Source organism: Panthera onca, chromosome E1 (genome assembly GCF_046562875.1).
Source record: "Panthera onca isolate mPanOnc1 chromosome E1, mPanOnc1 haplotype 2, whole genome shotgun sequence".
NCBI lineage: Eukaryota > Metazoa > Chordata > Mammalia > Carnivora > Felidae > Panthera > Panthera onca.
Genome location: NC_138352.1, coordinates 57,089,224 through 57,156,262, shown reverse-complemented (window position 1 = coordinate 57,156,262; position 67,039 = coordinate 57,089,224). Strand labels below are relative to the sequence as shown.

At 55.3% G+C, this 67,039-nt stretch overlaps 6 protein-coding genes across 6 annotated transcripts; all 6 read left to right on the top strand.

Moving 5' to 3' along the window:
- Positions 1-2,865: 2,865 nt before the first annotated feature.
- Positions 2,866-6,733, top strand: KRT19 (keratin 19). Its single transcript, XM_060646106.3, has 6 exons — positions 2,866-3,355; positions 5,058-5,140; positions 5,357-5,513; positions 5,818-5,979; positions 6,094-6,219; positions 6,350-6,733. The coding sequence occupies exons 1-6, from the start codon at positions 2,939-2,941 to the stop codon at positions 6,602-6,604; spliced, it is 1,200 nt and encodes a 399-aa protein (XP_060502089.2). The 5' UTR covers positions 2,866-2,938; the 3' UTR covers positions 6,605-6,733.
- A 4,861-nt stretch (positions 6,734-11,594) lies between these two features.
- Positions 11,595-16,053, top strand: KRT15 (keratin 15). The gene is made up of 8 exons (XM_060627848.3): positions 11,595-12,310; positions 13,192-13,274; positions 13,415-13,571; positions 14,054-14,215; positions 14,302-14,427; positions 14,623-14,843; positions 15,150-15,175; positions 15,699-16,053. Exons 1-8 carry the CDS (start codon positions 11,795-11,797, stop codon positions 15,788-15,790), a joined length of 1,383 nt encoding a protein of 460 aa, XP_060483831.2. The 5' UTR covers positions 11,595-11,794; the 3' UTR covers positions 15,791-16,053.
- An 8,073-nt stretch (positions 16,054-24,126) lies between these two features.
- Positions 24,127-28,848, top strand: LOC132687651 (keratin, type I cytoskeletal 13-like). The gene is made up of 8 exons (XM_060646098.3): positions 24,127-24,768; positions 26,220-26,302; positions 26,475-26,631; positions 26,808-26,969; positions 27,058-27,183; positions 27,279-27,499; positions 28,155-28,180; positions 28,528-28,848. Exons 1-8 carry the CDS (start codon positions 24,286-24,288, stop codon positions 28,596-28,598), a joined length of 1,329 nt encoding a protein of 442 aa, XP_060502081.2. The 5' UTR covers positions 24,127-24,285; the 3' UTR covers positions 28,599-28,848.
- Positions 28,849-36,556: 7,708 nt separating this feature from the next.
- On the top strand, positions 36,557-42,386 carry KRT36 (keratin 36). The gene is made up of 7 exons (XM_060646101.3): positions 36,557-39,131; positions 39,852-39,934; positions 40,196-40,352; positions 40,835-40,996; positions 41,115-41,240; positions 41,418-41,638; positions 42,027-42,386. Exons 1-7 carry the CDS (start codon positions 38,673-38,675, stop codon positions 42,220-42,222), a joined length of 1,404 nt encoding a protein of 467 aa, XP_060502084.3. The 5' UTR covers positions 36,557-38,672; the 3' UTR covers positions 42,223-42,386.
- Positions 42,387-44,257: 1,871 nt separating this feature from the next.
- On the top strand, positions 44,258-52,613 carry KRT35 (keratin 35). Its single transcript, XM_060646097.3, has 9 exons — positions 44,258-44,343; positions 47,765-47,838; positions 48,312-49,092; positions 49,947-50,029; positions 50,225-50,381; positions 50,516-50,677; positions 50,990-51,115; positions 51,541-51,761; positions 52,051-52,613. The coding sequence occupies exons 3-9, from the start codon at positions 48,622-48,624 to the stop codon at positions 52,196-52,198; spliced, it is 1,368 nt and encodes a 455-aa protein (XP_060502080.2). The 5' UTR covers positions 44,258-44,343; positions 47,765-47,838; positions 48,312-48,621; the 3' UTR covers positions 52,199-52,613.
- Positions 52,614-52,629: 16 nt separating this feature from the next.
- On the top strand, positions 52,630-64,681 carry KRT32 (keratin 32). The gene is given in 9 exon segments (XM_060646116.3): positions 52,630-52,758; positions 57,796-57,865; positions 57,868-58,283; positions 58,961-59,043; positions 59,256-59,412; positions 60,696-60,857; positions 60,939-61,064; positions 61,778-61,998; positions 64,219-64,681. Coding segments are annotated over 9 exon segments (1,494 nt in total). The 3' UTR covers positions 64,349-64,681.
- Positions 64,682-67,039: the final 2,358 nt, after the last annotated feature.

The window sequence follows — 67,039 nt, the reverse complement described above, 5'->3', positions numbered from 1 at the left end:
ATCTGTATTTTACAAATGACGGACTAAGGTCATCAGAGCCTTTGGTACCACGCATTGTCACTCTCTAAGAGGGAGTGGGGACAAGCAGTATTTCTGATGTTTGTCAGTGGATCCCCTTTTCCCAAAGGGATGTCATGGTGCTGGGGCTTTGTAGACATGAGGTGGGGGAGGTTGGGCAGGATCCGGTCTGGGATTCTTTCATGCTTTAACATTCCCTTCCCACTCCTGACACTGTGTGCCCCTCCCCTGGAGGCGAGGGAACCTTGGCGTGGGGACCAGGGCTTGGGAAGGGAGCTCCTTGGTCAGGTTTTGCCCTCCAGCAGCCAGGGGCCGATCAGAGACTCAGGGCCGTGGGCAGTCCGTTACTGAATGGGAACAGCAGCTTGACCCCTCAGTTACATCTCTGGGGACAGCAGCCCGTACAGGTTGTTAGCTCCTGAGTTCTTAATGTACCAGAGAACTGGTCCAAAGCCACGCAGCTCAGGGTGGAAGGTGTTGGGCACTGTTCTGGCTGGGGAGCAGGGGAAGGGGATTCTTCCTGACACCCCCCCCCCCCCTTGCATTTCAGCCTGGGGTTTACTGCCCTTGGGGTTGGTATAAGATTTTGGAAATGGGACCCAAAGGAGTTGTTCTGGAGCTGCGGCTTCGTTGGAAGGGAGAGTGGAGCCCCTGTCCCACCCCAGGGCCCCGGCCGCCGGGCTGAGGGGTGAGAGGCTGGAAGCCAGGCTCTGACACATCCGGCTATGGATCTGCCAAGTCACTGTCCCTCTTGGAGCCTCTGTTTTCTACTCTGTAAAATGGGCTGGGCTGCTGTGAGGATCCAATCAGACCTGAAAAGATGTAGGCTGTACTCCCCTCAGTCAGTTGTTATGATTATGGCCCTGGGGCTCGCACGGGGCACTCTAAGCTCCTCTGGAGTTTTGGGAGCTCACAACCCCTTAATATTTGGGGGTGGGGGGCTTTGGTCCTCTTCTTTTGTTTCCTAACACAAAGCCCCTTCCCAAAGCCTCCTATCAAGCCAGAAGAACAGAGATTCCAGCTCGGGCTTGGTGTTCCTAGCAACCATCTGGCCCATGAAGAGCAGGCCTCCTTCTCTGGGTCAAGTAAAGAGTGACTCACCTCAGCCCAGCCCTGGCGGCTACAACCTTTGTGAAGGCCCTGCCACACCCTGCTTTCATGGCCTGCCTTGGGTCACACCCGTCTTCTTTTCACCTTTGGGCACCCCAGACCCACTTACAGGTCTGATTCACTAGTTTAAACAGCCTCAGGCTGGCCTTCCTGAGTGGCTCAGGGCTCTTGCTGGTGGGTTAGGGGTGTGTGTAGGCGGTTTCCTGTCCCCTGCTCCTGGCTATAAGTTGGTGGCTGGAAGGCAGTTTGTTGGGGACTGGTTTCAGAGGCCTTCCTTTAGCCACAGGGGACCCAGGTGATGATATGTAGAAAGGAGGACTGAGATTTCACGGGGGAAACTGAGGCACGTTGATGGGAAGTGACTGGCCCATCTCCCTAACAGCATCTCAGAAGGGCTTAGGGCCTCGGTCCTGTGACTGAGTGACCGCTCTGACCTAAGGAACCATGGAGACATTTCTGAGGAGGGGTGAGGTCCTTGCGGACAGGAACTGGGGTGAGGCGCAGGCAGTGTCTGGCAGGGGGCCCGGCCTTCCCAAGCGATGAAGAAAAGGTGGAATTGTTGAGCGGGATGAAGAGGGGTGAAGAGCGGGGCTGGGGGCTGTGTGTGGAGACGAGGGCTCCTTCCCCTATGATCCAAGCTCTTCACTCCGGCCATGAGAACTTCCGGAGAGCCTGGCAGTTCAGCCATTCGTCCATGTCTGAGGCTCCGGGATTCAGCCTGACACCCTCCTTCCAGATGCTCACACGGAGGGAGGGATTCCACCTCGTTTCTGTCTCTGGGTGGCAGGTGCTACATGTCTCATGGGCAAGTTATTTGCTTCCTTCAGGCTCAGATTCCCCATCATGGATTTCAGGAAATCTGTGTTGAATGAATGCATGATTTGCGGGTGGAGGGTGGGGGCTGTCCTGGAGGGGGTGGGTGGTAAGAGGCCCCCAGGGGGTCTGCCCCAGGTGGGGTCAGGCTTGAGCCTGGGGTTCCCAAGAAGCCCCATATCGCCCAGCTGCAGAAGCTTCCCAGCAGCCAGCAGCTGTTCTCAGGAGCCTGCTCTCGGCCCTCCCCATCCCCCCGCACAGGCCCCGCCCCAGCCCCAGCCCCGGGATTTGTATGGCTCCAGCGGGCCAGCAACTTTGTCTCAGAAGGCCAGCAGCAACAGTCCCCTCCTCTCTGGGAAAGAGAGGGAGTCAGGGTGTGGGTGATCCCCACGGGGCTGTAATTCCAAGTGGGGTGTAGGAATCTCCTGAATGTACTGGAAGGAAGGGTTAACTTAGACCCCCAAGGAAGGGGCTTCAGAACATAATTCCAAAGGGGGCCTCTGAGTGATGGGGGGAGGGGGAGGACTGGGTGTAGGAGTCTACTGTCGGAAGGACTTAATTCCTGGAGGGGGTGTCAAACCTGGGGAAATCTTAATCGGGGAGGCCCAGAATGTGACTGGGAGGGTGTCCTTGTGTGTGATGGGGTGAAGAAGGGAAGGAGTGTGACAGGAGGTGCTCCGTCGGGGCTCTGGAGTGGGCAGGGGTGGGGCACTTCGAGGGGGGAGGGTGGGGGTGGGGGTGAACACTGTCTCAGGCCCCTGGGAGGGTAGAGCTGGAGGCAGAGCCGCCAGGAATCGACCAATGGGGAGAGTGCCCGTATTTGCACTCAGGAGCTTGCAAATTCCTCGGGGCTCAGATATCCGCCCTGACGCCCTCCCCCCTCCCCCTCTCCCTGCCCCCGCCCGCCCAGGGCATAAAAGGCGCCAGGTGAGGCCCTCGCCACTCCTCCCGCCAAGCGATACACCTCGGGTTACAGAACTATTCCCGCTGCGTCCCCATGGCTTCCTACGCTTACCGCCAGTTGGCCACCACCTCGTCCCTCGGCGGCCCGGGCAGCGGCTCCCTGCGCTTCGCGGCGGGAAATGTCTTCCGCGCGCCCAGCATCCATGGGGGTTCGGGCGGCCGCGGCGTGTCCGTGTCCTCCGCCCGCTTCGTGTCCTCGTCCTCCGGGGGCTACGGCAGCAGCTTTGCGGGCGGCCTGGCCGGGTCCGACGGCCTCTTCTCCGGCAACGAGAAGCTCACCATGCAGAACCTTAACGACCGGCTGGCCTCCTACCTGGACAAGGTGCGCGCCCTGGAGGAGGCCAACGGCGACCTGGAGCAGAAGATCCGCGACTGGTACCAGAAGCAGGGGCCCGGGCCCTCCCGAGACTACAGCCACTACTTCAAGACCATCGAGGACCTGCGGGACAAGGTGGGCGGCGGCCCAGCTTCGGGAGGTGCACCTGTCGCGCAGACCCAGCCCCGCGGGCCGGGCGAGGCCCGAGGCGGGCACGGCGGGCACCGGAGCCACCACCCGACAGGGCAGGGCGGTAGCGAGCCCGTTAGGACGTGGGAGGGCCTCAGGGTGGGGCAGAGAGCTGGGGGCAGGTGAGCGGGGGCAGGACAGTGGGACAGGAAGTGGAGGCTGGGGCTGAGGGAAGGGGGTGGGGTGTGCAGCGGCAGCGGGGGCGGGGCTGGAGGGTGGGGAGGTCTGGGAAAGGGGGTGCGAAGGAGTAGGAGGAGGTGGGACAAGGCTGTGGGCTGTCCGGAGGTCTGGGCCAGAGGCCGCAGTCACAGACAAGAGTTTGGCCTGGGAGGGACCCATCCGCTGCTGCCCCCAGCGTGGGCCCCTCTGCATTGCATTCCTCTGGTGGGGCAGGTCTGCTTTCCTTCACGCTCCGGCTGGAGCCCCTCCTGCCCCGCCCAAGAGGGCCACCCGGATTTAGGAGGAACTTCTAGGAAGAATGGGAGGGGACAAATGCTGTGGCCTAAAGACCTGGTGAAGGCGGGACACACTCAGAGGCCCCGGGGGTCCTTTTCAGCAATAGTTCTGTGTGGGTGGAGAGTCCTGGGGTTGGGGGGTGCACCACAGGTCTTACAGGGAGCCCCGAGGCCATGCGGAACTGAGACCTCTGCCTTGAAGAAATGTATCAGAAGCCAGTGGGACATTTAATGGTCCCACATGCTGGGTCTCCAAAGCAGGCCCAGCGCCTGCCCTGTGCCCAGCATGGTGCGGGGTGCTAGGGGCATAGAACAGATAGGCCAGACTTCTAGACGAGGGGGGACAGCTAGAGATGTAAACAACAAAGTAGAATACTGCTTGCACACTTTAAAAATTGTAACCTGCCGTAAGAAATACATTTCAGGGTGTACCCCCATGCGTTCTCTCTCTGTGATGCACACACCCAAAATGGAAGCAAAGCTTTCTTGAAACAATTCTTACCCTGCTGTGGTCCATCTCTTCTCATATTTTATATTCTGTTCAGTTTCATTAAAAAACTATGCAAATCACCACTCACTGTACTGGGTGACTAATGAGCCATGACCTGCTCTTTGAAAAACATGAACCCAAGTACCATAATCAATGATGTGAATATGCCCATCACATCAGAGGGACCTCAGATGGGGGTCAATTTGGACAAGGACTCCTGAAGTTCATTTCCACCTCTGTAAGACAGGCATACCCACTGACCTGGCATGAAAGATGAAGTGCAAAGTGCTTGGCACATAATAGATGCTCAACACACGGGAATTCGCTTTCCTAAAGCAGATTGTGCTTTGCACGGGGGGTTCAGAGAAAGGTAACCCAATACGCCATCTGGTTTGCAGATCATTAGCATCTGCCTCCTGACCATTTAGAGTACAGGTCTCAGATGCTTTCCTCCCAGACTTACCTCTGCCCTCCCACACCTGTCCCCTACCCCCTGGCTCAGCAGTCCCTGACCACGGTTTCTCCTGCTCTAGCTCCTGGGCAGGGACTGACTTCAAGACCTCCCAGAGAGCAGGTCAATGGTCAGCTGAGTCTCTAGGGGGTAGGGGCACACCCATTTGTTTTCCTCTGTCTTCTGGGAAGAAAGTGGGTGGACAGAGCCAATATGCTGAGCTGGTGCCAACCTCCTGCCTCTGTCTTCCAGATTCTCGGTGCCACCATCGAGAACTCCAAGATCGTCCTGCAGATTGACAATGCCCGTCTGGCTGCTGATGACTTCCGAACCAAGTGAGTATGTGTTTGCCCTGGAGGGCTGCAGAGGGGGCAATGCCAGGCCCTTTGGGGGCTCGGGGCAGCAGGGGACTGCTCTCTGTCCTCGCTCACCCCAGCTGGCCTGGAGTAAGCCCCACCACCTCCACGGACTCCTGAACCATGAGGGGAGATGGGAACTCTGCAGGGGTTCGGAGGAAACGCTGGCCTGACTGCACCTATTTCCTCTGAAAGGCTTGAGATGGAGCAAGCCCTGCGCCAGAGCGTGGAGGCCGACATCAACGGCCTGCGCAGGGTGCTGGACGAGCTGACCCTGGCCAGGACCGACCTGGAGATGCAGATCGAAGGGCTGAAGGAGGAGCTGGCCTTCCTGAAGAAGAACCACGAGGAGGTGGGTGTCAGGTTGTGCCTCCTGTCCATCCCACTCCAGCTTTCCAGGGCTGAGGACACTTTTTTGTCCTGTATCCTCTTGACCGTGGCCGTACTTGCTATACCCTCGGCATGGCCCCGGGCATGGAGCAGGGCTTCCGGGGGTTCCAGCAGCGGATGGAGGCCACCTCGTCTGTCCTGCGGTGGTGGTTCCTGGTCTGCACCTGAAAATCAAGCCCTTTCTGCCTGGGGGACGGGGGAGTGACTTGGCCCAGGCCCAGCAGGCTCTGGGCTCCGACATGCCCATCTCTGTTGTGTCTTTCCAGGAAGTCAGTGCCCTGAGGGGCCAGGTGGGTGGCCAGGTCAGCGTGGAGGTGGATTCCGCTCCGGGGATCGACCTTGCCAAGATCCTGAGTGACATGAGAGGCCAATATGAGGTCATGGCTGAGAAAAACCGAAAGGATGCTGAAGACTGGTTCACTAGCCGGGTACGGCGAGGGGAGCGGGTGCCCTCTGGGGAGGTGGCAGGGAGAGAGGGCTTTGTGCTCTCAGACAGAGGTCTGCCTCAGTGCTGACTCCTTCTGCCTCCTCTCTTATTGCAGATGGAGGAGCTGAATCAGGAGGTGGCCGGCCACACAGAGCAGCTGCAGATGAGCAAGACGGAGGTCACCGAACTGCGGCGCACCCTCCAGGGTCTGGAGATTGAGCTGCAGTCGCAGCTAAGCATGGTTTGTGCCCCCTGCCCCGTGGGATGCACGCCGGGGCCCTCGCAGCCTTGCGCAGCCCGGGCCGTGGCTGTGCCCATGCCCTCTCTGGGAACCGGTCTCCGCTGAGTCTCTTCCCTCTCCCTGCTCTCAGAAAGCCGCCCTGGAAGGCACGCTGGCGGAAACAGAGGCCCGCTTTGGAGCCCAGCTGGCCCAGATCCAGGCTCTGGTCAGCAGTATGGAAGCCCAGCTGAGCGACGTGCGTGCGGACACTGAGCGGCAGAACCAGGAGTACCAGCAGCTCATGGACATCAAGTCACGGCTGGAGCAGGAGATCGCCACCTACCGCAGCCTGCTGGAGGGCCAGGACGCCCACTACAACAACCTGCCCACCTTTAAGGCTCTCTGAGTCCGGCAGCCTCCTGAGCTTCCTACTGTCCCGCAGAGAGGTTCCCCCGGGGAGGGGCGTGTGGGAAGGGACGGGCCCTACCCCCAGCTCTTTCCCTGACCTGCCAATAAAGCTTTATGACCCAAGGGAGGAAGGATGTTGGGTTTGTTGTTTTAGCCCATAGAGATGGGCCAGGACTTGGTCCTGTTAAGGTTTTATTTGGATCAGAGTGCACCCTGTCCTAAGAGAGGGAAGGGGTGGGGTACACGCTAACTCCTACGGTCATGGTAATTCCTGTTTGCGGAACTTTTCATTTATCAAACTTGTTCCTTGAAACAAGCCTGTGATGGGGGCTCAGTTGGTTGAGCGTCCGACTTCGGCTCCGGTCATGATCTCACGGTTCGTGGGTTCAAGCCCCACATCGGGCTCTGTGCTGACAGCTCAGAGCAGCCTGCTTCAGATTCTGTGTCTCCCTCTCTGCCCCTCCCCTGCTCGTATTCTGTCTCCTTCTCTCAAAAAAAATGTAAAAAGAAACTTGTGAAGCAAGCATTGCTCCCATTTTATAGAGGGATAAACTAAGGATCAGAGAGGTGAAGTGGTTTGTTGTGTGTGTAACTGTTCCAACATGGCAAAGGTGGGATTTGAAACAGTGTTTTGTTTTTTTTTCAAATTTAGTTTTTTTTAATGTTTATTTTTGAGAGACAGAGTACGAGTGGGGGAGGGGTAGAGAGAGAGGGAGACACAGAATCAGAAGCAGACTCCAGGCTCTGAGCCGTCAGCACAGAGCCCGACTCAGGGTTCCAACTTGTGAACCGTGAGATCATGGCCTGAGCCGAAGTCGGACACATAACCTACTGAGCCACCCAGGTGCCCCCAGAGTTAGTTTTCTTTCCACTTTACTCCCTCATGGGTGGGTGTGTGTATTTGTGTGTCAGAAATTAATGTTTATTTGAGCACTTAGTATGTGCCATTTAATCAAACAACCCTCAAAGGTAGTTAAGTAGGAGTACGCGTCATATAGAGCAGGAAACGGGGAAGTCAGGTAACTTGTCCAAGGTCACAGAGTGTCTCGGTTTCCTGCTTACTAGCTCGCCGGGCCACCTTGTACCCCAGTCTCCTAGAATTTGACACTCCCTTGTGCTGGGTCCTCAGTACCTTTGGGTCTTGTTCCGTGTGAAGTCCTAGGACCGGGATCCCTTGGGGGCAGCTCCTCTTGATAATATTTCTTCACCAAGCCAGGAACGGGGGCAGGCATCCCACTGAGAAGGCTGAAGAGAGTGTACCTGTTGGTGTGCATCTGTGTGCGTGCGTGCACTAACACATTCATGCATTTCTGGGCAGCCCCGCATAAGCCCCCTACGCCCACCAGCTCATACCTGGGCCCAGAGCCTGGAATGGGACCCGGCCGTGACCTGGACCTCCCGCGCAGACCCCCAACCTGGCTTGCCTGAGGCTGGTCCCAGGCCAGCAAAAGAACGTAAGTCCCAGCTTCCTGGTAGAACTCTGCTCTTGTGGGGGTGTGGTCTTGCCCCTGTGGTTTACAGTTCAGCTGCCAAGAATTGAGGCCAATTAAAGGTAAATAAGTACTTCCCCTTGGCTGAGAGGTTCAGCCTGAGTGGGTCTGTTAGGTCCCAGGGATCTGCCTGATGGCAGGTCCGCTCTGCGAAGGAGAGAGTCAGGTGAGGAGCGCTCTACCCCCTGCCCCCAGAAGGGCTCCTGTAGGGGACTGAACTGGACCCTTGTCTGCTGTGTGTATCCCGCACTGTGCTAAGGAGCCTGGGATCCAGGCATACCCTGTGCTGATGATCCTGAGGTGGTGGTATTTCTAGTTTTCCGTGGGTCTTAGAGGGGTTTGTTAGCTTGCTATAAGTCAGAACTGGGGACCCCAGAGCTCAGATCTGTCTCGGGGTCTGGAGCCCCTCTGCCACCTCCCTAGCTGTTCTGCCCTGGCCTCCAGCATCTATGACCACTCCCCACGCTCCCACCCCCTCCACCTCACTTAACGTTGGAGGCCTGGCCTCACTTGGAGGCTGGGTCTGTCCAGAGATTTCTGTCCCCTGTTCCTGAAAGCCTCTGTTGTCACAGCTGAAACCCTCCCCTATGCCCCAGAGGCCCCTGGAATGTGGTGTGGGGCGGGTCTGGGCTCACACAGGTGGGTCAGGTGACTGGGTTGCAGGTCTGGGTATCGGGAATGAAGCCTTCCTTTGTGTGTGTATGTGTTGGGGGGGAGGGGGCAGGGGCACTTTTCTGCCTCCGTCTGGGAGCTGAAACTAGGGGTATTGTGTTGACAGAGAGTCTGGACTAGGGGAGAGGGAGGGGGAGGGAGAGAGAAGGGGAGAGGATTTAGAGGGTGGGTCTTTCCATCCCCGCTGGGCATTGCATTATGACCACTGGGTTTGCAAAGCATTTCCTGTCAGTCATGTGGCTCCATCCCTGTGAGTCAGACTGGGCAGGAGTTATTTCCATTTTCCTGATTGGTAGACTGAGGCTCAGAGAGGAGGCTGGATTACCCAAAGTCCCATACTGAAGTCAGCCACATACCTAATAGAGGAGGAATTATCCAGGCCCCAGGACGTGTGCTCTCTCCGTCCTGACACCTCCCTGGTGGGGGAGAAGGCAGGGTGGGGGGGGGTGGGGGGGGCAGGTGAGGGTGGATTTATGGAGACCACACCCTCATGTGTCATTGAATGTTAACGGTGGCCCTGTAGCAGGACTCCGTGTTCATGGCTCCAATGGCTCCGTGATTTCTTTTTGTTTGTTCTGGTAAAATACACATATAATTTACTCTCTTAACCATTTGAGAGTCTATGGTTCTGTGGCACTGACATTCACACTGTTATGCAACCATCGCTATTGTGTATGCTCCTGTGTCGGTCTTGTAAAACTGAAACCCTAAGTCTGTTAAATAGTAACCCCTTGTGTGACTCTGACTATTCTAAGTACCTCATATAAGTGGAAAAATGGCCCAATTTTAAGTCGGGAACCTGGCTCAGCGAGGTTGAGTCACACCCAGAGGTGGAGTCCAGCCCAAGGCTTTTTCCACTGGGCTGCTTGTCCAGGAGAGAAGGCCCCGAGACAGCCTGTTTGCAGTGGGCAAAGGACAGAAACTAGCACAGCATGGGTGGGCTGCCTGGGGCAGGGCCCCCGGCTGCAGCCTGGGCCGGAACCAGGTAGAGCTGGGTCCCCACCCTTGCCTGGCCTCTCGACCCGCTGCTAATGAGCAGGAAGCAAGGGGCCTCAACCTTGAGCTTGCAGGAGCTGTCTGCACTGAAACCAGGGATTCGTGACTGGGACAGCTCCTGCCCCCGGAGAGGCCTGATGGTGTGTAAAAGCCCCCTTTTGAGGGGTGCTGGAGAGGAGTCAGGGTGCGGATGAGGGGCTGGCCAGGTGCCCATCCCTCCCTCAGCCTGGAGTGATGGCGTGTAATTGTTCCCGTGTTAATTGCTGGGGCCGTGATGTCTGCAGAGGCTTTAATGAGCTGTGGCTGATCTGACTTTGATTATTTTTCTTTCGGAGGGAAAGACAATGTCCTCCCGCCCAGGAGACAATACTGCACTGTCTGGGCCCAGTGCTCAGAGGCCCAGCTCAATCACCCCCTCCCACCCAGGCCTGTCTCTCTTACCACCCGAGCTCAGATGGCAATCCCGGGTACTGAGCCACACTATCTGCTTCCTTAGAAGATGGGGAGCCAAGAGGAGGCAGGATGGGGGCTCTCAGGTCTCAGGTGGAAGCTGACAGTGCCCCTTGCCACAGGAACCTGTCCAAGGTTTCACAGCAGTAACTGACGGAGCCAGGAATTGAACCCAGGCCTTAGGGACTCTGGAGCTCTATCCACCTCAGTGTGCTTCAACCCTGGAAAAGGTATCGTCCTGACTCTCCAGATCAGCCTTGCTTACCTCCCCAAACCCAAGAGCCCTGGAGCCAGGGCTAGAGGGTCAAGCCATGCCTCCCAATGGCACTACCCACATGTAACAGGTATCCCTGAAAGCCGGCCCCTGGGTTGGTGGCAGAGAAAAGGGATTTCCTGAGTGTTTTGCTCCCGCCTCTGGCCTCAGCATCCTGCTCTGTAAAGAGGTGTCTTCCAGTCGGCCTGCCAGGCCTCCCAATCTCCTCCCCCACAACACTCAGGCATGTAGAACCCTCCGGATCGGTCCCTCCCCGGCCCCACAGCGCTTGACAGGACAAACGGAGTTAATCTGGCTTTGCTATGCAGGGACATGCCTCTCTCTGGAGAAGGCAGGGGCTTCCTGGACAAGGCTCCAGTCTTATCTGCAGAGGTTTGCCCCAACGTGTCCCAGGAGCAAGCAAAGGTTCAGTGACATGTGCAATTGGCAGGTGGCGGGATTATCAATCAGCCCCCTGTCAGCCCTGAGGCTCCTGGTCTTTGGGAGAGTGCCAGGGTGGTGGGGCAAGGGGCTGGTGGGGGCCTGGGGTGGGGAGGAGAGGAGGGGATGGAGGAGGAGAGTCCTGCTGTGTCAGGGAAATGACGGATGTTAGCTTCTCTGATCACCTTAGCTGGAAATGCGCTCATGGCCCCCTCTCTTGTCCTCAGCCTGTGCCCATGGCCCCTGCATTCCTGGGTGTGCCTCTGCCCACCCATCCCCAGAGGCCACTTCTATCCCCCCCCACCCCCCAGCCCTGTAGGCTCACACATGGGGTCTGGGAGTGGGATATCAGAGCAGCGATAGGGAGGGGGCTCCCAAACTGAGAGCATGGAGCTGGCCGCCTGGGGTGAGGGTCCTGGGCTGGAGGCAGCAGAGAAAACTCCGGGAGGGCAGAGCTGGCCTGGGCTGCTCTACCCGTAGGCGGAGGCCTGGTAGCTGTGGAGTGACAGGAGTTTTCTCCCCAGCAACTCTTCACATTCTCCTGGGAGTGCAGACATGAACCTGCCTTCGAAGTGTTAAAACCATGGCCCCGGGGCAAAACACCATTCATTCTGAATCATCTCTTTTGTTGCATTTAAAAAAAAAAAAAAAAAAAAAAAGAAAGGAGAAACTCCACACCAGCCAGGCAGAGGTGTGCAGGCGGCTGTGTTTGAACACAGGAGTTGGCTTCCTTTTGGGGGAGGAGACGAGGTCCCACAACAACTCGGAGGGGTATATAAGGAGCCACGGGCTGGGGGGAGACATTCCTGGGGCCCTGCTTCCAGCCCAAGCCTGCGGCTCCACCAGCACTTCTCCAGCCTGCTGAGGACTCACCCGCTGCCCGGCCATGAGCACCACATTTCTGCAGACTTCTTCCTCCACCTTTGGGGGTGCCTCTACCAGAGGGGGTTCCCTCTGGGCTGGGGGAGGCGGCTTTGGTGGGGGGAGTCTCTACGGGGGCGGTGGAGGCCGCAGTATCTCGGCTTCTTCTGCTAGGTTTGTCTCCTCGGGGTCCGGAGGGGGCTACGGCGGCGGCATGAGCTGCGGCTTCGGTGCAGGGGCTGGTAGTGGTCTGGGCGGAGGCTTAGGAGGTGGCCTTGGAGGCGGCTTTGGTGGGGGTTTTGGCACTGGCTTTGGTGACTTTGGTGGCGGCGATGGCGGCCTCCTCTCCGGCAACGAGAAGCTCACCATGCAGAACCTCAACGACCGGCTGGCCTCCTACCTGGACAAGGTGCGCGCCCTGGAGGAGGCCAACGCCGACCTGGAGGTGAAGATCCGGGACTGGTACCAGAAGCAGAGCCCCAGCAGCCCGGAGCGAGACTACAGCCACTTCTACAAGATCATCGAGGACCTGCGGGACAAGGTGAGTCCTCCAGCATCAGAGAGAGGGGAGCAGGTGGCTGGCGCCCTGCATACATCTCCATCATCTTTCTTGCTGCCTCAAGGAAATCCTTTTCCTGCCCAGGCAACGACTGTCGGTGTATAACTTGGAGAGCAGGGAATGCTTTCCAGGTGCGGAGGCCAGCGTACATCCGCTCAACTTGGCAGTGAGAATCTGCTCAGGAACACTGGTCGGGGGAGGGTCCGAGGTGGGAGCAGTTACACACACCAAGCAGGGGTCTGCATAAAGCTCCCTTTTGCTTCTTTTGCAGGAACAGTTGAGGGTAGCTTCAGGGGCCTTGAATGCCAGGACCACCTCCCTCACCCTTTGAGGAGGTCTTTGGTGCGAAAAAGCTCTATTGGGACTTAGGAGACCTGGAACTCATTATGTGCTCTGCCAGTTACTTACTCACCCTCTCTACTTACCTGGACTGGTTTCCTCAGCTGTAGCGTGCCTTCCTGCCCTGCTCTCCAGGGTCCTACTGGCTGTGGAATGTTCTGTGGGTCCATGGCTGTGTCAAGCGTGCAGGAGGCCAGTGAGCAGGGGAGGCTGGCAGAATATTCCCGAGAAGGCTGCTGAACCCCACCGCACCCAACTCCTGGCCAGGCACTTCCCACAGGGGAGTCCAGGCACTCCTGGCTCCTTGGTTTTTCATGCCCTGGAGGCAGGAAGGGTGGTGTGGGCTCACACCAAGTATGGGCACTTGAGGTGAGGCTGAACTCTGCCCCGGGGAGCCTACAGGCCTCTGTTGCTCGTGTCAGAGGGGAGACTGTCAGTAAGGCGTCTGACCTGGGGTGCAGGGTGGGGAGAGGAGTAGGGAAGAGGAAACAGTGCTCCAGATACCAACTCCCTGCCTCCTGCAGATCCTGGGGGCCAAGATCGACAACTCCCGGGTCATCCTGGAGATCGACAATGCCAGGCTGGCGGCAGATGACTTCAGACTCAAGTACGCTCCTGCCTCTCTCTCCCCTCCAGATTCACCCCCTTTCTTGGCCTTCTCTCCCTCTTCCAGCTCCAACAGCCCACAACCCTACTCCAACAGCCCACAGCCCACTTCCTTACTCTGGGCTCCCTCTGTCTTCCCAGGTATGAGAACGAGCTGGCCCTGCGCCAGAGCGTGGAGGCCGACACCAACGGCCTGCGCAGGGTGCTGGATGAGCTGACCCTGACCAAGACCGACCTGGAGATGCAGATCGAGAGCCTGAACGAGGAGCTGGCCTTCCTGAAGAAGAACCACGAGGAGGTGGGGGCCGGCAGGGGCTGCTGGTGGCGGGGGGCAGAGTGGGGCCATGGGCACCTCCTCATCGTTGACCGAAGGGCTTGGTGGTTCAGATATGCTCCCCTCTACCAAAAACAGTGTGTGTCACCATGGAGAGCAAGGGGTAATGTCCTTTGGGAACCCAGATCCCTTTCCTTCTTGGATCCATAGCCAAGCCAGGTGGTCAGTGGGACCCGCTGTCCTGATTTGTTTCGTGAGCTCAGACAAGGGCCCAGCTGTCTTGAGTCCTCCCGTAGGACCTAGCAAGGAAGAGAGACCCTCAGAGCCAAGAGGCCCATGTGCTCAAACCTCTTCATGCTCACTGGGAAACAGAGGCTGGGGGGTGGGTATGCAGGAGGGCAAAGGGCATGTCGTGAGTCAGGCACGAAGCCGGGATTGGCATGTGGGAGCCCGCTCTGCCCCCTCTTCTGCCCTCCGTCCCTAAGCGGGCCCCACCCACTCTGCAGGAGATGAAGGAGTTCAGCAGCCAGCTGGCCGGCCAGGTCAACGTGGAGATGGACGCGGCCCCGGGCGTGGACCTGACCCGCGTGCTGGCCGAGATGAGGGAACAGTACGAGGCCATGGCCGAGAAGAACCGCCGGGACGCCGAGGCCTGGTTCTTCAGCAAGGTGGGCCTGAGCTCACGGCCCCGCCTCAGCTCCCCACGTCTCCCAGGGCGCCTGTGGGCCTCACTGGTCTTGTGCGTGGCCTACAGACGGAGGAGCTGAACAAAGAGGTGGCCTCCAACACAGAGATGATCCAGACCAGCAAGACAGAGATCACGGACCTGAGACGCACTTTGCAGGGCCTGGAGATCGAGCTGCAGTCCCAGCTCAGCATGGTAGGGCCTCCGATCCCCCCACCCGGCCACAGCCCAGCGCAGCTGGGCCTTTGCCACCGTCCGTGGCTCATTAAGTCTCGGGGTTCCCAAGCCTCCTCCCAGGGGGTTCTCTGCACTCCGTTCAACACCCGTCTGCATGCCCGCGGCATCTTCCTTCCGGGCCTGATGTGGGGTCTGTTGACCACCCCCCTCCAGAAAGCCGGGCTGGAGAGCTCGCTGGCGGAGACGGAGTGCCGCTATGCCACGCAGCTGCAGCAGATCCAGGGGCTCATCGGCGGCCTGGAGGCCCAGCTGAGCGAGCTCCGCAGCGAGATGGAGTGCCAGGACCAGGAGTACAGGACGCTGCTGGACATCAAGACGCGGCTGGAGCAGGAGATCGCCACCTACCGCAGCCTGCTGGAAGGCCAGGACACCAGGCAGGGGCCAGGGTGCAGGGGAAGCCTGAGGGAGGGGCCGGTTGGGGTTGGGGTGGAGAGTCTTCGGGGGACAGCAGTGGGACAGGGAAAAGGAAATGGAGGGGGTGTTAGTGTAGATCAGAATCTGTCTGCTTGGGGTGGCAGGTCTGAACAGGTTCTCAGGACGTGCCAGCCTCTAGAGAAGTCAGATGTGCAGGTGGTGGGGGTGGGGGCCGCTGGAGAGGATTGCTTAGCCAGACACCGGGGCTCCCTTAGGGAGACCTGGGCTCATGCCCTCCCCTTACATCTGCTTCCCCTCTCTTTCAGGATGGCTGGCTTTGGCACCAGAGAAGGTAAGAAGGCTTAACTCTTCCTGCATGGGGCGGGAAAGGCGGCTGTTGAAGCCACCGTTCCCCTTGGCATGGGGTGGAAGCAGGAGGAGGCCAAACATGCCAGTGGGGCAGGAACACACCCATTTCAGGTGATACCTCTTTCCCGGGGGACCCTCCATCAGCCCCAGTAGAGTCAGGGCTGAAGATTTATTGAGAACCTTCTGGGTTGAGCAGGCTTTGTCCAGGGCATAGCTTCCTCCAGGCCCCACCTTCCTGCACTTATGGGAAGAAGCCCCCAGTTACTACCTGTTCACCCTGACTTTCTTGCTCACTGTGGGGCATGAACTGCCGCTGCCTGCCTCCATGATGAGTGGTTCACCGCCAGACCTCCTGGCTACTCTCGAGGGATTGGCCAGCGGCCATTCTCAGGGGTGCTGTCTGGTTCTCCCCGAGCTCAGCCAAGGTCCTGGCTGCCTTGGGAGAGCGAACAGCGAGGGTCCCCCCCCCCCCCCCCAACTCTCAAGCTTGCTCCTTCTTTCTACAGCCTCCCTGGGAGGTGGTGGCGGCAAAGTTCGCATCAATGTCGAGGAGACAGTGGACGGGAAGGTGGTTTCTTCTCACAAGAGAGAGGTCTGAGTGCCTGGCGCAGGAGAGACCTCCCTGGCCACCCCTACCTTCCCCAGGCTGGATGGAGGACCGGCCAGAGGGGCCAGAAGAGCAAACCCCAGTCCCTGCTTTCAGAGGGTCCGGCTCTCCCTGTTGGGTGCTCAGCATCCTCCCCCTCCCTCTCCCCACCTGCTCTAGAACAGGGACAGGCAAGAAGTAGCTGTATTGTGTAACGAGCTGGATCGTACCACGTCTGCCCATGCAATAAAGAATTGCTTTTCCTTTTGCAAATATCTCTTGGTAGTATGTCCAGTTTTTCTTGTTGGGGGCCTCTGTGGGCCTAGGACCCACATGATGACATCTCCTACTTTGGCCTCTTCCCTGCACCCAGGACCAATTCAGACTGTTCCGGTGACTTGATGTTCTGGCTCATTCCATCTAGTGATCATGGAAGCAGGAGACGGGGGTTGCCCTCAGAGCAGTTGGGTGCACCCGGCAGAGGACTTGTCACATCGAACAATTATTTAGCGAGCAACTGACTGTATAGGTCGTACTGGTTACCACCGTGTGGTTGGCACTGTGCTACGTGACCCCACCCACGCGTCCTGTTTAAGGCAATTGTGGGCCATCAGGATTTACGATTCCCACCTTAGAGATGAGGAAGCCAGGGAGGTGAGTGACTCTCTCAGGGGCCTCATGGATGGATGGTGAGCAACAGGGCTGGGACTGGACCCTACATCTGTATGACTTTTAAGTTCAGCGCTTGTTCCGGGACGCCAGGCCCTGGCCCTGCACGGCTCACTGCCAGGACCTTCCTCCTTATTTCTGGTCCTCCTACGTGTGTCCCTAGCACCTCCCCTCTTTTCCAGTCAGGCACACCTGACCTCCAGAGTGGCTGAGCCAGGTACTATCGCTGCCTCCTGCAAAGAGGGACCTTATCTACCCCCTTACCCCTGAAGCTGCCATCTCCTTCCCATAAGGCACTTACAGTGCTCAGAGGGAAAGACACCAACTCCGGGAAGCCCTCTCTGATTTCTCTAAGCTTAAATCCAAAGCAACATCAACCCCTATTGCCCTCCTCAGTCCAAACCTCACCCCTGCTCCCCCGACCCCAGCATCTCTGCCTTTGGGCTCATTAGAGCAGTAGTGACATCCACACACACCGAATTTGTTGCCTCTGGTCTGAGGCTGGTTCCTCTGGGAGTCATAGCCCCAGACAGAGGGCAAGGAATGAGGAAGCAGAGTGTTCTGGGTGCTGTGGCTGGGCTGGGCTCTGGTGAGGACTATGGGGAGAGGGAGAGCCTGTTTCTTAGTCCTGCTGGGAACAGAATGTTGGAGGTGCCTCTGTTCTGAGAATCAGATCATCATTAAGCTCTCTGAGTGGGCCGCCCTGAGTCTTGCTGGGTGAAACTCTGCCCAGCAACCCTGGTTGGAGAGAGGGTGGCGTCTGTTTCTTCGGGAGGAGATTTAATCTAGAACGTGTCTCCTGGGTACACACTTGGAGGCCAGACTTCTCTGGGGCTGGAGGAAGGAAACAGAATTTACGAAGCCTCTATTCTGCAGGGCTCTGGGCGGGGCATTCAGAGGATGGCATCTCAATGACTCTCCTGGAGGCTTCGTGAAGGTGGGGTGGGCCCTACACCCTCAGTTTTCAGAGGAGGAAACAGGCTCAGGGAAGTTAAGTAGCTTGAATTAAGTCACAAGCTGGGAAATGGGAGGCTGAGCCTGGGAATGAGCCCTCCGATTTCAGACCCTTGCTCTTCTCTGGACGTCATGAGGGTGATGGAAACTGGCAACACCTTTCTTAAGAGAAGCCCTCTCTTTTTTTTTTGTTTTTTGTTTTTGTTTTTTCCGACAGTTTTTAGACCTAACATTTGATTTAATTAACTAATTATTTATTTTTTCTTTTCAAATTTTTATTTAACTTTTAGTTAGTTAACACAGTGCAACACTGCTTTCAGGAGCAGAATTCAGTGATGCATCACCTAGGTACAACACCCAGTGCCCATCACAAGGGCCCTTTAATACCCATCCCCCATCCAGCCCATCGCCGCCCACCTCCCTCCATCAACCCGCTGTTTGTTCTCTATCTTTTTTTTTTTTTTTTAACGTTTTATTTTATTTTTGAGACAGAGAGAGACAGAGCATGAACAGAGGGTCAGAGGGGAGGGTCAGAGAGAGAGGGAGACACAGAATCTGAAACGGGCTCCGGGCTCTGAGCTGTCAGCACAGAGCCCGATGCGGGGCTCGAACTCACAGACCGTGAGATCATGACCTGAGCCGAAGTCGGCCGTTTAACCGACTGAGCCACCCAGGTGCCCCTGTTCTCTATCTTTAAGAGTCTCCTGTGGTTTGTTTCCCTGTCTCTTCCTTCTTTTTCTTTTATTTATGAAACCCCTTTCTTAACGTCTGTGGGAAGCCAGTTCAACTGTCATACAGCCGTTACCGTCAGAAAGATTACTCTCACATCTAGCTTTGGTCTCCTGTGCTGTGGCTTAAGTTCACACTGAAGCCCAAAACATCAGGTGTCATGTTCCCTGACATCCAGACAACAACCAGGCCCCTTGCTGAATCCAGGCCCCTGCTCCTGCTTCGCCAGCCTCCGGGCCTCTGTCAAGAAGTCTCAGGCCTTCAAAGCAAACCACAAGGGTTTTCTCAGCCCACAGTTTGCCAAAATAACAACCCCCTGCAAAGGTGCAGGGAGGCAAAAGGTGGGTCTCCACCCTTATCCAGCAGGCCTTCTCTTGGGGCCAGACCCTGGGCTGGTGGGGAGAGAAGGCTGGTTCCGTTTCCTTGGAGGGCCCCTTCCACTCTCCTGGGATCCTGGGGTTGGAGGGAGCTGACAGAGAGGGCCTTGGATCTGCCAAGTCCTGTTTCCTGCCTGACCCTGGAGTGAGATGCTCACACCCAGGGAAAAGTGGTGCCCTGCCGAGCCCTTTAAGTAGTCTCTGGGCAGAGATGGCCCGCCTTCTGGCTGCCCCTGGGCTGAGGTCGGGCTTGGTTTCCAGCCAGTGTGGGAGGCAGACAGCAGGCCCCCTTCTACCTTAGGGAGAGGGTAGCTATGGGACGAGGGATTAGGGCCTTGGGTGTGTCCTCTGCACAGGCTGGGCTTCCCAGGGTAGGCACGGGGCACTGCCCATCTCCCTGAGGACTTTGGTTGGTCCCTGTCCCTCTGTGGGTCTCAGCGTCCTCATCTTTAAATTGAGGAGTCTGGCTGGACCAGACGATTTCAAGATTCTCTATGACTTGATCTGTGTCCTGGGACCTCGGAGGGGATCCTGGACTGTGACATCGATGGCACTGGGGCTGTGTCTCCTCCTTGCACTGCTGAGTCCTCAGAGTGGGAGCTACATAAAATTTGTTGAATGAATGCATGACTTTGCTCCTCCTTTGCTTTTTCCCGTTTTAGACATGGCTCCAGACATTCACCAGAATCTTGGGCGAGTATGTCCCTGGTGGTCACCTGTCCCTCCACGGACAGCTGGCAGCTTCTCCCATGAGATCTGTAGCAGGGATGACCCCATCGGATAATACTCCTGGTTGCCATTCATTCTCATCTAAAGCCAGCAGACAGGGGTGTCTGGCTGGCTCAGTTGGTTAAGCATCCGACTTCGGCTCAGGTCATGATCTCATGGCTCGTGAGTTCAAGCCCCATGTCAGGCTCTGTGCTGACAGCTCGGAGCCTGGAGCTTGTTTCTGACTCTGTGTGTGTCTCTCTCTCTCTCTCTCTCTCTGCCCCTGCCCCTGCCCCGCTCACACTCTGTCTTTATCTCTCAAAAATAAACATTAAAAAAAAGTAAAGCCAGCAGACAAAACAAACAAACAAACAAACAAACAAACAAACAAACAAACAGAACACCGCTTCTCGGGTGTTTGAGAGCTTCTCTCTGCCAGGAGGGAATGCCTTGGAGGTTTATAAAGACCTTCTCAGGGTGCCTGGGTGGCTCAGGCAGTTAAGTGTCCGACTCTTGACTTCAGCTCAGGTCATGATTTCATGGTTCATGAGTTTGAGCCCCACGTTGGGCTCTGTGATGACAGCATGGAGCCTGCTGGGATTCTCTCCCTCTCTCTCTGTCCCTCCCCTGCTTGCTCTCTCTCTCTCTCCCTCAAAATAAATAAAAATAAACTTCGATAAAATAAAATGTGAAAAAAAGAACTTCTCCTCAGGGAATGTAAGACCGAGTCGGGGAAATAAAGTAGGAACACCACCAGCTGTCACTCGTCTGATTGTTGTGGGTGGCGTGCTGGCTGCGGGGACCAGAGAGGGAGGCAGAGCAGGCTGGCACAGAATGGAGGTCCAGGACAGGTCATGATGCACAGATGAGCTGGAATTTCCTCATTTGTAAGAAGGAGGGGCTCTGCCTGCCAAGTGCTTCCCTAGGTCAGGTGCTTCTCAAACGCTCACTCATCAAATGCCTGTTTTTCAGTTGTGGCCGCCAAAGCACTGACAGGTTGAGTAACTTTCCCAAGGTCACACAGCCAGTTGATGGCAGATGTAGGTTGAAACTCCGTTCCATCTAATTCAAAGGCTTTGCCGACCTCACTGGGTTCCTGGGAAGCACGGCGGTAGAAGAGGGATTCTGGAGAGCCGGGTACCATAGCCACGTAAGGACATGGTGCACTGAGGCTGGGCCGGAGAAGGCTCCTGAGTCCTGCTATGTGAAGCAGGTGTCTCTGAGGGCAAGGAGGATGACCACCGTCTGGGGAAGGTCTGCTTTTCATGAAAGGCTCCTCCACTGTGGGAGGTGGGTCGGCCATCCTGGGGTCTAGGCCCCTTGCGGTCCAGGGAAAGAGGGAAGGAGGGAGGAGCCTGATCCAAGAGCCAAGCGAGGAAGGCTGGATTAGGAGCTGGGGGACAGGATTTAAGCCTCAGCTGTGCAGGCGAACCATCTGGCAACTCTGGACAGATCTTTGAGAACCAGAGACTCAGAAAGCCGTTGCTGAAGGCAACGCAATTCAACGCAAAGCCCACAGTGAGTTGGTGCTGGAGCTGGAAACCCAGGCATTTCTCCTTGCTTCCCACTGCCTTGGGCCTTGGAATTCTGGGTCTTGGTTTCCTCACACGTGAGAAATGAGGGCATTGGGCCAGAAAGTTCCTATGACAATTCCGGCTTTGACATTCTGCACTGACTATCCTCGCAAGCCCCCAAGCTTCAGAGCTCATGCTAGGACAGACAGTAGACAGGCCGACCCATCAGGCCATCAGCTGCACAGGTCCAGCCATTGTGGGAAAACAGGACCATCCACCAGCTGGGCCTGCGGTGACAGGGAGCCCGGGAATGCAGAGAGTGACAGAGGACGCCCGTGCTTGGGTGGGGTGGCGTTGACACTGGCCTGAAAGGGATTGAGCAGGCAGTAGTGAAGGGTGCAGACCCTGGAGACAGAGGTTCACAATGAATTTAAGCTTTCTGGACCTCAGTTTCCTCATTTGAGAAAAAGGGTGTGAAAAAAACAGTAGAGTTGTTTGCGAGTTATGCACGTAGAGTGTTTACGAAATGTTAGCTAGTGTTATTTTATTATCTTTGGTAAGTATGGAATGGAACCCTCAGAGATCACACACTGAGTTCACAGCAAGGCTCAGAGGCACCATCATTTGGGGTAGAGAGAGAGCCAGAGACGAGGTTTAAATCTTGACTTCATAGTGACCTCGAGCAAGTAGCTTGGCCTCCCTTCACCTCACTTGCCTCATCTGTAAAATGGGGCCAGTAAAAACCCTCCCCCGTTGTTGTGCGGACTCAGTGACAATGTGTGAAGCAAAGCCTTGATTGCAGGGGGTGCTTGGAAATGCAGCATTCCCCCCGCCCCCCGCCCTTGCTGAATTTGGTGTGATTTTGTCAGAAAGCAAAGAGGGAAGCTCAAGATGTGTGAGCAGTGCCTCAGCTCCCACACTCTGTCCTTCCTCATTTGGAGCAGGGCCAGTAGAAGCGAAACTGGGGCCCCAGGATGGGTCTCTGCCCAGCTTCTTCCAGGAGGGCCCTGGGGTTCACCATGGGTCAGAGGAAGGCATTCCTGCATCAGGCACCATAAGTACCTGCTCAGGAGGGGAGTGGTGGGGAGGGGCTGTGCCCTGACCCTGCGAGGGGAGGCATGTCATGGCCACCCTATGTTTGTACTACTGGGACTTTGGAGGATCTGTGGTATTGTTCCTCTAAGAGGCGTTGGCCTGAATCTGCTGTCAGCCCCGGGGGGGGGAGGATCGTCACTCCAGGCCTGGCAGGTTTCATTAATCACCTTTTTGTCAGTTTTGATCCTCTCCCCAAGAGAGAGAAGAGAGAGACAGCCTGAGAGGTTCTACTTTGGGCTGAATCACAGCTTTTCAGAGAGAGAGAGAGACAGAGAGAGGGCAAGAGCGCTGAGCTATCAGTTTGGGGCAGGAGGGCTGGACAGGGTCAGAGGTCAGCCTTAACTACCCCCGCCCCAGCCTTTGTCTTCCCTGGGAGACCCCAAGCCTGCCCTGGCTCTCTCCCTGGTGCTGACACTCGCTGGGTGAAACACAGGCCCTGCTTGCCTACTCACAGAAAACAAAGGGCAGGAAAGCGCTGACTCACAGTCCTCTTTCCTGGTCCGGGTTGCTGAATCAGCGAAGGGGTTTTGGGGAGAACCACAAACCTGTGTCACCCCACCCGAGCCCTTGGTCTAGTCCAGACCTCCTGGCTGCTGTGGGCCAGCAGGCTCCCCCTGAGAGGCCATTCATGACAATCCTGGCCCCCTTGGTGAGTGGGAGTTGGAGCCTGAGCCCACAGTCCTCCATTTTAGGCCTAGAAACTTCTCCTACCTTGGGCTCTGAGAGACCACTGCTAAGCCCTTTTATTCCAGCCTGAGGGCTCCTCGGGCAGGGTTACTAAGCAGTCTCCGAATTTTAGCTGCGTCCTAGGCTCCTCGGAGGAGACCCTGGCCCCAGGCCCTGGGTTACATCCTCCTATGGGGCCTCTTGGTCAAATGCTCACAAGCTGAGACAGGTGTCATGTGACCGGAGGGCTGGAGAGAGCCCTGTCAGGCATTATAAGACTCCCTTTCTGGACTTGACTGTGCCTCTAAGGCAGCTGGGATGATGGCATGATTGAACACATGGGTCAGGCTGATCCAGGGCTCCTCAGCCTCGACACTATCGACCTTCTGGGCTGGAGAATTCTTTATTGTGGGCTGTCCTGTGCGTGGTAGGATATTTAGCAGCATCCCTGGTCTCTGTCCTCTAGACAGCAGCAGCAACCCCCTGTGGTGACAACCAATGTCTCCAGACATTGTCAAATGTTCTCTAAGGAGCAAAAGAGTCCCTGGCTGAGATCTGCGGATTCATCTAGGGTAACAGTAGAGGGAATTGTGGTCTTCCTAGGGATATAGGGCACGGGTAGCTGACTGGGAAAAGGTATGGGGAGCTTTATGGAGTCCAGAAATGTTCTGGGTGATGGGTAAACTTCATACATAGGTAAAAATGCATTAAGCTGGGGGCACCTGGGGGCTCAGTCAGTTGAGCATCTGACTTCGGCTCAGGTCGTGATCTCACAGCTCGTGAGTTCGAGCCCTATATTGGGCCAGCTTTGCATTCTCTGCATTCTCTGTCCCCCTTTCTCTCTGCCTCTCCCTGACTTGTGCTCTCTCCCAAAAATAAATACACATTTAAAAAATGCATTAAGTTGGACACAAATGATTTGTACAATTTACCGTATGAATAATATACCTAAAAAGGGAGTTTTAGTGTCAGACTGAACCAGACTTGGGTCTCAGGCCTGACTACCCTTAAGCCTCGGTTTCCCCATGTGTAAAATGGGGTTACGAGTAGGACCCACGTCATCAGGCTGTTGCAAAGATCGAATGACAAGTGAGTGTACTTAGTCCCGTGCCCACCCATGGCGAGGGGTCTGAGTGTGTTAGCTGTTATGATGTTCAGGGTTGCTTCCTTCCTCATTCTGTACCTCAGTCTCCCTGGGTTTTGATGGTCTTGGGAACTATTTTTTTCCCCCCAGTTTAAACACTTTCAAGGTAGTCGATTCTACAAGACTGAGCAGTTTGTCATCAGAGTCTCTGGGAGCACCGGAGTCGATGAAATGCTAAACAGGGGGCAGAACATTCCAGTCTGAAGTTTTGGAGACAGAAAGAAGGGAGTCGAGGGCTGCCGTGACCTCGTGAAGCACAGGGCCACCTTACGGCTCTGTCCCCATTCTAGTACTGGGTGGAGCTGAGAGCCCGTGGAGGGAGCTCCCACAGTACAGAGGTGAAGTTGAATTCAGCTGTCAAAAGGGTAGTCTCGGGCAGAACACCGTTCCCTCTGAATCATCCCTTTTGTTAAGGCTTAAAGCCACCCCCAAAGGCACAACCCACCTTGGAGAGCAGAGGTAACTGGCTTGTGGGAAACAGTACAGTTGGCACCAGTCAGAGGGTGGGGAAGGGAGGAGAGAAGATGGGGCAATCGTCCAACCTCGTAGAAGGCGGTATAAAAGGCCCCCCACTCCAGGGAAGAGCCACCGTCTTCGGCCCAGGCCAAGCCCAGCTGCTGTCCTCACCTGCTCCCCATCTTTGCTCTCACCATGAGCTGCCGCATACAGAGCTCCTCCGCCAGCTATGGAGGTGGATTCGGGGGTGGCTCTTGCCAGCTGGGAGGAGGCCGCAGTATCTCTACCTGCTCATCACGCTTTGTCTCTGGGGGATCAGCTGGGGGCTACGGGGGCGGCATGAGCTGCGGCTTCGGTGCAGGGGCTGGTAGTGGTTTTGGAGGAGGCTTCGGAGGGGGCTTTGGAGGTGGCCTTGGAGGTGGCTTTGGTGGGGGTTTTGGCGCTGGCTTTGGTGACTTTGGTGGCGGCGATGGCGGCCTCCTCTCCGGCAACGAGAAGCTCACCATGCAGAACCTCAACGACCGGCTGGCCTCCTACCTGGACAAGGTGCGCGCCCTGGAGGAGGCCAACGCCGACCTGGAGGTGAAGATCCGGGACTGGTACCAGAAGCAGAGCCCCAGCAGCCCGGAGCGGGACTACAGCCACTACTACAAGACCATGGAGGACCTGCGGGACAAGGTGAGTCCTTGGATGTTGGCAAGGGTTCTTTTGTGCAGGCCAGAGCCGCAAAGGCCAGGAAATGCAGTATGGTAGAACCCTCACCCCCCCGTAGGGGAAAATTCTAGTCTTTTACCAGCAAGTGTCTCTACTCCTGATAATCTTCCTTAGGCCACTGCTCCCCAAATGCGTTTTCTCCTACTATCCATTTTTACTGTTATTACCACTCATGTCAACATTTTTACCACTTTTTACTGTCAACATTTACTGCTTTGTTATTAGTGACTGGATCCCTATAATTCTAACCCACTGAGTTTTTTGGAAACCATGACAGTTTAAAAAAAATTTTTTTTAATGTTTATTTATTTTCGAGAGAGAGAGAGAGAGGCAGAGCAAGAGCAGGGGAGGAGCAGAGAGAGAGGGAGACACAGAATCCGAAACAGGCTCCAGGCTCTGAGTTTTCAGCACAGAGCCTGACGCGGGGCTCGAACTCACAAACCGTGAGCTCATGACCTGAGCCAAAGCCGGACACAACAGACTGAGCCCCCCAGGCGCCCCAACCATGACAGTTTTAAAAGCCGCTAAGAATGACTCCAATCCTCAGAGAGGGATACGTGTTCATTCACTGGTCTCGGAATACTGGTTGATGTTGTAAGGGCCCCATTTAAACTGTTACACTCAATTAGCTACGGCCAGGTGGGAAAGATGGAGAAGAGGCTCAGCCAACATTAAACTGAGATTCCTTCATCAAGGACTGTCCATCACGCTGGGACCCAGCTTGCTAGAACAGAAATCCACCTGCCTGGGCTATGTCCCAGCTATGTGCGGTGGAATTTGCTTTTTTAATTTAAATTCAAGTTAGTTAACATACAGTGTAGTCTTGGCTTCAGGAGTAGAACCCAGTGATTCATCTCTTACATATGACACCCAGTGCTCACCTGGAAAAGTGCCCTCCTTAATGCCTGTCCCCCATTTAACCCACCCCCACCCTCTCCTCTAGCGGCCTGCTTCAGAATATGGACGTTTAGACAAGAAATTCAAACCGTTGGGAGTATTTGTTAGATCTTTCCTCTGCTCAGCCCAGAGGCCAGCTCCAACGAAGTTACTATGAGCTGTCTGGAGCCAGGCTGACCCCCTCCTGACCTTAAGGTCACCTGCTCTCACAATGGTGGGCTTGCTAGTCTGGGGCCATTGAGACATGATGAACCAAAGATGTTCTCGGTAGGGTCATTCCCCTGAAATGTGCATGCCTATCTTCCCCACCATGACCAGGCGTAGAATGCCAGAGTGACTGGGCAAGCGGAAGGACTTGCCCCACCCCTCCCTTTACAAGAAGAGGAGAGAAGTGCCTTATTCTGGCTCGCGGGGACAGTACAGAGGCAGTCAGATGATGACAACCGTCCTGCCCACGCTGTCTCTTCCTCCTCCCCAAACTCGTGGACCCTCCGGTGATTACCTCCTGTATTTTGCAGATCCTGGCGGCCACCATCGACAACAACCGGGTTGTTCTGGAGATCGACAATGCCAGGCTGGCTGCGGATGACTTTAGGCTCAAGTGAGTCCTGGCCTTTCCAAACTGTCTTTTATCTGACACAAATGCTCATCTGAACAGTGAGATCGGAGCATCCCAGGGGTGAAGGTCTTGGAGAAGTAGCAGAGTCCAGTACAGAATTAGGGGAGTGTCTAACTTCTGTGTTGCTTTTTACATTAAAAAAAAAATCATTTAGGTATGAGAACGAGCTGGCCCTGCGCCAGAGCGTGGAGGCCGACACCAACGGCCTGCGCAGGGTGCTGGACGAGCTGACCCTGACCAAGACCGACCTGGAGATGCAGATCGAGAGCCTGAACGAGGAGCTGGCCTTCCTGAAGAAGAACCACGAGGAGGTGAGGGCCGGCAGGGGCCTGCCATGGCTCAATGGCCTCCACTGAGAAAGGGGAGCAGCCAGACTTAGCCCTCCGTGGTGGGACCTGGAGGTGCTTCCTAGAACACGTTGGTAGCACTCAGAGCCGAGGAGAGGGAGGTCAGGAGCTTCACACACCTTCTTTTTCCATCCCTATAGGAGATGAAGGAGTTCAGCAGCCAGCTGGCCGGCCAGGTCAACGTGGAGATGGATGCGGCCCCGGGCGTGGACCTGACCCGCGTGCTGGCCGAGATGAGGGAACAGTATGAGGCCATGGCCGAGAAGAACCGCCGGGACGCCGAGGAATGGTTCCACAGCAAGGTACCCGGCCCTCTCACCCCGTGGCGCCCAGGGATTCCAGGGCCTTCCACTGGGCTCCTCTGAAACCTTCTTCCTGCTCGGATTTCAGAGTGCAGAGCTGAACAAGGAGGTGTCTTCTAGTACCGCCATGATCCAGACCAGCAAGACAGAGATCACAGAGCTCAGACGCACCCTCCAGGGCCTGGAGATTGAGCTGCAGTCCCAGCTCAGCATGGTACACCTGCTGCCTCCTGCCCAGCAGCCAGCACCTCTAGGCCTCTGCCTGGCCTGGCTCCCCTTCTCACTTCTCTGTTACCCCCTCCCCCCCAGAAAGCCGGGCTGGAGAGCTCGCTGGCGGAGATGGAGTGCCGCTATGCCATGCAGCTGCAGCAGATCCAGGGGCTCATCGGCGGCATCGAGGCCCAGCTGAGCGAGCTCCGCAGTGAGATGGAGTGCCAGAACCAGGAGTACAGGATGCTGCTGGACATCAAGACGCGGCTGGAGCAGGAGATCGCCACCTACCGCAGCCTGCTGGAGGGCCAGGACGCCAGGTAGGCCCTCTCAAGCCTCTCTCTTGGGAAAGTGACCACAGGACCCTTGGACATTCGAACAGGCAAGGCCTTTAAGGATCAGGTCCTCATGTTCCATATGGAAGGGGACCTTCTGAGCTTAAACTGACTGGATGGAGATCCAGGACCAGGGCTTCCTGTTTTCTTGAATCAGACTGCGGGGGGATTTCCTCAGCGGCCTGCAGGGTCAATACCTTTAAGCTTTCCAATTTGGGCCTTTGGATTAGACAGGCAGGAATAGGGGCCATGGACAGAACGGCTCATATCGGAAGAATATTGCCTTGGCTTCAGGTCGGCTAAACAAAGCGATAAAAATGGCGATTTCACTGCCTTCAGACCATTTGCAGGGACCAGGCTGTCCTTGTGGGCTCAGTGGGAGTAGGGTGTAGGTTTCGAAGGAACCAGAGGGAGGACAAAAGATCTGGCAGATGTCCTGGATTTGGGGCCGGTACTATGTCCTCCTGAGGTCCCATAGGACTGCCAGTTACCTGTGGTGGCCCTTGGGCTGGGGCACAGTTGGTAAGGAAGCCCAGCTTGCGGGCCTCTCAGTGATCTGAGTCGCTCGATCCAAGGGCAGATGAGGGAGCAGCTGTCCTTGGGTGATTTGTGCTCACTTCACTCCTCTTCTCTCTCCCAGGATGGCTGGCTTACCCTCCTCAGGAGGTAAGGAAACAACCCGGTGGGAGAGGCGAGTTGGCTCCTGCTCGCTGCCCTTGGGGGGGGGGGGGGCGGGTGGAGGCAGTGCCAGACTCCCCAGTGGACGGAGGGAGGGGGTTATGGTGGACGTGGTCATTTGCTCATCTGTGTCTTTTCAGAATAGCTGGCTCTGCCCCACGGAGCCACTGGGAGGCTTTGGAGGCTTCCCCACCTTGGGGGACAATAACATGAGAGTCTCTATCAGCTAACGCCCAGCCTGACCAGTGAGGGGGCTTGGGGCCCTCCTAAGGGCCCTGACCTGCTGAGGTGGGTCTTCTCCAGCCTGAGTGTCTCTTGCCCCCTCTGTTTCTCAGGAAGCACCAGTGTCACTGTCACCACTGCCTCCCCTCCCAGTCGCCGCATTTCCGAACCCCGTAAGCCTTAAATCCACCTGGCTTCCTCTCCCTCTGTCTTCAGCACCCAGAGGAGAGAGATGACAGGTCCCTGCAGGAGAGAGGGAGGGACCGCAGGACGCTCAGGACACCGGCCCCCCGGTGCTCTCCCGAGGGCGGGCGCTCTGCGCTTCTCTCCCTGGGCACCTCCCCTTCTCCCTTATCTGGTTACTCTGATTTCTCAGCTTCTCTGCTAAAAAGAAAAGACGATTCAATAAAGTTTCCTGCCTTTCTGCATATGTATTTTTGACTCTGGTCTGATTTCTGAGGGCAGGACCTGCCGAGGCCCTGATTTGGGGTGACAGGTGGGCGGGTACTGTTGGGCCAAGTGGCTTACCCCAACAAGGCCTGGCCCAGGCAGCTCCCAGGTGGGCAGGACACGAGGCACCTGGGCCAACCATCAGGGCACAGACACGGGGGAAATGGGTGGCTCATGGGCCACGGTGCTCAGCAAACATGGACAAATGCAACAAACTGGAGACACGCGAGGCCATGTGAGCCAGTTCAACACCTTATAGGCTAGAAGGTGGCAACGGGACACTAATAGAGTCAGGGGATGGGGAGATTTGGGAAAGAGGTCCAGACGGCTCTGGGGAGGGCTTCGAGGGCCAGTGTTCCCTTGCAGAGAAACAGAAGGGGCAGGAGACACTGGGGCTGGTTTGGGAAAGGAGACCCAGGACAGTTACCCCAAGCCCAACCTGCTGCCCCCTTTCTGCAAGGTGCTTCCTTTTAAGATGATGGACATCCGGACCTGCAGTTCCCCTCTACCCACTCCAAGGTCCTGCCATGCCAACCCGCTCAATGAATTGGCCACATGACTCAATGGGTGACCTCAATCTGAGCTGACTTTCCTCCCCAATTCCCCTCTGCACCCGTGTCCCCACCTCTCTCCATGTCACAGCTCTGATTTGCAGCCTCCTCTTGCTGGGCGCGCTCCTTACATGGAGTCTGGTCCTCTGGATTCTGGCATGGGCATGCTTCTCTTTATCCTTTCAACCCTCCCCTTGGCTCATCTGGGACAAGTCCATGGTCACAATTGCCAATACGTTCTGTTGGCACTCCAGTGAAGCCCCTCTCCTCTAGCCCAGACCCTCATGCCCGCTACCTCCTCTAAACCACTGTCCAAAGGAGCACCCTTCATGCTCCCAGATCTGTGCCATCCTGGCCCCCATCCCAGAGGCTCCGGAGGCCCAAGTCAGGAGCCCAGGAGTCACCTTGGCCTGCTCTCTCCCTGACTGCCCTCCCAGGTCCATCCTGTGGATGCTGGTAGCTTGTAATGTCCTCACAGCCGGCCCCCCGGCCTCCCTGCCTCCAGTTTGAGCTTCCCCTGCGTCCTTGCTCCACACTCAATTGGGGATGATTCTTGGGAATGGGAAATCTTCCTCCTGGCCTAGTGATGCTTCCGTGGCTCCCCTGGCCACTGAAGAAAACCTGGACTCCTCCCTGGCAGAGGCCGCTACTGTCTGGCCTCTTCCTGCCTGTCTCTGGCCCTGAATTCTACAATCGCCCCCTCTCACAACTTGAGGCCCTGTTATGCAAACCGGTCTTGGTGACCCAGTCATGTGACTGGGAGCCTCGGGCCCTTGTTCAATGAGTGACCTCAGTCTGAGGTGACCTTCCTCCTCGCTTTCCCTCTGCGCCCCCACATTTGTGTTATTGGAAACTACCAGGTGTTTCTTTTCCGCATTTATTTATTTTTGCAGTGGGGGAGGGGCAGAGAGAGAGGGGAAGGGAGAGGCAGACGATCTGAAGCAGGGTCCACGCCGACAGCAGAGAGCCCTCTGTGGGACTCGACCCCGCAGACCGCGAGATCGTGACCTGAGCCGAAGTCAGACACTTAACTAAACTGAGCCACCCGCGTATCCTGAACTACCGGGTTTTTATTCACCGTTCAGACTGAGATGCACACCCCCTCCCCTGTGGCACCCGGACAGTGTGGGGTGCATTCAGGTGTGTGTGTGTCCGCACCTGCCTAGCCCGGTGTTGACGACGTGCTTGGGAGGGTGGGGCTGCCTTTCTCTCCCTGGACCAGCCTACCAACCGCTGGGGCACTGCTGTGGGCTCAGGTGGCTGGCTTAGTCCTACAAACATCACTGACATGCGGCCCACCCGGCTGACTAAGCCAGAGCATTCCAGATTCCTCCCCTCTCCCCGCCCACTGCAGAACGGGCTGGACTTAATTCTAGCTCACATGCCCAGGTCCGTGTGGTCCACGTGGAGCCACGAAATGAGCTGGACCCTGGGCCTGGTGGGGGCTCTGGTCGGGGACCCTTTCACCCAGGCGTCAGGGAGGCCATCGAAGCCGGACTCACACAAGGGCCTCTGTGGCCCTGTCGGGAGTCCCAGGGAAGCCAGAGAGGGAAGCCCAGGAGGGGCCGTCAAAGCCAACCCAGGAGCCTTCCTGAACCGGGAGAAGGTGGTCACCTCGGTAGGGTGGTGCGCGGGCTGGGAATCTGCCCTTTCCATCCAGGACTCAGTTTTTCCCCCTGTCATCTGTAGGGGGCGGCCATTTGAGGGAGGGCAGCTTTGAGGGAGGCCTGCAGGGTTGGTATTTCCCTCTCCCAGTTCGCTAGGTGCCCACACCCACCCCAGGCCCACACCTCTGCTTCCCAGGGCTGTGGTCACGAGCGTGTGGCTAATCACATGTGAATGCCAGAGGTGCCAAATCAGACGGGGTAAAAACAAAGGGGAAAGCGACAGTGTGTCTAGCGCCTGACTCTTTACGGAGCTCCTTTGCATTATTTCATTTTTGTCACAATCCCATGAGTCGGCACCATTGTGCCCATTTTACACGTCTAAAGACTGAGGCCCAGGCTGCTGAAGTGACCTGCCTATCGAGAGAGCTGGCATCCATGTTCCAATGTGCTTTTCGACACTGTGGTTGGCCTTTTGTCAAAGTCAAGCATTCGGTTCCGGGCCTCTAGGGAAAGAAACGAGGCTCTCTTCTAAGCCCCAATGCTTAAGGGATAGAGGTGTCAACCATGCGATGCTCCTGTGGCGTCCCGTGCCTCAGAGCTAGTCAGGCTCTCGAGGCAAGCACCTCCATACAGTAGGTGCTGCACAAAGTTGGCTAATTTCTGTGCTGCCTCTGTGCCCTCTTCCTCCTCCCCCTCAGCAAAGGTGCCTCCCTCTCTTTCAGGCTCCTCCCAATGGACGGGGCAGTCAACTTCTGCCCTCCCTGATGGGGGTGCGTGTCCTGTCTGGGTCCTGCAGGGGGCAGGCTCACCCCAGAAAGCAGATCAGTTCCTCTCGGCCACCTGCTGGGACCCAGGGCGGAGGGACAGAGCCCTAGACCTGATCCTACCTGGGTCCAGTGTCCACACCAGGCCTTGGCCAGTCCCCGGCCTCATGGTGGGCAGCTGGGCGCCCTGGTGAACGGGGCACGGCTGAGCCCCGAGACTCCTCGGGTGCCTGTTGTCTTTCTGTTTTGGGTGGTAACCTTTGAGGGTCCACAAAAGACTCAGAGTGTGAGGTGAAGGTGCCTGGGGCTTTCTGGGAAGGGGAGGCTCACGGTCCCTCTTAAGGGGAGCTTGAGGGAAGAGAAGGGAGGGATGTCACGCGAAGGCTGTGGTCAATGGCGTGTGATGATGTGCTGTTCCGGCTTTCCCGCGTCAGCCACTGGGGCCCTTCCTCTCTCCCTGCCTGGGTCAGCGTGCGTCTTGGGGCTGCCTGGGGACCTGCCTCCTATTGGATGGTGTTCCTGGGGCTTAGTGGCTGGAGTGGGGCAGGGTATGCGAGTGACACGCCTTTGAGCAGCTCCTCTGGGGGGTCCAGCATGAGCCGAGCACACATCAGACTCCATTCTGCAGAGTTTGGGAAGGATCAGGTTGCTGGGTGGGTCCTCAGACCCACACAGGCTCCTGTTGCGGGTGGGGAGGGGGGCGGGGGAGTTGGCCAAGAACTGGTATTCACTCTTCTGGCCCATTTTTATGAACGGCCGTGATGACTCTGTGGCTTCTTTCAACCAAGGATCTCAGCCTAGTTTGCAAGCGGAACCCACAGTATAAAGCCGAGTTAATTACAATCTGGAGCCCACAGTGCTTTGCAGACACGCCGTCGTCAGTAGGAAGTACTGAGACCGAGTGCACACCAGGCCCTGTAAATGCGGACGATGGAACTCAATTAAACAGGGTGTTTGGGAAATTTGCTTTGTAGTTCAGTTAAGTGGTACCTGAATCCAGTGGACGCGGGAGGCTGAGGTACCGCTTCTTTCTCCCACTGGGCCTGGCTCCGCGTCTCCCACAAACCACAGGTTCTCCAGGCACTTGAGGGAAAGCAGTGACAGCTCTGGAATTTTCCATAAAAGCTGGGTGGGGGGAGTTAGGGGCTGAGTGGGTCCGAGCAGGAGGCCCTGGACTCTTCCAGATGGGAGCTGTCAGCCGACGCAGCTGTGCAGGAAGGAAGAGCTGGCTGTAGGTGAGGGAAGTGGGTCCTGGGATGCAGGAACAGAGCCTGGTGACAGAGAACCGTGGAGAGGTATGGCCGCGGACTGGGGTCGGGGTGGCTCTCTGGGCCTCCCCCAAAGCAAGGGTAGTTTGGAGCAGAATCCAGAAGCCCCGGGCGATTGCCAAATGACACCCGAGGGGGAGAGAAAGTACCTTTGTGTTTTGGGGGGAATGAGAGTTCTGGGGGAGTTCTGGAGCTGGTGAGGTGGGGGTTTCAAGTCCTGATCTGGGTGGGGCCCAGGCCCAGTGGGGATTCAGGGCCATACAAGGAGCAGCATGCTGGGAAGCCATGTCCCCGGGAGCCCGGTAGAGGCCTGGGTCCTCAGGAGGAGCCACTTCCCGGAGCCGTGGCCTCCTCGTCAGCTCTCCTGAGGTCCCAGGGCATGGGCTCCTGGTCCTATGGAGGGGCAGCCAGGGAGTGGGGAAAGACACCCCCCCCCCACCCTTGTTCAATCAGTGTGTGTCCAGATTGTCCTGAGCCTGGCTAGGGCCGGATGGCAGCCTTGCCCAGTTAATGTGGAACCACAGACAGACAGTGAATGATTTCAGGTACAAGTATGTCCCAATATTGTATGCAGTTTTGTTTGCTAATAAAATCTGGCAGCCCTGCCCTTAGCAGGTCTGGGAACAGCTCTGAGTCTCTTCCAGTCAAGACTAAAAAAGGCGAGACCTTTCTCTGATTCTTTGGATAAATCGAATTGGTGGCTCAAAATGTCTTAATTGAAAGATTCCCCCCCACTCCCCCATAATGCTTCCGTCAACTTCGTGTACCTGTTACTGCACGTCTGTACTAGAATCTCACAGCTGGCAGCAGAGTTGGCCTGGGGTTTTGATGTGGTTATTTGGCACAGAAATTTCTGGGAGGGGCCGGGAATCCCGGGTGCTTTGCCGCTTGAGTAAATTGAAAAAGCAGTTGTGTGGGGGGAAGAAATGGAGGTCAGTGTGGGTGTCCCCGTTTCTGGGTGGGTGGGTACTGGGTGGGGTCTAAAAAGGTGAAGACTTGGGATCAGCATGTCCTAGATGCCTCTTAGAGTGAGAAATTCTGCAGGACCCGTGTGTATGGGTGTCAAAGATCAAACAGGTACCAGGAAAACCAGGAAGCTCAAGCCTAAGCCGAGAGAGAGAGAGAGAGAGAGAGAGAGAGAGAGAGAGATTGTATTTCTTGAGTGACCTTTTTCCTTTTGTGCCCTTTTGTGGAGACCTGGCTGCCCCATGGTCCATGGTCTGCTTCCTCCAATGCCTTTGGGGCACCATGTGATGGTGGAGGCTGGCTTCTAACTATAGCACCAGCACCGAGAAGCAGGAAAAGAGGGACCCTGCTTTCCTTCTCGGGCCCACTGTGACAGGCCGTGCCCAGTCCCTTCTATGTTGAAGGGAATGATCAGCTGGGCAGCAGACTCATGCTTGATTTCTTAGGTCTTCGGCCACAGAGAACCTTGGCTTTCAGATGGAAGCTCATTTGAGAACAGATACCCCTCCTCCTCCTCCTCTTCCTCCCCCTCCTCCTTCTTCTTCTTCTTCTTCTTCTTCTTCTTCTTCTTCTTCTTCTTCTTTCTTCTCTTTCAACCAAAAAAGGATCCACAAACCCAGTGGTTGATTTTGAACTTGGTGGCCTTCCAAGGTGGGCTTGGGAAAAGCCAGGACATTTTATGTTCCTGCAGCAGCACCTCCCCTCCTCCCCTTGACCCTGAAGCTGGGGCCATAGTGGGCAGAGAGCATCCTGTCAGCTCTGTAGCCCTAAAGCCAGCACCGGTGCTGGCAGGAAGTGGAGGTAGCTTTTGGAAGGTGCTAGCTTCTCGTCAGAGGCCAGAGGGTCCTGGTCTAGGGGGCTCCTGCTGCTCTTTGATCAGCTGTCTTTCTTGCACAGCTGGGCTGCATCCCATGAAACCAGGGTGAGTGATTTGAGCCCCTGGATACAGCATTTGGCTGGAGCTTAGGCTATATGGGTTCTAAGAACAGTTTTGATCTCTCAAATCTGTGACACCAGTTTCTGTTCATCAAGCATGTTTACTTCTCACAATCCTGTGACCGTGGTTCCTCCTGGAAAAACTGAGGCTCAGAGTGGCTGAGTAGCTTCAACTACCCAGGTCTGCCTGAGTTCAGGCCTCAGGCCCCTGTGGGCCAGCCTGAGACCCTCTGAGCCCCTTCTTTGGCAAAGCTGTGTCCCTGGCTCAGTTGACCAGAGATGTCATTTCAGCCTGGACGTGCTGGGGTGCCGGCTCAACATCCCGGTGACTCTGTACCACCAAATGGGGGCTTCTGGGGAACAGCCCCAGGAGGTGGGCTCGTGTGGCCTCTGCCTACCAGGGCAGGCCCGGAGGAAGCCCATGCCTTTGCTCTGGTGGAGGCGTGGAAGCAAAGGGTGGCCTGAGGTCCAAGAGGGTTTGCAAAAACAAAAACAAAAAAATAAGAAAACTCAATCATGTCATAAGCTGGAATCTCTGTAACTCCTCTCCATTCTTTTATTCTCCAGGCTAGTGGCAAAGAAGCAGGATGGTGGCTGTGGGGGGTGGTGAATGAGTCACGGACATGTGCAGGTGACTCCTGGCCCCCTCCACAGGAAATGCCTAGGCCTCAAATCCTATAATGTCTGAGATGGAAGAGGGCCTCAAGCTTCCCTTGTCTGGGCACTTCCTGTTCAGGTTGGGGCTCTGGGGCCCGGAATGGACGGGGGTCACTTGGGAAGTTTGGGGCAGAGCTTGGCTTGGAGTCCAGGCCCCTGACCCTTAGCCCAGTGTATTGTATTTTATTGTATTGTATTGTATTGTATTGTATTTATTTATTTATTTATTTTGAGGAGAGAGAGAGAAAGCAAGAGAGCAGGAGCAGGGGAAGGGCAGAGAGAAGGAGAGAGAGAATACCAAGCAGGCTCCACACCATCAATGCAGAGCCCAATATAGGGCTTGAGCTCATGAACCACGAGATCATGACCTGAGCTGAAACCAAGAGTCAGACGCTTAACCGACTGAGCCACCCAGGAGCTCCTTCAGATTAATGTTAGAAAGAATGGTCTTGAAATGGATTCTATTTTGAAATAAAACCTGATGAATGGGCACTCCTGGTTTACTTGATGCCGAACAGGGGGGATTTTCTCTAAGGCTGGGGCGCCATGGGGAGTGGGGTGGGCAGATCCCTGGGGCTGTGTTGGGAGACGAGTGGCTCTGTGAGTCCTGGGTTCTCTTCCCTGATGCAGGCAGGGCATCTGTTCCGCATGGGCCTCACTTCCATCCTGTCATGGCCCCGGCTTCTGGGTGGAAGAGAGCAGAGCAATTCCTCCCGTGAAGCCCCCTCCACACTTCCCTCCGAGGGGTGGCCTCGCAGTTTGCAACATGGAGAAAGGCAGAGGACCAAGGGCGACCAAAAGCCCTTCTCTGACCCACTTGTCACCCGCTTCAGGAGAGGTATGTGCCTCTCCTCATAGCCTGGGAGACACCTGCCTGGACTCTGGCCCTTGGTGGCCACCCTGATGCACAGGCTGGGAGCGATGGGAACAGAGCATCAGACACCTGCCCACTCGGTTGCCCTGAAGGAAACCTGGAATCTTCTTCAGATATGGATTGTTTAGCAGAGGGGTGAGAAAACCCAGAAACTTCAGATGCCTGGCAGCCAGAGGCCCCGGAGAAGAGCTGTGCCAGGCCTTGGAAGGGCTGCCCTTGGAAGAGCATGCTGTGTCCCACATAAGGTAAGTTGAATCATGGGTGTTTTAGGGACAGCCAGACTCTGCGTGAGTTGTCCTAGAAATCAGAGGGGGGCATTTATGGGAGGTGTGGTCAGAGCCCCTGTGCTGATGGTCAGTGGTTGTCAAGTGGGGGGGGGGTTTGGCCTCCCAGGGGATATTTGGCAGTGTCTGGGGACATCTCGGGTTGCCACAACTGGGGGAGGGGGTTGCTACTGGCATCTGGTCATAGAATCCAGGGACGCTGCTGACATTTTACGATGTACCGGAAGCCTCCCCGCCCATAAGGAATTATGTAGTCTACGATGTCAGTGCTGAGGTTGAGAAACCCCGGGGACAGCCCCATCCTAGGCTCTGCTGGAAGACGGGGCTGCTGTGAGGACTTGGTTCCGTGGCATCCAGAGCTCTGGGGGCCTAATGTCCCCTTTTCCGCTCCCGGTGGGGGGGGTGGGGCGCTGTCAGGCATCCTGTCGAGGTGTCTGCCGAAGTGGGTGAGGCATGGGCATCACAGCCAACCCTCCTGAGTAATTTCAGAGAGAAGCTTATAAAGCGTTTTAAGAGGTTGCTAAATTACAACTTCAGTATCACATAAATGCTTCCATAAACGCCAGTCTTGCAAACCAAGTCTGTGTGGGAGAAGAGTGAGCGGGTCGCCTGAGCCTTGGGAAATCCCATTTTGTGAGGCGGCAGACGGAGTTTACTTTTGGTGGTTAAATTCTCAGGTTCTCCTCCCAGCTTGCTTAATTATCTGGCGGTGTTTTGTTTATTCTCATTTTTTCCTTCCCTGTCCAACGCGTCTGCATTGACCATCTCCTGTCATCTGCACTGAGCCGTCTCTCAGGGCCTAGGGGGATGGTGGAGGCTGCCCAGGGTCCTGATTCTACTCTCCCAGGTTCAGAGACCTGTGGGTCACAAAGGACACTGCCCTCCAGGGCAGCCCCTTGGAGGGCTCACACGTGCGATCCTTTGCCGGCCACAGCCACAAACCATCATCAAAGACTGTCCTGTGTAAGCAGTGTTTCTAGAGCACACAGGGGTTTTCAAAATACTCTTACCTCTGTTCTCGATTCTTCTCGTATCTGTGGGAAGCAGGCAGGGCAGGCTGATGACCTGCACTGTCCTGATGAGGACACTGAGGTACACCACAGTCATGTGCTCACATCGCAGGACCGATTATCCGCAGAGCCATCATTTGGACCTAGGTCTCTGGGTCCCAGATTCTGGGTGCCTGCACTTGACCTTGGTTGTGTGAGAGAAGCAGCAGGAACACAGGAGTATAGGATTTGGGGTCTGGGAGACCTGGTCTCCATTCCAAGTTCTGTCACTCGCTGCCTGTTCACCTTGAGCAAGCTTATTTTTAGCCGTTCGGAGTCTCCACGTCGGTGCCTTGGAGACAGGACCGGCCGCTTCCCAGGATTGTTGTGTGGTGTAAATGAAGTGACTACGGGTCCTGAACACAGTAGCTCTGGGAATTGTCCTTCCCTTTTAGCCGTCCCAGGGGCCCAGGCGCAGGGGAGCACCTGTGAGGCCGGGGAAGTGGACAGGGGGTGACGAGCGGACAGACTGGGTTGCTCCGGGGAAGGCACGCAGAGAGAGCAGGAACCAAATGTCATTTGTGAGGCCACTCCCGATTTATGGGATCTGGTGCAAAGACTTTGAAGACGCAATAAAATTCATATTCTGACAGGAAATGACAACACATGAGAGTCCTGACTTAGCAAACAAAATTCAAATTTTTTTTTTTAAATTTTTTACAAGCTAAGAAATTCTGGATGGGTAGCAAAAAAATCACATTCTGATGAGATTAGCTTTCCGGAATAGGAATAGGCTTTCCCAAGAGAAACACGCCAACACCCCATGGAGACTGTATATAAACACCCCAGAGAGGCCTTGAGAGTCTAGAACCTGAGCTCCTTGCTTCACTGTGACCTGCCTCTGCTAGGATCATGGCCACCCAGGTCTGCTCCCCGGTCTTCTCCTCTGGGTCTGTCAAGGGCCTGTGTGGCACGGCAGGCGGCGTCTCTCGGGTGTCCTCCGTCCGCTCTGTGGGCTCCTGCAGGGTCCCCAGTCTTGCTGGTGCTGTGGGGTCTGCCTCCTCCATCAGGCTGGGCCTCTCCAGCCTCGGGAGCTGCTTGCCCGGCTCCTACCTGGCCGCTGGCTGCTACCCCTCTGGCTTTGTTGGGAGCGGGGGCTGGTTCTGCGAGGGAGCCTTCAATGGCAGCGAGAAGGAGACCATGCAGTTCCTGAACGACCGCCTGGCCAACTACCTGGAGAAGGTGCGCCAGCTGGAGCGGGAGAACGCGGAGCTGGAGACCAGGATCCGGGAGTGGTATGAGTCTCAGATCCCGTACATCTGCCCAGACTACCAGTCGTATTTCAAGACCATCGAGGACCTCCAGCAGAAGGTAATGGGGACCTGGCCCCTCCCCAGCGTCCCCAGCCCTGGCTGGGAGTGGGGTGGTGGGGCGGGGGAGGGTCCTGTCTCATTCCAAGGGACTACAGACGGATGAGAATTCTTAGGACCTCTTAGGGAATTCTCTGTTCAGGGCAAGATTTTCTCTGGGGGTTCTGGTTTTCTGGGGCGGGGGAGGGAACCCAGACCTCTCTGTGAGTCTCTTGCTAAGAGCATCTATGCCAGCCATCCCTCTCCTTCCCTGGCTGTCTTAGCTATAGGAAGGGCAATAACATGTACCCAGCCTCTACCAGATGCAGGCACAGCGCCTGATGCTTTCCCATCTGTTAGATTACTTGGAGAGATGGGTAATACTCACCTTGGGGATCTCACCTTGGAGAGATGGGTATTACTGGGCCCATTTAACAGAGGCAGAAGTTAAGTATCCGGGAGGTTCAGCAAACTTGCCCGAGATCGCACAGCCTGTGAGTGTGAGATGCAGAATCTGAATCCGGGTTGGCTTGGATCTTTGCACCTCAGCCTGAGGCCTCCCACCGTGCCATTCTGGGGCCTACTTCTAGTGATGCCCTTCCTGGGACTGATGCTCCTTCCATGTCTGGGCTCAGGGCTCAGGACTCAGGGCTGGGCGTGCTGAAGGTGCCGGTGGTACTTAGAAGCATGCCCTCTGTGAGCTGGGCCTTTCCTAGCTCCCAGGACGCCCCTTGTTCCCCAGATCCTGCTGACCAAGGCTGAGAACGCCAGGCTAGTCTTGCAGATTGACAACGCCAAGCTGGCTGCCGACGACTTCCGGACCAAGTGAGTGGGCCTCATCAGGGAAGGTCCGTTGTGCCTTCCTTCGCCTCTGCCCCCCGGCCTTGGGAGCTGGGGAGGTGGGAGTGAGGCCAGACCGAACCGTAAGCGGGAATACGGCACAGGCCCTGGATCCCTTCCGGGTCAAAGGAAAGGCCCAGCGTGCTGCTGACCCCAAATCAGCCACCGCAGCTGATGGAGGGCGGGGGAACCTGCCTGTGCGTGGCTCCTTCGCTGCAGACCCAGCAGGGTTGTGTGTGTGTGCAGGTACGAGACGGAGCTGTCCATGCGGCAGCTGGTGGAGGCCGACACCAACGGCCTGCGCAGGATCCTGGACGAGCTGACCCTGTGCAAGGCCGACCTGGAGGCCCAGGTGGAGTCCCTGAAGGAGGAGCTGCTGTGCCTCAAGAAGAACCACGAGGAGGTGAGGCTCGTGTCATGCGACTTTCCGGAGTTTCCCACCCGGCAGGAGCTCCAGCTGACATTTGTTGACATCACACTGTGTGCCCGGAGCTGTTTGAAACACTTTGCATTTTGTTCTCGCTTCATTTCGTCCTCACAATGATCCCATTTTACGGATGAGAAAAGCGAGGCATGGAGGGGTTCAGCCACGTGCCTAAAGTCACAGAGATCCCACACTCCTGCCCATGACACTAGATCTCCCTCTGGATACTAGTGTCTGATAACATTTATTCTATTTGCCTGACGTTTGCCTCATGTCACCCTACCCTCCCAAATCCCCAGAGGAGGCAGGTGTATGCCCGTGAGGCGACCGAGGCTCAGAGAAGTTGATATGCTAACGTTACCCAGCCGGCACCTGCGGGAGGAGGGTTTGAGCCCAGCCACTGGAACCCTCAATCCGGCACCCTTTTCCCAACCGTGTCCCATCCTGCCTCCCCTCTGCAGGAAGTCAACACACTCCGTTGCCAACTCGGGGACCGACTGAACGTGGAGGTGGATGCCGCCCCCCCAGTGGATCTCAACAAGATTCTGGATGATATGAGATGCCAGTATGAGGCCCTGGTGGAGAATAACCGTCGAGACGTGGAGGCCTGGTTCAACGCCCAGGTGGGGCTGGGGCCGCTGGGCTGGGGGGGGGGGGGCGGGGGGCGGGCACCAGCTCCCGGGGCAGGGGGTTCCCCTTTAAAGTAGCTTCACTTGGTCTGACCATGCTCTGGGCCCTCAGACCGAGGAGCTGAACCAGCAGGTGGTGTCCAGCTCGGAGCAGCTGCAGTGTTGCCAGACGGAGATCATCGAGCTGAGACGCACGGTCAACGCCCTGGAGATTGAGCTGCAGGCCCAGCACGGCATGGTGGGTGGCTTCTGCCCCAGTCACTGGCCACAGCTCCTGGCAAAGCCCTGACCCCCCAGCCTCAGCATGCGGGCTCATGATGGGGCGTGATCACACAGGATATGCACATACCCAGGGCTACAGGGTCTCTGGTTGGGACTCCCTTCCACTGGCGGCTCTTCCTCTCTCCCCTTCCAGAGGAACTCCCTGGAATCCACCCTGGCGGAGACCGAGGCGCGCTACAGCTCCCAGCTGGCCCAGATGCAGTGCCTGATCAGCAACGTGGAGGCCCAGTTGGCCGAGATCCGCTGTGACCTGGAGCGGCAGAACCAGGAGTACCAGGTGCTGCTGGACGTCAAGGCCCGGCTGGAGTCGGAGATCGCCACCTACCGCCGCCTGCTGGAGGGCGAGGACTGCAAGTGAGTGGCTGTGAGCCCCAGAGAGCCAGGCGTGGGGACAGGGCTCCCGGGGACCAGCCCTCAGTGCCTCAGAGAGGGTGTCAGTCTGCAGTGGGTGACAGCGATTGATCCAAAACCTCTCCCTTGAGATCCCTTCTTGTCCCAGCTTGGTCATCACAGGGGCACAAGCCGCACCCCCCCCCTCCGCCCCCCACAGTGCCTTCCCACCATGGTGCTTAGCTGGGAGTTCCTCGTCTTCCCCCCTGCAGCCCTTGGGGGGTTTCAAAGGCACCGAAGCCATCGGTTGTTGTCATCCTAAACTGTACTCTATCCCCTAAATCCGCTTAACATGAATCTCAGTCCCATGCCCCGATGCCAAATGCACTCTGATATGATTTCATTTCCTCAGGCTGCCTGCCCACCCTTGTGCCACGGAATGCAAGCCTTCCGTTAGGGTACCTTACGTCTCGACTGTGCCCTGTGCTCCGGCTGTGCCCTGCGGCCCGGCTCCCCAGGTCAGCACCCAGATCCGCACCATCACCGAGGAGATCAGAGACGGGAAGGTCGTCTCCTCCAGGGAGCACCTGCAGCCCTGCCCACTGTAGCCAGCCCCCCGGAGGGACACCCCTGTGGCTCCTGGCTCTAAATGACCCCCCCTCCATTCCCTAGAGGGGCTCCCCGCTCAGCAGATTTTTTTTCTACCAAAATAAGTTCTTATATTGTGTTTCTGGACTTAACTGCTTTTATGCAAAACTAGGTTCCCCTGGAATTCTACCCAATAAAGTGTGTTCTCTTGGCATTGCAAACGTGACTCTGTCTATTCTTATGAGGTTAGTTAGTGGGGATGTTTGGTCAAGGGTCACAGTAAAGTTGTGGGCTTTGGTTTCACGTCTGTCTTCTCTGGGTCTGAGTGGTAGGAAGTGATAGGGTGATTAAAGATATTTAATAACGGGGACACCTCATGCCCTGGCTCATGAAAACAGACACCCACCCAATCCAGACAGGCACAGCCATTACCCACAGCCTCAGCCCTGCCCATGGGTACCCACCTGGTGGCCCTGCAAAGGCTCCCAAGCCAGCCCTCCTTGGTCACCCTGCCTGGATCTGGTGGCTCCCTGTCCTTCCCTTTAGCTTCTCCTCCTTAGTCCGGCCTCCACTCACCTGTTGGCCCACCCTCAGGCCTAACACTGGTGCCAGTTTGGGAGATGGACTAACCAGGGAGAGGCAAATGGCAGGCAGCCAGCCTGGGCAGACCACTTCGGGGAGGGGAGCTGGAAGATGAAGGCAGGAGGGCCAGGTGACCCTCTGTCCCCAAACCTGGATACAGGGCTGAATGAAGGGCAACAGGGACAGTGAAGTGTTGGGGGTGAAACATGAAGCAGGCGGGAGGGAACCTCACTGTGGGGCAGAGGTCAGAGTGCCCCAAAGTCTACTGGCTGAGCTCTGCCCTTCTGGGCATCCAGCCTAACGGTGCCGGGCCCTGGACACCACTCTGGTCAGAGACACATGGCCTGTGAGAAGTCTGAGGGCCCCATGTCTTCTTTGCCCCCCTGATTTATTCTTTAGTTGAGAAGACAGGCCCAGAGTGGACAGTGACTTTCCTTAGGCCACACAGCAGTGAGTGGCAGAGAAGAGGCCATCGTCCAGCTATTCTGATTCTGACTCTGGTCCTCTTCCCAGTGCGTAGTGTCTCTCCCCACCTCCACCCAACCTGAATCATTGCTACCTACTGGTCAGGCCCCGCTTCCCCCGGTACTCCATGCTCCTGCTCTGGGGGCTGATGTCTGCCACTCCCTGCTCTGGCCTGAGACTCTGGAGACGGTGGGCCGCAGGGTGTGCACAGAGCACATCCCAGCCCTGCCTGCTGGTGTGTGGAGACGGCCAGGGAGCGGGAGGTGGACTGAGCCCTCTGTTCTGGCCACCGCTCGAGCTGCCCTGCTATTGCAGGCAGACAGACCACACCGGGTCGTGTATCCTGGCAAATAATCACACTGTCAGCGCCTCACTCTGTCGTACAGCGTGTCCCCTTTATGCACGCCCTCTACAGCTTATGGGGTGCACTCACAGCCTCGTCTCAGGCACTCAGACTGCCCTGTGTGGTTGTAGGTGCTTTCTTTTCTTCTTTTTGTAAAGTTTATTTATTTTGAGAGAGAGAGAGAACACGAGTGGGGGAGGGACAGAGAGAGAGAGAGAGAGGGAGAGACAGAATCCCAAGCAGGCTCCACCCTCAGTGAGGGGCCTAATGTGGGCTCAATCCCACAACCACATGATCATGACCTGAGCGGAAATCAAGAGTCAGTCACTGGGGCACCTGGGGGGCTTAGTCGGTTAAGCGTCCGACTTTGGCTCAGGTCATGATCTCACGATTGGTGAGTTCGAGCCCCGTGTTGGGCTTTGTGCTGACAGCTCAGAGCCTGGGGCCTGCTTCGGATTCTGTGTCTCTGTCTCTCTCTGCCCCTCCCCTGCTCACGCTCTGTCTGTCTGTCTCTCTCTCTCAAAATTAAACATTAAAAAAAAAAAAAAGAGTCAGTCGCTTAACTGACTGAGCCACCCAGGTGCCCCTGTAGGCACTTTCTTTATGTAGCTTTGTCTAGCTGTTTATGACATTTCAGAGCATCAGGGCACCTGGGTGGCTCAGTCCAAGAGTGTAACATAGAGATCCTGCTGAGTTTCCAGCTGCCAGCCTGTCCTATGGATCTAAGATTTGCAAGCCTCTCCACAACTACGTGAGTCCATATATATATATATGTATATATATATACACACACACACATATATATATATATACACATATATATATATATATATATATATATATATATTTTTTTTTTTTTTTTTCTTTCCATCCTATTGGTTCTGTTTCTCTGGAGAAACCTGACTGATAACACCCGTTAAGCGTCGGACTTCAACTCAGGTCATTATCTCGAGTTGGTGGGTTCAAGCCCTGTGTTGGGCTCGGTGCTGACAGCTTAGAGCCTGGAGCCTACTTCGTATTCTGTGTCTCCCTCTCTCTCTGCTCCTCCCCCACTTGGGCTCTGTCTCTTTCTCTCTCTCTCCAAAATAAATAAACATTAAAAAAATTAAAAAAAAAAAGAAATTTCAGAGTATCTGCACTGGTTAAGGAACCCCTCCTATCCTTGACCTCACACCCACACTTAACTGGGTTCCAGTTTAAATCACTAACTGTTGTGTAAACCAGAACTCAGCACTTTTGCTCAGCACTGCTGGGGACCGGCACCGGCACAGTAAAGGGCAGACAGGACACCCTTGCAGGCCTTTTGACTCCTATGTCATTGCTCTTTTTTGACACCAAGGGAGAGATGATATCACACATTACATTTTATCAAATTCCTCCAGAGTGAACATAATCCTTTATTTCAAGGTGGTTCTGATCTTGTTTATACTTGCAGAGCTGCTGTCTGGCTATCTTTCTCATGCTCCAATCAATTAATCAACCAACACCTCATGCATGAAAAAAGTGCTAATGCAGGGGAACATCCAGGGAGAAGAGGGGGTGCGGGGGAAGCAGCTGGATCAAACGGTGGGTCACGGGCCCTCCAGTCCTCTAGAAGCTGATGGTCCATGCCGTACCAGACATGGCGGGTGTGGGTGTGGGGCAGGCTCTCGGGTTCTCAGGATGGGGAGAGGTCATTGAGAGCTGGGGGTTTAGGGGAGATTTGGAATTAATGGAAGCTTCGAAGGATGGGCAGAGCAGGAAGGAGGAGGGCAAAGGTATTTTAAAGTATGGCCAAGTGCACCCACAGCATGTTCTGGGGACAGCACAGACTCTACCTTGGCGGGGTGCACAGGTCCTCTCGGAAAATAATTAGGATACTTACTAACAAGATTGGTTCTTGCTGATAAGGTGTTCTAGGTCATTATTTCGTTTTAGTAAAAAGAATGCTGAGGAAGAATGGAAATAGACCAGAATGATTTAGAGGCTACTTCATAGCTTTAAAAATATTACTTATATGTCTTATAAAATTATCTAAAAAAACTTATCAAGAATTTTTAGCCACAGAATAGGCTTATGGGCCTGTCTCCCTTTGGCAGAATGGCTTTTGGCCCAGAGAACACTTTGTTAGTGTTAGTCTGGGCAGTGCTGCTCCCCTACACAGAGCTGCCCAATCTCTGAGCCTCAGTTTCCCCATCTATAACAGTAGGGATAGTAAGTCTGACTTTGGAAGTGTTTTTTCCCTCCCAGCTCCCTACCCACTTTTTCCCCGCTCCCTTCCTTATCCCCCCTGCCCCCGTTTTTAATGTTCCTTTTCTCTCAAAATCCTTTCTTTTCTTTCTCACTTAGCACAACTTACCATGGGCCAAGCATTCATTCACTCATTCATTCATTCATTCATTCATTCTTCCTTTCATTTATTCTTTCATTCTGAGACATCTGGGAGCCTAGCTCCATGCTTGAACTATAGAGATTTCAAAAGAAGTAGGAGGTCTGTCCTTGCCTCCAAAACAGTCTCCCCGGAACACACGGTTCAAACACAAGACAATTGGAGGGTATCAGTGAAAGGAGGGCTAGCAGATCAACCACCAGTCACTGCCATGGGCGTTCAGAGCCAGGAGGGCAAAGCTGGGCTGGAGCGGGGTAGGCTTCTGAGACATTCCAAGTCTCAGTTTATTCATCTACTAAATGGGGGATATTGGCGATGCCAATCTCATGAGACTGTTGTGAGCAATGAATGAGAGAATGCTTGGAGAGAGCTCAGCATGGGGCCTGGCAGGTACTAAGTGCTTAGTGACTAATGGCTGGTACCATCAGCCTTGCCTTTAACAGGGCTGTGTCGGGGAGGCAAACCCGTTCTGGGCAGCATAGGTGTGGAGCCCTTTCTAGGAACCCATGTGACCCCCCCCTCCCTCGGGGTCACAGGTATAAACAGCATGGGGCTTCCCAGGCCTTTTGTTGCTGTGGCTTCTCTGGGCCCTGTGGATCCAGGGTGGCCCTTGAGCCCAGAGCACAGGAGGCTTAGCAGGGCTGGGGTGGAGCCCTGTGCTCACATGGATGGGAAATCCGAACACCAGAGGAGGCTCATCTAGGCTCTTAGCTCAGCCGCGTCCTTTGCACTGAGGCATGGATTTCCAGGGAGGAGAAGGTGAGGCAGCCAACTGGCCCTGGAACTGTGCTGGGCGGGTGCTGGTCACACCAGGCTCCTGGGTGTGGGAAGGGCATGGTGACTCACGAGAGTTCTATATCTGAGGGCCCCCAAACGCATGCACCTGGCCTATGGGATGGTGGCCTAGGTGCTCAGAGCCCATCTACACTCCCTAGTGACAGCTTCTTAGCGTTGTCAGTCTGAGCACAGCAAGACTCCACCCATCACAGCGGTTGGCATTCCCGAGCACTTCCCGTGAGCAGGTGCTGTTTCTGCTTTTTAATCCTCAGAGCAGCCCTAGGAAGTAGGTGTTGTTATCTTCTGCCACTTTACAGAGGAGGAAACAGAGAGATGGGGAGAAATTCAAGCACACGGTTGGTACATGTTGGGACTGGGATTGGAACCCGCAGAGTTCACATGCTTCTGAGCTGCTTCTCCTGGGACACCAGAGGCTATTGGTCATCCCCTTGTGGAGCCCACAGTATTCGTTCTTTCTGTCCTTTGCAGAGCCCAGCCGTACCTGGCAGCCCGGGAGGGGTTCCCAGCAGAGGCGGAGGCAGGTGGTGTGGTGGAGAGGGCATCTTGGCTCTGACGGTCACTAGGTGGTGGCACTTTGGCAAGCTCTTATCATCCCTGGGTCTTGGGTTCCTCAGCTCTGAGGTGGGGATGACAAGCCTGGGCTCACAGGGCAACATGGGGGTGAAGCGAGACCATGTACCGGGAAGGCTGCTGGCGCTCAGCTCATGGCCGTTCTCCCGATGGGAAGGTGAAACGTGTCTCCAGAAGAGTCGGCAGGGCCACGAACTGCAGGGCAGACTGGAAGGCAAATCCCACAGGGCTCCGCTTGCCCTCTGGCTCGGCTCCCAGACCCTCTCCCAGGCCTCACTCGCTTGGCAGATGGGATGTTCTGGAAAAATACACTCCACCCCTAGTCAAGCTTTCTGGACATCAGTCCAGACAGCTCCTGCAGCAGAGATAAAACTCTGAAGATCCGACTGTGTCTTCTGATGAGGTCTGTGAATCATGTCTCCGTTCTCCCCCTCAGTCCCGAGGCAGCCAGCAAGAAAGGCTTCTCCACTTTTTGGCTGGGGTGTGGGAAGACATACCTTCCTACACATGGTAAGTGTGACCATGGACAGGCGCTCAGTAGGCTAACCTCTAGTTGTTTTGGCTGATGGTAGGGCTATACAACCAGCCATATTTCCTGGTGAGGGAAGGAGTGGGGGTCTCACCCCAAGGCTCTGCTCTGTCTGGGGTGACCAACTCTCCCATTTTGCAGGGGACTGAGGGGTTCTCAGAGATATGGGGCTTTTAGCACTAAATCGAGAACAGTCCTGAGGAAACTGGGATAGTTGGTCACCATTGCCACATTTCTGGGCCATTCTAGAGCCTTCTGTGTCTTCTTGGGCATGAGGTCTTTGTTTCCTGCAACAGCCGGGCTTGCTTTTCCAACACCCAGGGGCCAACCCAGAGGCCTCCTCTACTCCCTTGGGCCCATAAAAGGAGATAATGCTGGAGAAAGTCAAGATTGTGGCTGTGGGTTCCCACACCTCCTAAGGCAGAGGCTGATGAGGTCTGGGCTCGGATGACAGGCCCCTTTGAAGAACTGACGGATACTTGGTCTTCCCGGCAACACGGGGCGGAGGAGACATCTCGTCGTGGCCACCAGTTCAACGGGGCTCCCGATTTACGAGGCCGGAAAACGTTCACGGGAAGCTAAATAACAGGGTAATGAGGGGTTCTTCTAGAAAGTGGTATTAACTTTAATGAGGAGAAAACCCTTTGTAAACGCCAACGCCCACTGGGGCAGAGATATAAACGCGGGGTGAAGGGCTGCTTGTCCACACTGGGGGGGCGCCTGGCCTCGAAGACCGATCGCTCGTGTCTGGGAGGCTGAGGTCAATGGCTTCCAAGTGCCTGAAGGCCAGCTTCTCTTCGGGGTCTCTCAAGGGCCCGGGAGCGGCCGGCGGGGGCTCCGCTCGCGTGTCCGCGATGTACTCCAGTGGCTCCTGCAAGCTCCCCAGCCTCTCCCCCGGGGCCCGGAGCTTCTCTGCGTGCTCCGTGGGGCTGGGCCGGAGCGGCTGCAGGGCGGCCAGCTGCCTGCCCACTCTCTGCCTCCCGTACGGAGCCTTTGCCACCAGCTCCAGCGTGGGCGGGGGCTGGTTCGGGGAAGGCGTCCTCGCCGGCAGCGAGAAGGAGACCATGCAGTCCCTGAACGACCGCCTGGCCAGCTACCTGGAGAAGGTGCGCCAGCTGGAGCGGGACAACGCCAGCCTGGAGAGCCGCATCCGGGAGTGGTGTGAGCAGCAGGTGCCCTACCTGTGCCCCGACTACCAGTCCTACTTCCGGACCATCGAGGAGCTCCAGAAGAAGGTGAGACGTCCAGAGTGGCTTTGGCTGCCCGGGAGTCTGCTGTCACCAGCACTGGATGGGGAAGCCAGAGCAGCTGTGGCGGTAGCCCTGCTCCCACGGGGTACTTGAGAGAGGTCGCAGGGCACGTTCACATCTGTGGCCTCATTTGCTCCTCCCCGTCATCTGATGAGAGAGGTATCGTTAGCCCATTTTACAGAAGAGAACAACTGAAGCTGAGGCTGGTTAAGTGACTTATTCTGGGTGGTCCAGCTGGCAGTTGGTGGAGCCAGAGTTTGAACGCAGGCTCCGTGAACCGACGGACTGTGTAACCTTTGCTAGCATGGCCTACCTCTTTGAGTTTTAATTTCTTCTTCTTCTTCTTTTTTTTTTTTTTTAAGGTGAGGGGCTTGGACTTGATTTGTTTGGTGCACATCAGGTTTTCTATAAAGAGCTCAGGGAAGAAAGGGCCCGTCAGATGTTTCTTTCTTGCCCAGCCCACATCCCTTGAAAGTCCCAGCTGCCTCTTGGGAGGGACCATTTGTGACCAAGGAATACACAGAGTACGCTGTTGTTCATGACCCACCCTGAGCCCCCAGTGGTCTGGAGACAGGAAGACAAGAGACAGCCACCATGCCAGTCTTTGCTGGAGCCTTTCCCCATCTGCCCCTGTCCAAGCCAGGTTACGGGTCTCAGAGGCTGTCGTGGCCTCCTTCTCTGACCCCCTCTGCGTGCCCGTAATAAGCATTCAAGGAGCCTCAGCTGCCGGGAGTCCCGGGATGGCTGACTCCCTCCGGAGGTGGCCCTTGGCAGCTTTGGGGAGCTCCAGCTGACAGAATGTCCTTCCTTGCCCTGATGTCACTTCTCTATTGCCCCAGACCCTGTGCACCAAGGCAGAGAACGCCAGGCTCGTGGTGCAGATCGACAATGCCAAGCTGGCTGCAGACGACTTCAGAACCAAGTGAGTGTTCTGCTGGCTCCTCGGCCGGGGGCTGGTAGAAATGGACACGGGTGAGGCCAGGACTCAGGGTTTTGGCCGCACTAAAGTCGCTGAGGCATTAAGATGGGACACACAGAACCAGGCCAGCCTGGGGTGGGATCTGACTTGGACATAAAAGGAGACGTAGCTTCAGGCACCCTGTTATGCGCCTGCCAGGTACGAGACGGAGCTGTCCATGCGGCAGCTGGTGGAGTCAGACATGAACGGCCTGCGCAGGATCCTGGACGATCTGACCCTGTGCAAGGCCGACCTGGAGGCCCAGGTGGAGTCCCTGAAGGAGGAGCTGCTGTGCCTCAAGAAGAACCACGAGGAGGTGAGCACAGGGGAGGAGGTGGGCAGGTGAGCGTGGGGAAGAAGGTGAACATCGGGAGCAGGTAGGCACAGGGGAGGAGGGTGAGCGAGGCAGCCAGCTGGGAAAGTTAGTGCTGACCCTGATCTGTGCCACAGGAAGTGAACTCACTTCGGTGCCAGCTTGGTGACCGGCTCAATGTCGAGGTGGACGCTGCCCCGCCTGTTGACCTGAACCGTGTCCTGGATGAGATGAGATGCCAGTATGAGACCCTGGTGGAGAATAACCGCCGTGATGCTGAAGAATGGTTCAACACCCAGGTACGTGCCTGGAAACAGTCAGTGCAATGGAGACACAAGGTGGGTCAAACAGAATTGACCTTGGGGCTCTGAACCAAGAAGCTGAGTCTGAGCCCCAGCTCTGTTTCGACCTCACTATGCACGTTGGGCAGGTTGCTATCCTCTAAGCAATAATGTCCTCAGGGACGTTACTGAAATGGGGATGAAATGAAGGGGATGGACTGGTGTTCTGGAAGGTCCTTCTTGGCTCATGATTCTGTGTGGCCTCTGTAGACCTCTTCATGAAGCTGAGTCCCGACGTTCCTGACCAGGTCCTGTGTGTGTATGTTTCAGACGGAGGAGCTGAACCAGCAGGTGGTGTCCAGCTCGGAGCAGCTGCAGTCCTGCCAGGCGGAGATCATCGAGCTGAGACGCACGGTCAATGCCCTGGAGATCGAGCTGCAGGCCCAGCAGAGCATGGTGAGCCCGGGCCTTGAGCAAGGCTGCTGGGGGATCAAACCTGGCAGCACATGAGTCCCCGGGCTTCCATGCTCTGAACACACAGGCAAGCTCCAGGGGTTCAAGGTCTTAAGCATCAGGACTTTCTGTGTAGAGGGAATGAGGTCCCAGCCCCCATTCACAAATGTCCCAGAGGTAAAAGACAGGAGACCTATAGCAACCGACATGTCCTGGCAGCAGCTCTTGTAGATTCATTCTGAGTAATTGTCAGTTACTCGGAGGTGTTGTTAATAGGGGAGCTACTCTCCAGATCAGGGGGGCTACGGGGGCTCATTGGCTATCTCAAATGAGATGCCCAGTGGTGGTGCATCTTGGCTCAAAGTGATTCCCTGCTCCTTCTCGGACCTCCCACCTTTGTCTTCCCTCCCCAATCCTTGTCCTCACAGAGAGATGCTTTGGAATCCACCCTGGCGGAGACCGAGGCGCGCTACAGCTCCCAGCTGGCCCAGATGCAGTGCCTGATCAGCAACGTGGAGTCCCAGCTGGCCGAGATCCGGGCTGACCTGGAGCGGCAGAACCAGGAGTACCAGGTGCTGCTGGACGTGCGGGCCCGGCTGGAGGGCGAGATCAACACGTACCGGGGCCTGCTGGAGAGCGAGGACTGCAAGTGAGTGGCGCCGCAGGCTCCCCCGTCTTCCGAATGCGGTCTGCAAAATCTGGGGAGACGGCACGGTGCCTGGGAAGGGCCCGGTATTTGGAATCGGGAGCCCTGGGGCTTTAGTTCTGGTCTTATTACAAATTCATCACGTGACCCTGGCAAGTCCTTTTTCTCTCTGGGACTCTGTCTCCCCATTGATAAAACCGGGGGGTAGGACTAGGTGATTTTTAAGGTGCTCTGAGTTACTGAAAACAGCAACTGGGAAATCATAGTAATCAGAACTTTTTCTTCCTCTTAGGCTGCCCTGTAACCCGTGTGCTCCTGACCACTCGCCTTCCAAGGCCTGCCTCCCCTGTCTTCCTGCGGCCTCCTGTGGTCCGGGCGCTGTCCGCACAACCTGCAGCCCCCGCCCCATCTGTGTGCCCTGCCCGGGGGGCCGGTTCTGAGAGTGACTGGCCATTGTCTCCAGGGCTTAGGCTTGGCCTCTTTTCAACCCTAACCCTAAAGCCCAATCCCCTCTCTCTGTGCGGAGCCCAGGGCCCTGGGGCCTGGCCCTGAGCTGTCTCACTGCAAATACATGCCTCAAAGTCTCTCAAAGCCTGTCATTAAGGCTGGTCACCCCCGAAAGCCTCAACTCATCATTTCAATGGGTGCCAGCCAGGCTCTCTGTTCTCAGGCTGCCTCCTGGGTCAGGTTTTCCTTCTGGGCGCTCTTTAGTGGGTTCTGAAATGCAATAGAGGGCTTGTGTGGGCAGAATAATAAAGTGCATTTGCTTTGGCTCTCGACGCCTGACTGGCACCACGTTAGTATCGTTGTTTTGTGTCTCTGCTGGGTGAAGAGGGCTGACCCCTGGGCTGACAAATAGGGCTGTTTGACCATGTATGACCCTGGGGATGACAGGGTCCCTGTGATCCTGTTTGGGGTGGATAAGGGTGTACAGTGGGGTTTCTTGCTCAGCTGCTCCGCTTTCCTGATGAAGAAGACGCTTCTGCAAGTTTCTGATGTGGTGACCCGTGTTACCAGCCCCTTCCCACTACCCTTCTTAGTCTATTCAGGAGACTACATCCCAGAGGAGGGAGGATAAAGCCGAGGCCAGTGCGGTGTGAAGCATCTTAGGCTGCTTTTCATTTCATGTCTGGGGTTCTCATAAGAGCAGCAACATGTAAATCCCACACCCAGGGGACTTTCGTTTCTTTCTTCCGCTGCAGAACTTTCCCACAGCCCCCCGGTCCAGCAAGCACCCTAAAAACCCACACCCCATCAAAAGCAGGAGATGGGAGAGTGAGCCCGCCTTTGTGACTTCCACCCACGATTTAGAGATTCTTGTCCATAAGAGGCTCATCATGTGCTGTGTGCCTTTGGAACCTGTTACCACACGCAGCACCTTTGGGCCTCAGAGCATTTCCGCGTGGCAGTGGGCGCTCCCAGCATCTTGGCCCAAAGGCTCTCATTTATGTCCAGTCCAGGTAAATACCAAGCTCTGTGGATCCCAATGGGAAATGGAGACGAAGGTAAAACTTTCTCAGGCAGAAAGGAAGGCCGGTTTCTCCAGATAGCCCTGTGCTATTCATAAGATGTCAAGAGCACCACTATGAAATGTTAGCGATGTTTAGAGAGTTGTAATAGCACGGGAGGTGGAGAACTGATCGGGGAAAGATGCTGACAAAGGTGGGCCTGAGACCCCCACCTCTTAAGAGGGCCTGGTATAATTCACCCTGATTCTACTTTAGAGTTATCCCCTCTTTTTTTTTAAATTTTTTAAAAAATATTTGTTTCAGAGAGAGAGAGAGAGAGAGAGAGAGCAGGGGAGGGGCAGAGAGAGAGGGAGACACAGAATCTGAAGCAGGCTCCAGGCTCTGAGCTGTCAGCACAAAGCCCGATGTGGGGCCTGAACTCACAAACTGTGAAATCATGGCCTGAGCTGAAGTCAGATGCTCAACCGACTGAGCCACCCAGGTGCCCCTAGAGTTGCCCCTTTCTAACCCCCTGTAAAGGAGGGCCCGGGGCTTTGGTTTCTCCCAGCCCCCTGACTCCTGGAATCCTGACCACCCCCATGTTGGCCTTCTTGGAACACCTTGGCTGCTTTTGTTGAGGCTCAGCCCCCCGAAGAGGCTGATGGTCTCGCGATCATTCAGTTTATTCAACACGTCTTCACTGGGTGCCTCCCTGGGCTGGACAGTGTGTCAGGTGCCAGGAGCAGGACTGACCCTCGTCAGAGGGAGGCCTTGGGATGGGAAAGCAAGGGCACCCACTCCCTGCCTCAGTGGCAAGACGAGGCCCGGCAAAGGGGCCTTGGCGTTAGTGTGATGAAATTGGGCTCTGAACGTGGAGTCAGACTGACCTGGGGTTCATATCCCGACCCCGCCACTTACCGCCAGTGGGAGCTTTGGCACGGGGCAGCCCCTTGCCGAGCCTCAGTTTCCTCATCAGTAAAACAGAGGCCATGACACTTACTGTACTATAAGGTCCATCCTGCTTTGCCGAGCCTTTGCTGGGCCTTGGAAAAGGGCTCGTGTTTTTGACTGTCTATGCTAGCTGGAGGCCTGGATCGCTGTGAGGGTGGGCGTCTACATTCTCCCTGCCCGGAGTTTCATTTCTGAGCTTTTGTTCCAAGCAGCAACGCCTAGCAGCCGAGGTGGAGAGGCAGGTCCATGACTTATTATTTTTTCTGACTCGGAAGAAAGTCGGGCGTAGGGGAGCCACAGTTAGCAAGCAATGCGTGGGCGCCGTCTCGAGCGCACAGGCTCCAGGTAACTCCGTTTACTATCAGCCACACGTCCTCTTTAGGACATTCCCTGTGGTACAAACCCCTTCCAAACCCATCAGAATTCCCCTCCCCAGATGGAGAGAACCAGATCCTGCGTAGCCTTGCCACTTACTATTATTTATTTATTCCTATTATTAGTTACTTCAACTTTGAATATAATGCTGATTCCATTAGGTCAGAGATTCTCAACCTTGGCCGCACATTGCAATGACCTGGGGGGCATATGGGATGTGTGGTCTGACCCCCAGCAATCCTGACTTAGTTGGACTGGGATATGGCCTGGTGTTGGGATATTAGAAAGCTCCCCGAGTGATTCCGGGGTGCAGCCAGGATTGAGGGCTCCTCCATTAGCGGGAGGGCCTTTTGGCAAGGCAGTTGGGAGCTCAGGGCAGCTCTGACGTCACCCTGAGGGCTAGCGGATTCCTGAACTGTACTTTTTGACTAGTCCTCAGCTCCGGCTTTACTCTCTCCTTTAATTTCAAACACCCGCACTGAAGTTTAAATTTCAGTTCCCATAGTTTTAATTTCAAAGAGTTATGTTTTTGCTGTTCTCTCTTCCTCTTCCATAACACTGTCTCAAGACTGCCATTTTTATCCCTGAGGTTATTAAAAAACAGACACACACGTACGTATGTATTAATAGATTGTCTTAAATTCTGCCTTGCTTCAGTCTCCCCCAGTTTCTTCTTCAGCAATTTGTTTGTTGGCTTGTTTTGTTTTGTCTCTCTTTGCGATGCTGGAAACTTCTCTCAAACGTCTGGTGATCCTTCCACTTATATTTGAAGACATGACACTAAAAAGCTGATGGAAAGTGCTGTGTGTATGGGCGGGTTGGCAAACTGGCTTTTTTTTTTTAAGTTTATGTATTTATTTTGAGAGAGAGAGGCAGAGAAAGAGAGAGAGAGAGAGAGAGAGAGAGAGAGGCAGAGGGAGACAGAGGGAGAGAATCCCAAGCAGGCTCCACACAGTCAGAGGAGAGCCCAATGTGGGGTTCGAACCCATGAACCGTGAGATCATGACTGAAACTGAGTCAGATGTCCAACCGACTGAGCCACCCAGGCGCCCCCAAACTGGCTTGTTGGATGGTAGAACTACCTAAATTCAGCTTTTATAATCTTTTGTCTGGAATCATTCTGGTTTTTCAAAGAACGGAGACAGTCTTGGGCCAGACCCCTGCATGCATCCCACCTACCTTTATTTATTTATTTATTTATTTATTTATTTATTTTTTTAATGTTTATTTATTTTTGAGAGAGAGCAAGCGAGAGTGTGAGCAGTGGAGGGGCTGAGACAGAGGGAGAGCTCTGTCAGCGCAGAGCCCGATGCGGGGCTCGATCTCACAGTGAGATCGTGACCTGAGCCGAAATCAAGAGTCAGACGCTTAACTGACTAAGCCACCCAGACGCCCCCAGGAATTGCATTTCTAACATGTTCCTGAGCGATGCTGATGCTGCTGGTCTGGAGGCCACATTTTGAGAGCCACTGCTATACTTTATTACAATAATAATTTTTTACAGTTTTTTTTTTTTTTGGATGAGGATTAAGTGGGCAAATTAATGCCCAGCACCCAGCACAGTGCCTGGTACTTGCATAGATTCAATAAATGCTAGTTATGATTTTGAAGACTGGTCCAATGCGCCTCATTCCATTTGGCTGGTATCGCCATCATACCTCCTCCCATCTGATGCTACTGTCTTCTCTAAATAGCTCATCCAGACAAAGGACCTGGAATTGATGGTTGGTGCAGGAATTCTAACTGAGAGATGATTTAGTCTAACCCTTTCGATATGCATGAGGAAATGGAAACCCAGAGAGGTAAAGCAATTTTCCCGAGGTCACACAGCAAATTAGAAGGTTAGCATCTCTATCTTTTTTTTTTTAAAAACTCAAGAATTCTTCCTTTTATTTGAAGACCTTTTAAAACCGAATTGTCAGCCTTGTTTCTTGCTTTCCTCCCATAGACCGAAGCCGTTCTTGCCTATTTATCGGTGTGTATTGCAGCCAGATCACTGGCTCTATGTAGCATTCTCGATCTTGACTTCTCTCAAGCAACAGATTTCAGGGAACAGGGCTGAGTGGCATTTTCCCTTCCCTACCCTTTCGCCAATACTTCTAGAAATATATGAAAGAAAAAGACAAGCACTCACACCCCAGTGTTATATTGAGAGGATTAATGAATAAAAAGTGGCCATGTAACACCCATAGATTAAACGTGAAGTGTCAGCCCACGGGTATCGCAGGCAGGACAGGAAACCACTGGTCTTGCCTGTCGCTTTCTTAAGGAATACCTGAGGCTTCTATAATTGGAGACGCCTGCTCCAGTCCCCTGGCTTAGCTCACACCAGGGCTGCAGGGTGCCACTTCTCCAGGGAGCTGATTCACACTGCCTCCCATCTCTGAGGTCCTGCGGGGAGCCCTGCACTGTAGAAAGCGAAAGTAGAGCCTGTTCCAGCCTGTCCACCCCTGTCCTTTTAACAGTCATGAACTCTCGACATCTCTGTCTATGGGGGCGGTGATTCACGAAGGGAGGATCCAGAGATGGTCAAGATAGAGCGTCTGCCCCACCGGGATGATCACGACACTTTCCCGAGAGCGGGATCCCCACGTCTCTCTTTCTTAGTAGCATCCAGCTGCAAAGATGCCCCTTCTGTCTGGGTCTCGAGTTCTGTCTGGATCTCTCCTCCCTGAGATCACTTCTCCCCCTAGGTAGGGCGGTGATGCAGGTTTAGAAGGCTCTGAGGTTCTGTTTCCCAGCTCCTTCGATTTATAGCACTGCCAGTATCGGTGAAGCTTCTGGCACCCACACATTTCCTCCTTAAGGGGCCGGCCTCTTCCCACAGGGAATGCTCTCATTAAAAGGAAGAGCTACCCCACGGAACTGTGGCCCTTTCTCAGGGCCCGAGCGGGCAGGGGCGCAGCGGGCATTGGCGGCACAGGGCCAGGTGCTGTGGTGTCCGGGTGGCCCCGCCCGGGTAATGAGGGCCCAAGCCCAAAGCTGATCCTTTGAAGATGTGTCCTGAAGCTCTCCCCTGGTGATCAATGACAGGAGCCCAGAGTCCTGCTTTAGCCAAATGACTAGCTTAGCCTCTTTTACAAGGAAAGGAACTCCTTATTGGAAACCAAATTATAAATTAATTAGCGGCTTCCTCTGGGGCTGTGTATAAACATCCACACCACCCCATGGTGACTTTCTAGCGTGAGCCCCCTCATTCCAGGGGTATAAAAAGGCCCGAGCAGGATGGGGTCTGTGGACACTGACAATCCAGGTAGCTGTAGCTGCGAAGGGGCCTCCCTGACACGGTATCCAACTGCTCACCAGCTTCCGTCAAGAGCTGCCCGCGGCCCCCTCTGTCTGCTCCAGCAGCATGAGCTGCCGGCCCGAGCTGTGCCTGGGTTACGTCTGCCAGCCCATGACATACGTGCCTTCTGTCTGCACTCCCACCACCTACCGGCCAGCCAGCTGCCTCTCCAAGACCTACCTATCCAGCTCCTGCTGGCCCAGCAGCTGCCGGCCAGCCAGTGGTATCGCCAGTTCCGTGGGCACCTGCAGCTGGTACTGTGAAGGGACCTTCAATGGCAACGAGAAGGAGACCATGCAGTTCCTGAACGACCGCCTGGCCAGCTACCTGGAGAAGGTGCGCCAGCTGGAGCGGGAGAACGCGGAGCTGGAGACCAAGATCCAAGAGGCCTGCCAGTCTCAAGTGCCCACCCTGTGTCCTGACTACCAGTCTTATTTCAGGACCATCGAGGAGCTCCAGCAGAAGGTGAGGGCAAGCGGTGAACGGACTCACCGGGAAGGCAACCGGAAGGCCTGGAGCTCCAGATTTGAATCTCATTAGCTTATTAAGCCTCATTCAGGGGAAAGAGACTTCCCCAGGGCATAGGATTGTCTCACAGTTTGAGGGTTCAGCTAGAGTCCTTAACATGGAAAGAGGTCTGGGATCTAGACTCAGTTCTACCACGTTGTGGCTTTGGGAGGGGGGCCTTCCCTTCCCTAGGCCCCAGTGTCCTCATCGGTAAACTGGTTGCAGTAATGGTTCGCACCTAAGGGGTCTGTCCAGAGGATTCCATGAGTTGATGCACGTGAAGTGTTTAACACAGCCTCTGGCACACGGTGAGTTTTTAGTCAATGTTAGCGCTTGTTAAGGATCTGCCTGTCCCACGAAGGACTTCGGACTTAACGACGTTGTTTCCTTCCACATTGTTCACTGCGACCAAAGTGGGGCGTTTGGATTTATGAAGAACCTAGGTGCTTCAAATATAAATCCTAGTAGTTCTCCAAGGACCAGCAGTTCACCAAATATTCCCCAGAGTCCCAGAGAAGAGGGGCTCCTGAAGGGATGGTCACCAGGCTGCTGAGTCCCTTCAGCTGCCAGCTTTTCCTCTGGGCTCTTTTTCCTTCTTATTCTGAACGCACCCCCTCTTGTGCCTTGGCCCCCAGGTTCTGTGCACCAAGGCAGAGAACGCCAGGATGGTCGTGCACATTGATAACGCCAAGCTGGCCGCCGATGACTTTAGGACCAAGTGAGTCTGGCCCGGGGATGGTGGGGTACCTCCCCCCCCCCCCACCTCCCCCTCCCCCCCCACCTCTCCCTCCCCCCCCACCTCCCCGCACATCTTTGGGGGCAGCTCTCCGTGAGTTTCAGGGAGGGTTGGAAAAGTGCCAGTAGCTGTGGGTCTTCCCTGAGTGCTGTATTCAGTTTCAGCCCTCGGTTGCTGACCCTGTCCCTGTGCAGGTACGAGACGGAACTGGCCATGCGGCAGCTGGTGGAGGCCGACACCAACGGCCTGCGCAGGATCCTGGACGAGCTGACCCTGTGCAAGGCCGACCTGGAGGCCCAGGTGGAGTCCCTGAAGGAGGAGCTGCTGTGCCTCAAGAAGAACCACGAGGAGGTGAGCCCTAAAATCAAGCTGACGTGGCCCCGGGAAGCGGAATGGGAAGCACGTGAGGTTTTGGGTTGGATAGACTTGGGTTGAAATTCCCAGGCTTGCTGTGTGTTGTTTCTGTGACTTGCCCAACTCACTGAATCTTTCTGAGCCTCCTCACCTGTAAAACGGAGCAGCGCTATGACACGGGGCTACTGCAAGCATTCCATGAGGTCATGGGTGTGAAACACCCGTCACTTGGTCCCTGCTCAGAAATGCAAGCAACCTTCTCTTCTGCATTTCCTGGTCTTGTGTGACTGCCAGATGCTTGTGTTTTTCTCATGAGAATCACTTTCTGGGGGCAGAGTGGTGCCTGAAGCCCAGAGGGGGTTGTGTTCCAGAACTCACATGGAATGGCCTGTCCCTCTCTGGAAGGCTCGGCCGCTGGGGCTCTTCCAAGGGAGAGTCAACTGCAGTGGTTTTCTTTCTTCTTACCCCATTCTGTCCTTCTTTGCTCCTGTTTGCATATAACATACTTAATCCAAAATCTATCGGTCGACACTTTATTTTCTGACTTTCCTCCTCATCTCCGGCACGTCCGCGGAGGGAGATCGCTCCCTCCCGGGCACCTGTGTGCTGCATAGACCACCAGACCTCTGGTGCCGCGCCCCCCACCCTCCACCTTCTCTGCGTTGACTCTCAACCTCTTGAGTGGGGATTTGAAAGAGCAAGTGCCTCTGAAACCTGGCTGGGTTTCCTTAGGCTTAAATGCAAAGTAACAATCAGTCACCATGTACTCACTGGGTGCCCTAAGGTACCTGACTCATCCTACTTAAATCAGAGAACTGGGAACGGCACCAAGAGGCCACTAATGAGGCATTATCGCACACTCGGGCAGCCTCTGAGACAACTTTCTCTCTTTGGCAGCCAAGCCTGGGGAGGCGTCTGCTCTCACTCAGGCCTTGAACCAAGTGAAGCCAGGCTCCTGCTGTCCTCCCTCCCAGACGAACGCAGGCTGGGAGGGTGGCTGGGAATACGGGGGCATGGGTTTCCCATTCTGGCCCGAGGAGATCAGACAAACCCTGGCATTGCTCTTGGCTTCTGCCAAAGTGACAGGAAGTGTGATGGAGCGCTGCCGCCACCATGGGAACATCCGGTTGGAGCTGGAAGACCACAGAGCTTCCGCAGAGTGGACGGCAAGCCTCAAAGGGCCCCTGTAACATAGACATCCTAGCATGTTTCGTCCCACCATTTGTGTCTCCCTGGGGTGGTGAGTGGGATCACGTGACCTCACACTCGTGCCTTTTCAGGAAGTCAGTGCCCTCCGGTGCCAGCTGGGGGACCGCCTTAATATCGAGGTCGACGCTGCACCGCCTGTGGACCTGAACAGGATGCTGGAGGAGATGCGGTGTCAGTATGAGACTGTGGTGGAGACCAACCTCAGGGACGTGGAGGAATGGTTCAACATGCAGGTGGGCCTCTCGCAGGTGGGCCGGCCTCCCTAGGGTCCCTGAGAAGGCTCTCCTGCCCTTCTCCTGTCTCCCCCTTTGCAGATGGAGGAGCTCAATCAGCAGGTGGCCACGAGCTCCGAGCAGCTTCAGAGCTACCAGTCGGACATCATCGATCTGAGACGAACGGTCAACACGCTGGAGATCGAGCTGCAGGCCCAGCACAGCCTGGTGGGTGCTGCTGGGTGGTCTCTGGATCCCAGGCGGCAAATGCGCTTAGGTGCCGGCATCCAGGCGGGGGGAGGGGGCCCCGATTCAGCCACCACGGACGTTTGCCCAGCTGACCTCTCCTAGGCTGAGGTTGCTCCCAAGACCCATCCCAGAGATCAAAGGGGCTTGTCTCAACCCTGACATGGGTTAGCTGGACACTGTCAAACACAACTCCCCAGGAAGGCGTGTTCTCTGCTTGGTCTGAACCTTCTAAACCCAGGCTTCCTACTGGAGTTTTAAAAACTCCCCATGCTTAGTTCCTCTCTGGATGAGTGAAATCAGAGTCTCTTGGAGGTGGGGGCCGGGCACAAGGACCTTTTAAAGGCACTCATGTGACTTCAAAGCACAGCCAGGGCTGAAGGCCACAGATCTTGACGATGCTGTCGGGGAGGAGCCTGGGGAACCTCAGATCCAAAGTCTGAAGCCAGACCGAGGCTGAAGAAGGAATAAGGGGTTTAGGGTCACGGGGACCTGGGTTCACATCCCAGTCTGTTACCTGCCAGCTGCTTAAGCTTGAACAAGTCATTCAACCTTCCTGGGCCTCAGTTTCCACCGTGACTTAGGTAGGGAGGGGTCATTCCCAAGCCCAAAGAGAGACCTGGCTTTTCTTGGTTCTTTCTGAACCAGGAGGATAGGTCTGCTCCTCAGCTACTGTGTCTTTCCTTTTGCCGTAGAGGGACTCTCTCGAAAACACCCTAGCGGAGACCGAGGCGCGCTACAGCTCCCAGCTGGCCCAGATGCAGTGCCTGATCAGCAACGTGGAGGCCCAGTTGGCCGACATCCGGGCTGACCTGGAGCGGCAGAACCAGGAGTACCAGGTGCTGCTGGACGTGCGGGCCCGGCTGGAGGGCGAGATCAACACGTACCGGGGCCTGCTGGAGAGCGAGGACTGCAAGTGAGTGGGCCCAGCTGAGGCTGTACACATGGGTGCAAACATGGGTTTGGAGAAGGCTATAGGAGGTTACAGGAGAAGGCTATAAGGGCTTACCCAGGAGATAGAGCCCTGTCGTGATTAAGAAGCAGTTAGGGAGCTGGTATGATCCAAAGAAAGTCAGGCAGGTGTTCATGCTATCATCCCAAACCTGGCCCACTGGAGGCCACTGCGCTCCTTCCCAAGTCAGCAAACTCCTTCCAAGGGCTTCCCATGTACCCGGTGCCATTAGGGATGTGGAGACAGATGACGACGAGGCATCTGCTCTCAGGTTGTTTCTGTCTGGTTAGGGAGACGGGCAACTGGAGATCATACTTGGGGGAAAGATTTTTCTGCACTTGAGAGGACCAATAGGTGGCTTAACGTGATTGGGCTGTGGCGGGAAGGAAGGAAGACACAAGAGGTCAGTGGGGCCCATTCATGGGGAACCATAAAGGCCATGCTGGGGAAGGAGGACTTTATTTAATAGGCAGTGGGATGTCCTCATTTTTGTTTTGTTTTGTTTTGTTTGGAGGAGGAAATGATAGAGTTTGCTTAACGGCCTATCTCTCCAGTGAGATGGTAATCATCTAGAACTCAGAGATCGTAGAAACTATTTTTATCTCCTTCACCTGGCATGTAGTAGATGCTTAGTAAATGTTTCCTGAGTGAGTCAGTGAAAGCTCAAAGCTGTTCTTCAGGAAGACGGCACAGGTGGTTGCAGGAAGTAGAGGGAAGAGGGTCCAGGCAGGGAAACTGTCCAGGAGGTCCTGGCCATGTAAGCAGTGGGGAGAGTCGGAATCCGGGTGGGGCAGGCACTCAGCAAGGCCTGGCGGTCACCTGGGCACAGGACACCTTGGGTCCGTGGACACCCACTGGGCTGATTACTGTTGTAGATGGTTTCTTTTTTTTTGTTTGTTTTTGTTTAAAAAAATTTGTTTAAACATTTTATCTTATGTTTTGAGAAACAGAGAGAGACAGAGCATGAGCAGGGGAGAGGCAGAGAGAGAGGGAGACACAGGATTGCAAGCAGGCTCCAGGCTCTGACCTGTCAGCACAGAGCCCGACGTGGGGCTTGAACCCATGAACTGTGAGATCATGACCTGAGCTGAAGTCGGATGCTCAACTGACTGAGCCACCCAGGCTCTCCCTGTAGGCGGTTTCTTAGTCCACATTTAGCTTTGCTTGTCTGTCATTCAGTTTCATCCTCTGGGGCAAGGGTTGCAAAATCAAATGCTTTTCAAGGAACAGGGTGCTGAGGCACATGTGTGACGTGGGTCACGGTGGGACTCTGGGGAACCAGAGAGCGATGTCTACTCCGGCGAGGGCGCCACCCCCGAGGAGGACCGTTTCTACCGTGTGAGAGGCACATCCAGTATGGTTGGATCTTCTGATTGCTCAAGAGAAACTGGGAATCTAGATGTCTTTCAAATGTTAAATTCTTAATTTTTTTTTTTTAATTTTTAAATATTTTCAACAAATGAAAAAAGAATATGGTGCTGGCCACACAAAACATATTTCAGGCTGGATGTGGTCCCTGGGCTCCCTGTCCAGTTTCTGGGCTGTTTGGTTCCCATCTACTGTCCAGGCTGTGGTTTCTGGTTTTGAGCCCACACCTGTCGGTCTCTGAGATCATCCTTTCTCCTTTTGCCATGTCTTCCTTCTGTTTTAATTACTGAGTTCACCTTATCCAACACATTCTTATTAAGTGCCTGCTCCAGGCCAGGTATGCAGAATGTGCATGCATACACGGCTGCTGACCTCACTGTTTAATGGGGAGACAGACCGTAACAGGACAATCACACATCACTCTGGGAGGGGGCACACGGTACCGTTGGGGGATTTGACACAGAGAGATCATGGAGGGCTTCAAGGAGGTTGTGACAGTTGAGTTAAAGGAAGCTGCTCTCCATCCTGGCCCGAATGGGAGCCACCGAACGTTTTAGGCAGGGAGTGGCATACTTATATTTGTGTCTGTGGAAGATCAATCTGGCCACGAAGCTGACAGTGGTTAGGAGGGGCCAGGGTGGGGCTGGGGAGGCCAGTTAAGGGTTACACAGGCAAAGATGACGGAGGTGGGATTAGGGAAGCCGAGTGGAGAAGGTGAGCAGCGGGTGAGTTTGCGAGGCATCTGGGGCAGAGCCACGCACTCGTTGCTGCCTTGGGCTTTTCTCTAATCCTGCCCCCTGTGCCTGTCTTCCGCAGGTTGCCCTGTAACCCGTGCTCCACTCCCTCCTGTCCCCCTTGTGCACCTTCCCCCAGCGTGCCCCGCACCATCTGTGTGCCCCGCACCGTCTGTGTGCCTTGCGTGCCCTGTCCTCAGGTCCGCTACTGAAAGTCCCTCAGGGTCGGTGGATCCTGGACAGACCGGAGCTGGGAGGCTGGAGCCTCCTCAGGTGGAGTCTGACCCCCATTCAGTGGTCAGCAAGGAAGCCCTCCAGCTGGGAGGTGGGCTGTGTGCTACACGCTCGGATCTGCAGGGGGCGCCCCGGGCCCCCACGTCTTGGAAAACTGCCTCTCACTTCCACAGCCAGACTGTTCTCTTGGCTGATGTTTCTGGTTGTCTGTGCTGCCTCAAGGGCACGTGCTCTTAGTAAACTGGCGAATAAAGCCTCATCCAGTGGCCCTGCAAACGCATCTTTCTCTATTTGTCGCCTTTGCTGCTGTATCCACCAGCCAGTTCTACTCAGTTGGGCTCAAGAGGAAAGTGGCCAAATTCTATACTTATTTTTGGGCCCCGTCTGTTTCCACGGAGGCTTGGGAGGCATTCGCTAGAAAGGCCCGCATGCCATAAGCCAGTTAAAGCCAGGCAATCAGTCCAGAGCCAAGTCATAAAGGATTAAAGAGAAGAGGGAGATAATTATGCCTGAAACCTAGGCCAAACTACTGTAATTGAGAAGAATGCTGTTATGACCCCACCTCCCCACCTCATTACAGCTGTTACAATGGGATCATTCATTCATTCATTCAAAACGTCTTCACTAATGGCCTACTTACATGTAGATACCCCCAGGGTCATCCCCCAGATACTTCCTTAGTGCCCCATTTAAACATTGCAACAACTTGTGAAAAAAGGTACCATTATTTCTCCCCTTTGCAAATGAGGAAGCTGAGAGCCAGAGAGGTTAAGAAACTTGCCCAAAGGTCATCCAACTAGTATGTAGTGGACCCAGGACTCAGTATAGGCTGTTAGGCCCCAGGGATAAATCAAGCAATTCGTATTCTGAGTCCTCGTATTTGCAAACTACAGCTCTATGCAGGGAGGGGCTACCAAAAAAAAAATGCAAGTGATCCCCACTGTCCGGAAGCCTATGATTGGCGACGGAGCTGGGGCCAGTGTAAATAATAATAACCATGACTACCGCTTCCTGAGCACATCTATGGTGCACGCATAGACCGGCCCATGCGGCTTGCACAACCACCGTGTAAGGTAGGCCTCATGTCCGTTTTAGAAATGGAAAACCGAGGAGTGCAGAATGGGTTAGTCAGTTGCCCAAAGTTACATGCAAGGACCAAGATTCGGACCCAGGTCCAGCTGTGTGCCCTGAAGCACTTACTCGAAGCACTCCACTACATGGCAAATTGCCACCTACAAAGAGCACATGCTAACAAAGGCTGGGACAAAGTACTAGCCTGGGGAGAGCAGGGAAGGCTTCCTGCAGCTGGTGGCATTTGAGATGGGCCTGAATGTCTACTGAGCAAAAAAGAGGTAGAGCCGCGTGGGGCCTGCGTGGAAGCCAAGGTCTGGCTCCAGACGCCTTGAGTGGCCTTGCTGGCTGGAGCAGCGGGTCCCTGTGGAAGGTTGGTGGGAATAAATCTCATGTGGTAGGAAGGTGTCAGACCACGGGGAGGCCCCAGGTATCTCTGATGGAGCCTGGACTCCATCCAGAAAGCTGTGGGAGGGCTGCTGTAGGTTCTGAGCCCAAGGATGGCATGGCCGGAGTGGCCTTTTAGAAAGTTTCACTGAGGAGTATAAAAAAGATGGCTGAGGGGCAGGGACAGACTGCTAGGCTGATAACTAGTATGTGGAAGAAGCTAATGGGGCCTCAGCTCAGGCTGTGACAGTGGGAAGGAAAAAATCAGGGCTCAATCTGAGAGGCTCAGCAGAGGACCTGACTTGGCAAGACTGGCCATGGCGGATTAAGAGGAAAGGGCCAGAAACAGGAATCTTGTACACCTTTCTGAACCTCAACCTCTAAACACACTGTTCTTCCTTAATGAGCTGAGGTGATGTTTCTATTAAAGATCTGCCCTCTGGACTTGCCAAGAAATGATGAGAAGTGAATTGGCTCTTGGAGCCGCCTGGGGCTCTCGGGACAGGATCCGGCATGCAGGCTTGGCAGGCGAGGCTGTGAGCCTGATGGGAGACACAAACACACTGCTTAGCCAGCTGTGGTTCCTGAGTGGGGAGGTGAGGGTAGCATTTCAGTGATCTGGAATGCCAAGAGAGAGGAGCTTCTGGCCATGTGGATATTCTCATAACTGAGTGCAAACTGGCAATCCCTCTTAATTTCAGTCCCCGTGCAAATTTGTCTAGAATGTGCTTAGCTTGATAAACACAATAGACTGAACAGAACCAGATCTATGGTTCTAAAATCCTAGACCTGTTCTGTCTTGTCCAATATGGTAGCCACAGACTACATGTGGCTATTGAATTTTTAATGAAATAAAATTGAAAAATTCAGTTCCTGAATTCACGAGCCACATTTCAAGTGGTCAGTACCTACATGTGGTTAGGGGTACTATACTAGAGTGCAGATGTAGAATATTTCTGTTATTCCAGAAAGTTCTATTCAACAACACTATCCTAAGCTATCAGAATCATAAGGAGCCTTCCAGATGATGTCGCCCAGCCTCTCCCATTTATGGATGGGGAGTCTAAGGCCCAGAGAGCTGGAAAGATGCACTCACCAACCAACAGGTGGGAATCAAAGTAAGTGCTCTCACGCCAAGCCTAGCGGGTCTCCCTGATGTCTTCTCCAAGCACGAAGGTTTATTATTATTTCAGGCTAATAAATACTTTTCC

Excerpts from the sequence above, each read along its gene's own strand:
- KRT19 (XM_060646106.3), top strand. The coding sequence starts at position 2,939 with ATGGCTTCCTACGCTTACCGCCAGTTGGCCACCACCTCGTCCCTCGGC. Across the intron at positions 5,141-5,356 it reads GCTGATGACTTCCGAACCAA|GCTTGAGATGGAGCAAGCCC; the intron begins GTGAGTATGTGT and ends TTCCTCTGAAAG. Across the intron at positions 5,514-5,817 it reads TGAAGAAGAACCACGAGGAG|GAAGTCAGTGCCCTGAGGGG; the intron begins GTGGGTGTCAGG and ends GTGTCTTTCCAG.
- KRT15 (XM_060627848.3), top strand. The coding sequence starts at position 11,795 with ATGAGCACCACATTTCTGCAGACTTCTTCCTCCACCTTTGGGGGTGCC. Across the intron at positions 14,216-14,301 it reads AGGCCTGGTTCTTCAGCAAG|ACGGAGGAGCTGAACAAAGA; the intron begins GTGGGCCTGAGC and ends CGTGGCCTACAG. Across the intron at positions 15,176-15,698 it reads TGGCTTTGGCACCAGAGAAG|CCTCCCTGGGAGGTGGTGGC; the intron begins GTAAGAAGGCTT and ends TTCTTTCTACAG.
- LOC132687651 (XM_060646098.3), top strand. The coding sequence starts at position 24,286 with ATGAGCTGCCGCATACAGAGCTCCTCCGCCAGCTATGGAGGTGGATTC. Across the intron at positions 27,184-27,278 it reads TGCAGTCCCAGCTCAGCATG|AAAGCCGGGCTGGAGAGCTC; the intron begins GTACACCTGCTG and ends CCTCCCCCCCAG. Across the intron at positions 28,181-28,527 it reads TGGCTTACCCTCCTCAGGAG|GAAGCACCAGTGTCACTGTC; the intron begins GTAAGGAAACAA and ends TCTGTTTCTCAG.
- KRT36 (XM_060646101.3), top strand. The coding sequence starts at position 38,673 with ATGGCCACCCAGGTCTGCTCCCCGGTCTTCTCCTCTGGGTCTGTCAAG. Across the intron at positions 39,935-40,195 it reads GCCGACGACTTCCGGACCAA|GTACGAGACGGAGCTGTCCA; the intron begins GTGAGTGGGCCT and ends GTGTGTGTGCAG. Across the intron at positions 41,639-42,026 it reads CTGGAGGGCGAGGACTGCAA|GCTGCCTGCCCACCCTTGTG; the intron begins GTGAGTGGCTGT and ends TCATTTCCTCAG.
- KRT35 (XM_060646097.3), top strand. The coding sequence starts at position 48,622 with ATGGCTTCCAAGTGCCTGAAGGCCAGCTTCTCTTCGGGGTCTCTCAAG. Across the intron at positions 49,093-49,946 it reads TCGAGGAGCTCCAGAAGAAG|ACCCTGTGCACCAAGGCAGA; the intron begins GTGAGACGTCCA and ends CTATTGCCCCAG. Across the intron at positions 50,678-50,989 it reads AAGAATGGTTCAACACCCAG|ACGGAGGAGCTGAACCAGCA; the intron begins GTACGTGCCTGG and ends TGTATGTTTCAG.